Source organism: Zea mays, chromosome 8 (assembly GCF_902167145.1).
Source record: "Zea mays cultivar B73 chromosome 8, Zm-B73-REFERENCE-NAM-5.0, whole genome shotgun sequence".
NCBI classification, from domain to species: Eukaryota; Viridiplantae; Streptophyta; class Magnoliopsida; order Poales; family Poaceae; genus Zea; species Zea mays.
In genome coordinates this window covers 75,617,184-75,689,272 of record NC_050103.1, presented here as the reverse complement: position 1 = coordinate 75,689,272, position 72,089 = coordinate 75,617,184, and the positions used below count along the sequence as shown (strand labels likewise).

The 72,089-nt window shown below is 45.0% G+C and overlaps 1 protein-coding gene and 1 non-coding gene across 4 annotated transcripts; both read right to left on the bottom strand.

Annotated features, from left to right (window-relative positions):
• Positions 1-28,036: 28,036 nt before the first annotated feature.
• On the bottom strand, positions 28,037-28,109 carry TRNAR-CCU (transfer RNA arginine (anticodon CCU)). Its single transcript has one exon. It is a non-coding gene; the product is annotated as a tRNA-Arg (tRNA).
• A 310-nt stretch (positions 28,110-28,419) lies between these two features.
• Positions 28,420-33,407, bottom strand: LOC103635383 (uncharacterized). 3 transcript variants are annotated; one of them, XM_008657848.4, is made up of 3 exons: positions 29,277-33,407; positions 29,061-29,199; positions 28,420-28,934 (listed from the first exon to the last, which is right to left on the bottom strand). In XM_008657848.4, exon 1 carries the CDS (start codon positions 33,217-33,219, stop codon positions 31,165-31,167), a length of 2,055 nt encoding a protein of 684 aa, XP_008656070.1. In that variant the 5' UTR covers positions 33,220-33,407; the 3' UTR covers positions 28,420-28,934; positions 29,061-29,199; positions 29,277-31,164. The 3 variants fall into 3 exon arrangements, with proteins under 3 accessions (XP_008656070.1, XP_008656068.1, XP_008656067.1); XM_008657846.4 differs by having other exon boundaries at positions 28,420-29,199; positions 29,277-29,613; positions 29,950-33,407; XM_008657845.4 differs by having other exon boundaries at positions 28,420-29,199.
• Between the last annotated feature and the right edge of the window lie 38,682 nt (positions 33,408-72,089).

The following is a 72,089-nucleotide window of genomic DNA, read 5'->3' as shown; positions in this document are numbered from 1 at the left end:
AGGGGCTGCACCTTGGAGAGGGGAAGGTGGGGGGTGGCGGCTAGGGTTGTTGTGGTGGGCTGCAAGAACTTGAGGAAGGTGGAGATGGGGGGGGCAGCCAAAAGAGACAAGAAGGGGGAGGGCGGTGGCCAAAACAAGGGACAACAGGGGGGGCGGTTGCATCAAGGAAAACAAGAGGGAGGGGCGGCTAGGGTTTTGGGGGGGGGGAATGAAGTGGGCTTCCCACCGCCGGATCGAGATTAACGGCCCAAAACCATTCCCACGCCTGCTCCCGACCCCTGCGTACAAGTCAAACAAAAATTCTACTGTTACTGATGTATGCCTCCTAAAACTCCAAACCCCAGTAGCACGGGACCCGAAAGAGAAAAATAAAGAAAGAATAAACTTCAACTTCTCTTTTTTGAAAATTGGGTATCACACTCTACCCCCTTTAAAAAGAATTCGACCTCGAATTCCAACGCTTCTATCGGAACGATAAAAGAAAGATTAATGAATCATCAAAACTCACCCATAACGAAAAGTTTGGGATACTTCTGCCGCATCAGCTCCTCAAGTTCCCAAGTAGCCTCACGCTCAGACTGATTAGTCCACAAGACCTTAACATACTTAATTGATCTCCTTCTCATGACACGCTCTGAGGACTCCAAGATACGCACCGGACGACACTCCAGAGTTAAATCCTGCTGCACAGCAATCGGTTCCATCTCAATTTGATGGTCCGGATCCCGCAAAAACTTCCTCAACATAGAGACATGAAATACCGGGTGTACCTCTACCATGGAATCCGACAATTGCAAGCGATAAGCCAAGCTGCCCACCCGGGCCAAGATAGTGAACGGTCCAATGTATCTCGAGCTAAGCTTTCTGGAGACACCAAACCGAACAACCCCTTTAGTAGGTGATACCCTAAGAAGGACTTGATCACCCACTGCAAATTCCAAGTCCCGCCTCCTCACATCAGCATAACTCTTCTAACGGCTCTGAGCGGCCAAAATATTTTGACGAATTTCCCGAACCTTCTCAGATGTCTGCTGAACCCAATTAGGACCAACCAGAGATCTCTCTCCCATAGTCTCCCAGCACAGAGGGGAGATACACCACCTGCCATATAAGGCCTCATATGGTGCCATCTTGATGCTAGCATGGTAGCTGTTGTTATAAGCAAACTCGGCCAAGGCGAGATGATCCTCCCAGCTACCCTTACAAGACAGAACACAAGCACGCAACATATCTTCCAAGGTTTGGATAGTTCGCTCCAACTGACCATCAATCTGAGGGTGAAAAGCGACACTAAGTGAGAGCTTGGTACCCAATGCATTGTGAAGAATCTCCCAGAATTTGGATGCAAATTTGGAGTCTCGGTCAGAAACAATGGACTTAGGCACCCCGTGAAGCCTGATTACTTCCTTCATATACAAGGGAACCAACTCTGAAGCTAAATTTGTGGTCTTCATGGGAATAAAGTGCGCATACTTAGTAAAGCGATCCACTACCACCCATATAGCATCCCTGCCTCGAGGAGAACGAGGTAAGCAACCACAAAATCCATGGTGATATGCTCCCACTTCCACTCTAGAATTTCCAATGGCTTTAATAAACCTACAGGCCTCTTATGCTCGGCCTTCACACACTGACATACTTCACAGGCGGCCACATACTTAGAAACGTCAACCTTCATCCTCTTCCACCAAAAATTTTGCTTCAAATCTCTGTACATTTTGGTTTCGCCAGGGTGAACGGTGTAAGGCGTTTTATGAGCTTCTCTCAAGATATCCATCTTCACCTCTGATTTCTGAGGCACACAAAGACAGCCCTTGAAACGAACCAAATCATTCTCATCAATGGTGAACTCACGGGGTTTACCATCGCCGACCCTCTTTCGAGCTTCCTGCAACAACCGACCCTGCTGCTGAGCCACGCGCACTCTCTTCAGAAGGGAAGATTGAATGAGCATCTGAGTCTCCTCTCTAGCGGTGCTGACAAAGCACAAAGCGACCCCCATACGATCCAGATCTGCGATCAAAGGCAAGGCCACTTTTGGAACCCCGGACCTGCTAAGGGCATTAGCCACCACATTTGCCTTCCTCGGGTGATAATGAATGGATAGATCATAATCCTTTATCAATTCGAGCCACAGACGGTGCCTCAAATTCAGCTCCTTCTGAGTGAAAATATACTTGAGACTTTTATGATCGGTGTAGATGTCGCAAGACTCGCCATAAAGATAATGCCTCCACGATTTTAGGGCAAAGACCACTGCGGCTAATTCGAGGTCATGAGTTACATAATTCCCCTCGTGCTTCCTCAACTGCCTGGAGCCATAAGCAATCACTCTGCCTTCCTGCATCAACACACAGCCAAGACCAATACGAGAAGCATCCGTATAAACTGTGAAACACTTACCACTCTCAGGCAAAGCTAAGATAGGGGCGTTCACCAACTTGTTCTTCAATGTCTGATAACTGACCTCGCAATCACTGGACCAGATGAAAGGAACACCCTTCTCTAAGAGTCTGGTCAAAGGCTCAGCAATGCTGGAAAAATTTGGTACGAAACGCCGATAATATCCGGCAAGCCCCAAAAACTTCGAATTTCAGAGACACTAGAGGGTCTCTTCCACTCCACCACAACCGTGACATTCTTGGGATCAACCGCAACGCCCTGCTGATTAATCACATGACCCAGGAAAGCCACTTTGGACAGCCAAAAGGCACACTTCTTCAATTTACCATAAAATTGATTCTTCCTAAGAGCACCTAGAACGAGACGGAGATGCCGCTCATGCTCTTCCTCTGTCTTTGAATAAATCAGAATATCATCCAGGAACACGACCACAAAGTCATCCAAGAACTCATGTAACATCCTATGCATTGCTTCCATAAAAGCAGCAGGGGCATTAGTTAAGCCAAAAGAAATTACTATGAACTCGAAATGCCCATACCTGGTGCAAAAGGCTGTCTTCTCAATATCCTCCTCACGAATCCTTAATTGATGATAACCAGAGTTCAAATCAATTTTAGAGAACACCTGGGCACCCCTCAACTGTTCAAAGAGAACCTCAATACGGGGTAGCGGATATTTATTCTTGATTGTCACTTGATTCAAAGCACAAAAATTCACACATAACCTATTGCTTTTATCCTTCTTCTCAACAAACAATACTGGGGAAGCCCACGGTGACCTGCTAGGCCTAATGAAACCCTTAGCTAGCAGATCATCCAATTGCCGCTTCAATTCAACCTGCTCCTTTGGAGCCATCCGATACGGGCCTTATGAATAGGCTGCGCACCCGAAATCATTTTGATTTCAAAAGCTGCATCGCACTCTAGGACCTTCTTCCCAATGGTTGACAGGAGAAACTCATCACTACTTCAAGCACATCCACAAGATCAAATCATTAGGAGTCCTTCACAAGGGGTTATCACTCATTCACATAAACATGCTTCATTTATTGAACATCACTCTTTTGTTTCTTGTGTTGAACCTACATGTATAGATGAGGCGCTACAGGATCCGGACTGGGTGAATGCCATGCATGAGGAACTAAACAACTTCACCCGTAACCAAGTTTGGACCCTAGAGAAGCCTCAACAAGATGCAAGGATCATACGTACAAAATGGGTGTTCAGAAACAAACAAGATGATCAAGGCATGATTGTGCGGAACAAGGAAAGACTTGTTGCAAAGGGCTTCTCTCAAGTTGAAGGCTTAGATTTTGGAGAGACCTTTGCATCAGTTGCTCGACTTAGCCATCCGTATCCTACTCGCATATGCATCATGCTATAATATAAAGCTATATCAAATGGATGTAAAAAGTGCATTTTAAATGGCTTTATAAATGAACTTGTATTGTTGAGCAACCACCCGGGTTTGAAGACCCTAGATATCCTAACCATGCTTACAGGTTGTCCAAGGCGCTATATGGGTTAAAGCAAGCTCCAAGGGCTTGGTATGAGCGTCTTCGCGACTTCCTCATCGAAAAGGGCTTCAAGATCGGGACCGTCGACACAACCTTATTCACAAAAAACATAATGATGATATTTTCATTTGTCAAGTATATGTTGATGACATAATCTTTGGCTCGACAAATGATTATCATTGCAAGGAATTTGGTGAGTTGATGTTGAAGGAGTTCGAGATGTCTATGATTGGTGAGCTGACGTACTTCCTCGGCTTTCAAGTCAAGCAAATGAAAGATGGTAACTTCCTCTCACAAGAGAAGTATACCAAAGACTTGTTGAAAAGATTCAGCATGGAGAAGTGCAAACCAATCAAGTCACCTATGCCAACTAATGGACATCTCGACCTAGATGAGGGAGGTAACCCGGTTGATCAAACTATCTACCGTTCCATGATTGGTAGTTTATTGTATCTTACCGCATCTAGGCCCGATATCATGTTTAGTGTCTGCATGTGTGCTAGATTTCAATCAAATCCTAAGAAAGCTCATCTTCGTGTTGTTAAAAGAATTCTTAGGTATCTCAAGCACACTCCAAGTGTTGGCCTTTGATATCCCAAAGGAGCTACTTTTGATTTAATTGGCTATTCCGATTCAGATTATGCCGGTTGCAAAATTGATACAAAAGTACTTCTGGGGGATGCCATTTGCTTGGGAGATCACTAGTATCATGGACATCCAAAAAGAAAAATAGTGTTGCCTTGTCAACCGACGAAGCGGAATACATTGCCGCGGGTGCTAGTTGCACACATATTTTATATATGAAACAAACTCTTCTAGACTATGGTGTAGTTCTAGAAAAGTTACCTTTGTTGTGTGACAATGAGAGTGCTGTTAAAATTGCTAATAATCATGTACAACACTCTCGCACCAAGCACATTGATATCCGTCATCACTTTTTTAGAGATCATGTTGCTAAAGGATACATTATTTTAGGAGTGAGGTCGAAAGATCAATTAGCAGACATTTTCACTAAGCCACTTGATAAAACCCGCTTTTGCAGGTTGAGGAATGAGTTAAACATCCTAGATCTCAGAAATTTCATTTAAAATCTCAAAATGGTGTTGTCAAGCCTGTAGTGCATATTTAAATTTCTTGTATTGCATCTAGGGCTTGTCTAACCTAGTTAAGATAACCGCCAACAAAGCGAGTGAAAAAGCTTAACTTGGGCTCAAACTTGACAAGTCTTAGTTTTAAGCTTTTAGCACTTAAATTCTTATTTACTATGCAATTGTTGGTTTTTGAGGTATGCATGTGGCAATACACTTAGGGGTAGTATTCAAAACTCAAATCGTTCATGAAAACCCCTAGTGCAAAGCCGCAATGCAAATCTCACCATTTGGCTAATTTCTCTAAATGTTATCTAGCCTATGGCAAAATATTTTGAAAATTATGGGAAAATATATGAGGGTACCAATACATGTCCCAACATGTGTTCTTTTGTGTTCTTATAAGTTGGGATTTGGTTTGGTTCAAAATTAGATAGAAAATTAGAAAAATTTCAAAAATCCCATATGTCTGGGCTCACCAGATAGTCCAGTGTGCACCAGACACTGCACTTTGCACTGTCCGGTGCACCGGCTGGCGCGCGCAGATCTCCTTTTTCTCTGTGTGCTGTCTGGTGGTTCACCGGACAGCTATTGTGCGCTGTTCGGTGTGCACCAGACAGGCACTGTAGACTGTCTGGTGTGCCCATAATCGGTTTTAAAAAATCTTTCCCTCGCCCTCGCCCGAGGCCAGACATACTTTTCTCTTCTCCTCTCTCTGGTTCTCTCTGTTCTCGGCGATTTGTCGACGATCTTCACCCCTCTCCCTCACCGGCGGCGACCATGAGCCCCGGTGATCTCCTCCAAGTCTTCTTCTGCCCTTGATATCCTGGTGAGCAGCCCTAGACCTTCTCTCTTTTGCTTTCTCTGCTCATTTTCCCTATCCAGTGAACTCTCCCTCTCCACCCGTTGTGTCAATTAATCAATTCACTGCAAATCCTGTGATTCTTGTGGCTGTGTGTGTGTCTAGCATCCCTTTGAACTTCTCTGAAGGTCTTGAGCTCCTTAGGGAGGGTTTCACCACCTCAAATGGCCATTTCACCTAAACCCTAATACCCCGCACGCCAAGTGCTCGGTGAAATGCCCAAACCAGCCAAATTTGATCCACTTGATCCCAAATTTTTCAGGCACCTTCATGATACCTCCAGTAACATATTCACCAAATTTCACGCCAATCCGATATCCCAGACTCCAAATTTCCACAAATCCCCATTTCTACCGATCAATTCCGAGCCGAGTGCCACAAATTCACTTCCTTCGCCTAAATTCAAACCAAGTGCACACTTCACTCATATTTACCCATATAAACCTACTCGTGAAGTATCGGCTTAATTCCAAGTCATTTCATGCCTCAATTCCAATTTCAAAACTCCTATGGTACTATTCCTCGTTCAAACGTCGTTTTCGTGTCGTTTGACCTCTATATCGCCAAATCCCTCGTTTTCTGTGTCATAATTCTCTGTGTATGTATTTATTCACATTTCATATACTTATGACTATGTGACTAATACGTGCTCACCTCTTCTGTCATTTCAGTGATCTCGGCTGCCCGTGAGCCCATCTCCTGTCCTGCCTGGATTCTCTCTCTCTCTTGAGGTTTCCAGGTAGTTATCCATTCTTTTGTAACCCTATCAGCTGCTATCTTCTCATGCTTAGTTTTTCTCTCTTCTATGCAGTCTTCAGGTCAGGATGGTGTGCACGAAGAATGTGTCAGCGCTAGGGGGAGGAGACGACGAGGACCCTCCTTACCCCTTCAGGCAGGTCAATGGGAAGACCGTATACCTAGAGCAGTAGGAAGGCCGTAAGAAGCAATGTTTGGATATAGCAGCCCGAGCAGCTCTTGCAGCGGCAGCAGCAGCAGAGCAGGCAGAGAGATGTGGACAGCTACAGATATTATCAGATCAGATTGCCTACCGGGCCCGTCGTCTCACGTCTCGACCTTGCTCCTCCGCTCATTCTACACCCGCCACTGCTACCACTCCACCTCCCACTTCGCCCGCTCCAGTCGCTCGTGAGCCATCCACCACTTCAGCCATACCTACCACCTCCACCACTCCCGCTTCCACTGTTCCTCCTCCCGCTCCCATTTGGCTCCACCCATTCCACCTGCCTGGTTCCGGGAGTGAGACGAGACCGAGGTGCGACCACTGGCTGCCGATCCTCGTCTGATCGATCTACAACGTGCTATGGCAGCCCTGGTACATCGGTTCAGACACGTACCCGTGGAGTCTTGGCTACCAGCTCAGAGGGACCCTGCAGTGACAGATTTATTCAACACCAGAATTTAGGAGTCATTCTTTTGAGCTCAGTTGTCAGCCCAGATGGCTCTGCGAGCGCACCGGCTTTTGGATCTCCCTACTTTTCTGCTAGCAGCCGGTGCGGATTTCGAGGTTCACCTCTCTTATCTGCCTAGACTTCTCACTTTACTGACTTCCAGCGGCAGATATGTTGAGGAGTGGTCCGAGTGTTTTATGCTTCAGTATGGATAGACCGACCACCAGTGGATGAGGTTTTGTTTTGAGCGAGAGGATGTCACTATTGATGCCAGCCAGATTCGCCAGCTGTTTGGATTTCCTGAGTTGTCGACTCGCCTTCACAGCCTGTGTTATGGCACTTCTGATCCTCCTCGATGCCCTCACGGCGGAGTCGCTCCAGCCACAGCTCATGTCGCAGCCCTATTCTGACTGTCTTTCACAGATGGGTCGCGACGCTCTCTAGCAGATTTCACTCCAGCGACCAAGTATCTCTATCAGATCATGAGACGGACGCTACTGCCCCGGATGGGTTATAGAGAGGCCACCACTCACATCCATCTCTGGCTACTTGGTGCCCTGATCTCACATTCAGAGTTTGATGTGGTTGATTTCCTTATCTGAGATCGAGGACATGGTATTGGATGGTCTTCATGCTCGCCGACAGCTTCCATATGCGCATTATATCTGCTTCATCTTCACACAGTTGATCCGGCCACCCCAGTTCCAGGGCACTCTCGAGGCCTCACGCTTCCATTTTGGCTCCTATCGTCCAGCCTCTGAGGACCCCGTGCCTGTACCTGATCCAGTGCCAGACACAAAGGCAGAGGATGCGACATTCCATCAGTTCGAGACTTAGGGCACAACCGTTCCTGATGATGATGATGATGATTTTGGGATACCGCCTCCGCCTCCGCCTCCTGTGCCTCCACGCTCACATGATCATGAGGCTGGGAGTTCCAGTGCTGCCCCTGCTGGTCCTCCTGCTATTGACCCTGCTTTGGCTGCAATACTACAGTCTCTTACTCAGCAGCAGGCTCATCTGGCAGCAGCCCAGCAGCAGATGTCTGAGAAAATGCTCTCCATGTTTCAGACTATTCAGGACAGACAGGACGCTCTGCAGTAGCAGCTTTTGGCAGACAGGGCTGAGCACTGGGCATTTATGACCCACATTCTTCAGCATACTAGTGTTTAGCTTCCTCCTGTTCAGTCTGCACCTCCTCCAGCTCTTCAGGCCACTGTTGTACCAGCGATTCAGGCAGGACCCACACTACCTTCGTTTGGTCCTTCTCCCTTACCGCTTCGGCCGGTCACCCTGGACTTCTCGTCGCCGGTTATCAGCTCCTTCATTGCTTAGTCGTCAGTGCCACCAGCGCCTGCTGTTACCACTGCTGCTGTGGCGGTGTCTATGACCACTTTAGCTCCGACAGCTCATGCAGCGCAGCCTCAGTCCGGTTCAGTACCAGCTCCAGCTTCTACGATAGATCCTGGATCCGAGACTGACTCTGACCCCCAGCTGGCATTTGCTCTTCTACCACGACCACGATCGGATGCGCCCTGCCTCCTTCCTCTTCTGGTCTGTAGGTTCGGGTTTCCCTTTTGGTGTTTAACGCCAAAGGGGGAGAGATATGAGAGTTGTGAGAGCTAGGGGGAGTTAGGGAGTTAGTTGAGAGTGTCTTGTGTATTTTGATGTAATTTATGTGCTTGATACTCTTTGTACTAGCTCCACTTTTGTATGACGATTTTACTCACAAACTCTATTATATGCTCTCGATGCTTATGTTGACTGTGTGTGTATTGTGTTTTCACCTAATATGTTATCACCAGTCTTCTAGTTCTTGTTCATTGATCATTTCATTCTTATATTAACAAGAAACTTACGTTGTGTATGCGCTCATTCTTATTATTATTTTACACGCTCTTTCTGTCAAAATTATTGAGTATAACTAACCATCTTCTCTATTGACATAAATTTCAAACAAACTACTCTCACACTCTTGTAGGGTTGTCATCAATCACCAAAAAGGGGGAGATTGAAAGCATCTAGGCCCCTGGTTGGTTTTAGTGATTAATGACAACGTAATATTATATGTGAGTAACATGTGTTTTGCAGAAACAAATGGTAAGTTAGGTCGCATTACAGGAAGATGTACTACAACGGTGAAAACAATCCCTGAGATAAGAACTTAAAGCGACGACTACAAACGACGAAACAAAAGATGAAGGTCTTCGTATTCCGAGTGTCAAGGAGTTGCGGACACTCAATATAGAGTTAGGTCTTTTATTTTGTTTTAGCCATACTATAAAGAGGGCTTATCAATTAGTAGTTTGACCAAGAGAGTTCTAGTGTAGTGTTGGTGCATATTCACACTCACATATGGTGCTAGGTGTCACTCTAGGACATACTCACGAGTTAGAACAAAAACCGATTAGAAAAACAAAAGAAAACAGAAACTAGGGTTTCTAGCCTAGGGGCACCGGACTGCCCGGTGCACCCTCTGCCAGTGGGGTCAGGTTGGCCCGGGGAAGACCCTTCCCCTGCGCAGAAACCCGAGAGCACACACTTTGGAAATGGAATTATAGCCGGCACACCAGATTGTCCGGTGTGCCATCTGCCCAACGGCTAGCTATCAGAACTAGCCGTTGGAGATGACCATTGGCGCACCTGTCCGGTGCGCCCATGCGTAGCAGAGTTTTGGTAACAGCTAGTTGGTGGGTGAGGGCTATTTATACCCCCTCCACCCACCATATTGATTGTCTTGCTGCCCACATTTACTCCTACATATTGGTAGAGCATTGCAATCACCACAAAGCTTAGTGAGGTGATTAGAAGATCTTAATCCCGCATTTGGACCTCATTAGTGCTAGCGAGAGCCACCTAGAGCACACACCGCATGCATTAGGCTTCTCTTGGTCAAGTGAAAGTCTATGACTTGTTACTCTTGGTGATCGACATCACCTAGACGGCTTGGTGGCGTTGGGAGCTCGGTGATCACCTTGGAGATCTTGTTGGTGACCCGGCTCAAGATTGTAAGCGATCGTGAGGGATCCACCACGTCGGAGTGGCAAAGGATCATCTCATAGTGAGCACTTGGTTCTTGCGAGGACCAAGGGGGAGCGATACCCTTGCGCGGGTGCTCCAACGAGGACTAGGGGAGAGTGCCGACTCTTCGATACCTCGGAAAAAATTGGAGGAGTCTTCTAAACCTCGCTTTACATTCCGCACTTAATTTAAGCATTTTACATTCTGTATTTGTTTAGCAAGTATTTGAAGTATTGTCTTAGCATTGTTGTATTTCTAGTAGTATTCCCTTATTACTAGTTGTTGGGGTGAAGTTGGGCTCTTGCTTAGGGTTTAATTATTGTTGAATTTTAGAAAAGCCCAATTCACCCCCCTCTTAGGCATCGTGACCCTTTCTCTTCTTACGCTCTTGGCGCTTCAAAGTGGTAGACTCGGTGCCGGATGTGGAATGTGATGAAGAGTCGGTCTCGTAGTAGACCACCTTCTTCATTTTCTTTTTCTTCTTGTCACCCTTCCTATGTGACTTGATGGAGATAGTGGATTCCTCCTTATATTTGTCGTCAGACTTCCTTGATGGAGTCCTTTCATTGTTCTTCCTTCCCGAGCCTTTGGCCTTGTCGCTGGTGACTATCTCCCTCTTGGCGTGATCTCCAGACATCACTTCGAGTTGTTAGACTCTTAATGAAGCACTGGCTTTGATACCAATTGAAAGTCGCCTAGAGGGGGGTGAATCGGTGAAACCTGAAATTTACAATCTTTAAACATGCACTAGGGTCGGGGTTAGTGTTAGAGTTAAATCAGAGTACGAAAGATAGTTCTCCTTGCTTAGAGTTGCTCAATCAATCCAGATAACTTTTGGGAGCAAACTCAAAACAATGTGAGCAAGGGAACTCTTAGAGAGAGGAAAGAGGGGAAACAAATCAAGTGAAGATCAACAAGTGAACACAGTGATTTGTTTACCGAGGTTTGGTTCCAAAGAACCTAGTCCCCGTTGAGGAGGCCACAAAGGCCGGGTCTATTCCAACCCTTTCCCTCTCTCAATCGATCACACAGATCAGTCGAGGCTTCTCCTTAATCACTTGGGTCACTAAGACCCCGCAAGGATCACCACACACTTAAGTGTCTCTTGCTAGCTTTACAAAGTACTTAGAGAATAATAATGAGAAGTTGAAAGCAATCCAAGCATCAAGAGCAACAAAAGAACACAAAACACCCTCTCTCAAGTCACTAAGCAATTGAGTTGATTTGGAGGCTTGGAGAGGATTTGATCTATTGATTGTGTCTTGGAGTGTAGCCTTTTGCTCTTGTATTGAATGTGAAGTTCAAAAAACTTGGATGGATTGAATTGAGGTGGTTGGGGGTATTTATAGCCCCAACCACTATTCTAGTCGTTGCTGTCGATGGCACACCGGACAGTCCGGTGGTGCACCGGACATGGCACTGTTCAGTGTCCGGTGTGTGTGTCATGTTAGCTGCCCGTTAGGGTTTAGTGCGGTTGACCGTTGAAGTCCTTTGTCTTCTAGCTGCACTGGACAGTCCGGTGGCACACCAGACATGTCTGGTGCGTTCTGACTTTGCTGCTCTGACTTCTGACTGCGCACTGTTCACTTTTGCAGTCGACCGTTGCGCTCATTTGACCGTTGCTCTGCTGGCTCACTGGACACTGTCTGGTGCACACCATACAGTCCGGTGAATTATAGCGAAGAGGTTCCCTGAGAAACCCGAGAGTGGCCAGTTGGAGACTTGCTCGACCTGGGCACTAGACAGTGTCCGGTGCGCCACTGGCAGCACCATTTCTAGTCTTTGCTCCAAAATTGATTGGGTCCCCAACTTAATTTCTTTCTTAGTTTATTGTGAATCTTATGTACCTGAGATAAATGACATCTAGGCAAACTAGTTAGTCCACATGGTTTGTGATGGACGTCAAACACCAAAATCGATTATAGGAAATGTTTTAAGCCCATTTCCCTTTTAGGTATTCCGCAACAAACAAGATGAGCATGGAGTGGTGGCTAGGAACAAAGCTCGATTTATTGCAAAAGGATATTCACAAGTCGAAGGTTTGGATTTTGATGAAACCTATGCACCTGTAGCTAGGCTTGAGTCAATTCGAATATTACTTGCCTATGCTACTTACCATGGCTTTAAGTTATATCAAATGGACTTGAAAAGTGCCTTCCTCAATTGTCCTATCAAGGAAGAGGTGTATGTTGAGCAACCTCCTAGCTTTGAAAATAGTGAGTATCCTTCACATGTTTATAAGCTCTCAAAGGCGCTTTATGGGCTCAAACAAGCCCCAAGAGCATGATATGAATGCCTAAGAGACTTTCTTATCACTAATGGTTTTAGTGTCGGAAAAGCTGACCCTACTGTCTTCACTAAAACAATTTACAAAGACTTATTTATATGCCAAATTTGTGTTGATGATATTATCTTTGGGTCGACTAACAAGTCATCTTGTGAAGAGTTTAGTAGAGTTATGATACAGAAAATTGAGATGTCCATGATGGAGGAGTTGAAGTATTTCCTTGGATTCCAAATCAAGCAACTCCAAGAGGGCACCTTCATTTGTCAAACAAAGTACATTCAATATATTCTCAAGAAGTTTGGAATGAAGAATGCCAAACCCATCAAGACTCCCATGGGAACAAATGGGCATCTCGACTTCGACACAGGAGGTAAATCTGTAGATCAAAAGGTATATCGATCGATGATAGGATCTCTACTCTATTTATGTGCTTCACGACCGGATATTACGCTTTTAGTATGCATTTGTGCAAGGTTCTAGGCCAAACCTAAGGAATCCACCTAAGGGCTGTGAAAAGAATCATGAGATATTTAGTTTACACTCCTAAGTTTGGGCTATGGTACCCCAAGGGATCTACCTTTGATTTAGTGGGGTATTCTGATGCTGATTATGCCATATGTAAGATTAATAGAAAGAGTACATCAGGGACTTGTCAGTTTCTAGGGAGATTCCTGGTGTCTTGGGCTTCAAAGAAACAAAATTCAGTAGCTCTATCCACTGCCGAAGCCGAGTATGTTGTTGTAGGACACTGTTGTGCACAATTACTCTGGATGAGGCAAACCCTTAGCGACTATGGCTACAAGTTAAGCAAAGTCCCTATCCTATGTGATAATGAGAGTGCAATCCGCATGGCGGATAATCCTGTTGAACACAGCCACACATTGACATCCGGTATCACTTTCTAAGAGATCACCAACAAAGGGGGATATCAAAATTGCTTATGTTAGCACCCACAACCAGTTAGCCGATATCTTCACCAAGCCACTAGATGAAAAGACCTTTAGCAAGCTTAGGAATGAACTAAATGTCTTAGATTCTTGGAATTTTGATTGAAATCTTGCACACATTGCTCATTTTTATACCTTTGATCATGTCATATCTATTTCATTTGGTACAAATGCATATTTCTTATTCTTCTTGTGCCAAAGCTAAGACTAATGTACTTCTAAGAATATTTCTATACTTAGTCTTGAATTGAAAGGGAGATGAAGTTGTAGGCAGAGGCAAGGCTTTCGCTCCATGTTTGTCAGTATCCTTTGCCCTACTCATGTATTTAATTTCATATCTTTATTATTAAATACCTCTCGATTTCTCTATTTTTGGCGCTTAATGCCAAAGGGGAGAAATTAATAGGCCAAAGCAAAAGGACCACACCACCACCCTGCTTTCTATTTTTTTTCAAATTTGAATCATTTGCAAAAACCCTTTTGACAGCTAAGAGGAGAACTTTTTCAGGGGGAAGCTTTTATTAAGCCAAAGGAAAAACATTTGAAAAGGGGGAGAATCTTTGAAAACTTGAAAATGCTTTAGAAATCATACTCTTATACCATTGGCTAATTGCAAAAGAATTTGAAAAGACTTTTCCAAAAAGATTTGCAAAAACAAGCTAAGTGGTGCAAATGTGGTCCAAAATGTTAACTATATCAAAACATTCATATATACTTAGAACTGTTTCCATTTCAAAGTAACTTATGCACATCTGACAAAATGCAAACTAGCTATATTTCTTTACTTTGTATTTGCTTTGATTTGTGTTGGCATCAATCACCAAAAAGGGGGAGGTTGAAAGGGAGCTTCGAGTTAGCGAAGCGTTGTAGTAGCGTCAGAGACTATGTGCTATAATGTTGAACTAAGGACGTTCCTCCTTATCTATAGAAGTAGTCAACTGAGTTCTGAACGAATGGGATCCTTAGTGGGTAATGGCTCAATCAATCTATAGATGGAAAGCCTTATGATGGGAAACTACCACGTTAGGTTTGGAGAGAGATGGGACCTGTTATAGTTTAGGGGGAGCAGATGTAAGCTTTTTCTTTCCATAGCCGGCCAAATGACTACCGGATCATCGGTCTACTCTACCTCAATTCACCATTTCAAACTTTATACAGAAGGTTTTTCCCGTACCAGCTCCTTCTACCTATACCGCAGTTGAAGCACCTAAAGGTGAATTTGGTGTCTTTCTTGTCAGTAATGAGAGTAATTGTCCTACCGTTGTAAAATAAGAGCACCTTGAAAGTCGCCTAGAGCGGGGGGTGAATAGGGCGAATCTGAAATTTACAAACTTTAAGCACAACTACAAGCCGGGGTTAGCGTTAGAAATATAAACGAGTCCGAAAGAGAGGGCGAAAACAAATCACGAGCAAATGAAGAGTGAGACACGGTGATTTGTTTTACCGAGGTTCGGTTCTTGCAATCCTTGCACCTTGTTATACTCCTCTCGACTTAGAGAGGCGAGGAGTATAGTGGTGGCTTGGGAGTTGAAGTGCCGGATTTGGGCAACTTCGTCTGAGTCATAGTCCTCATCCCCCGGCGATGGTACCTGTACTCCAATCTCAACAACATCCCAAATACTAGTGTGGAGTGAGGTTAGATGGTGCCTCATTTTGTCACTCCACATATTATAATCTTCACCATCAAACATGGGTGGTTTGCCTAATGGGACGGAAAGTAAAGGAGTACGTTTGGAAATGCGAGGATAGCGTAAGGGAATCTTACTAAACTTCTTGCGCTCATGGCGCTTAGAAGTGACGGACGACGTGTCGGAACCGAAGGTGGATGGCGATGAAGAGTCGGTCTCGTAGTAGACTACTTTCTTCATCTTCTTTTTCTTCTCGCCGCTTCGACGAGACTTGTCGTGTGAAGGGGATCCCTTCACCTTGTTGCCGGACTCCCCGGATGGAGCTTTCCCATGGCGTGTGGCGGGCTTCTCGCTGGTCACCATCTCCTTCTTGGCGTGATCTCCCGACATCACTTCGAGCGGTTAGGCTCTAATGAAGTACCGGGCTCTGATACCAATTGAAAGTCGCCTAGAGCGGGGGGGTGAATAGGGCGAATCTGAAATTTACAACTTTAGGCACAACTACAAGCCGGAGTTAGCGTTAGAAATATAAACGAGTCCGAAAGAGAGGGCGAAAACAAATCACGAGCAAATGAAGAGTGAGACACGGTGATTTGTTTTACCGAGGTTCGGTTCTTGCAAACCTACTCCCCGTTGAGGTGGTCACAAAGACCGGGTCTCTTTCAACCCTTTCCCTCTCTCAAACGGTCACTTAGACCGAGTGACCTTCTCTTCTCAATCAAACGGGACACTAAGTCCCCACAAGGACCACCACACAATTGGTGTCTCTTGCCTTGGTTACAATTGAGTTGGAATCAAGAAAGAATGAAGAAGAAAAGCAATCCAAGCGCAAGAGCTCAAATGAACACAAGTCTCTCTCTCACTAGTCACTATTTGATTGGAATAACCTTTGGACTTGGTAGAGGATTTGATCTCTTTGATTGTGTCTTGTATTGAATGTTATAGCTCTTGTAAGATGTTTGAAGGATGAAAACTTGAATGCAATGAAGTGTGGTGGTTGGGGGGTATTTATAGCCTCAACCACCAAAAGAACCATTGGTGAGGGCTTCTGTCGCATGGCGCACCAGACAGTCTGGTGCGCCACCGGACACTGTCCGGTGCGCCAGCCACGTCACCCGGCCGTTGGATTCTGACCGTTGGAGCTTCTGACATCTGGCCCACCGGACAGTCCGGTGGTGCACCGGACAGGTCCTGTAGAGTGTCCGGTGCGCCTTCTGGCTCTGCTCTGACTTCTGCGCGCACTGTAACGCATTAACTACTCTCTGCAGACGACCGTTGGCACGAAGTAGCCGTTGCTCCGCTGGCGTACCGGACAGTCCAGTGCTACACCGAACAGTCCGGTGAATTATAGCGAAGCGGCTCCCAGAATTCCCGAAGGTGGCAAGTTTGGAGTTGGGTTCCCTGGTGCACCGGACACTGTCCGGTGGCACACCGGACAGTCCGGTGCGCCAGACCAGGGCACACTTCGGTAGTCTTTTGCTCTCTTTATTTGAACCCTTTCTTGGTCTTTCTATTGGTTTGTTGTGAACCTTTGGCACCTGTAGAACTTATAATCTAGAGCAAACTAGTTAGTCCAATTATTTGTGTTGGTCAATTCAACCACCAAAATCAATTAGGAAAAGGTGTAAGACTATTTCCCTTTCAATCTCTTCCTTTTTGGTGATGGATGCCAACACAAACCAAAGCAAATATAAAAGTGCAGAATTGAACTAGTTTGCCTAAGTAAGTGCAAAGATTGCTTGGAATGAAACCAATAATCATTTCTATTAGATATGCATGGATGGCTTTCTTCTAATTAAAATTTTGGACCACGCTTGCACCACTTGTTTTGTTTTGCAAAGTTTTGGAAATTCTTTTCAAAGTCTTTTTTGCAAATAGTCAAAGGTATATGAATAAGATTTTGAGAAGCATTTTCAAGATTTGAAATTTTCTTTCCCTGTTCCAAATGCTTTTCCTTTGACTAAACAAAACTCCCCCTTAATGAAATCCTCCTCTTAGTGTTCAAGAGGGTTTTAAATATTAATTTTGAAAGGGGTATACCAATTTGAAATTGTATTACAAATGAGATACCGATTGAAAAATCATTTCTTAACCCAAATTTGAAAGACTACATTTTTTGAATTGGTGGTGGTGCGGTCCTTTTGCTTTGGGCTAATACTTTCTCCCCCTTTGGCATGAATCGCCAAAAATGGATACTTGTGAGTGAAATATAAGCCCTTTTAACTACTTTCTCCCCCTATGGTAAATAACATATGAGTGAAGATTATACCAAATTGGAGAGCGGTGTGGAGCGATGGCGAAGGATGAATAATTCGATGGAGTGGAGTGGAAGCCTTGTCTTCGCCGAAGACTCCGATTCCCTTTCAATCTATGACTTAGCATGAAATGCACTTGAAGAACACATTAGTCATAGCAAATGAAAGAGAGATGATCAAAGGTATAGATGAGCTATGTGTGCAAAATATCAATCAAAATTCCTAGAATCAAGAATGTTTAGCTCATGCCTAAGTTTGGTAAAAGTTTGCTCATCTAATGGCTTGGTAAAGATATCAGCTAATTGTTCTTTGGTGTTAACATAAGAAATCTCGATATCCCCCTTTTGTTGGTGATCCCTTAGAAAATAATACCGAATGGCTATGTGTTTAGTGCGGCTATGCTCAACGGGATTATCCGCCATGCGGATTGCACTCTCATTATCACATAGAAGAGGAACTTTGGTTAATTTGTAACCATAGTCCCTGAGGGTTTGCCTCATCCAAAGTAATTGCGCGCAACAATGACCTGCGGCAATATACTCGGCTTCGGCGGTAGAAAGAGCGACAGAATTTTGCTTCTTTGAAGCCCAAGACACCAGAGATCTTCCCAAGAACTGGCAAGTCCCTGATGTGCTCTTTCTATTAATTTTACACCCTACCCAATCAGCATCGGAATAACCAATTAAATCAAATGTGGATCTCCTGGGGTACCAAAGGCCAAACTTAGGATTATAATCTAAATATCTCAAGATTCGTTTTATGGCCCTAAGGCGAACTTCCTTAGGATCGGCTTGGAATCTTGCACACATGCATATGGAAAGCATTATATTCGGTCGTGAAGCACATAAATAGAGTAAAGATCCTATCATCGACCGATATACCTTTTGATCTATGGATTTACCTCCAGTGTCGAGGTTGATGCCCATTTGTTCCCATGGGTGTCTTGATGGGCTTGGCATCCTTCATCCCAAACTTGGTGAGTATGTCTTGAATGTACTTCGTTTGGCTAATGAAGGTGCCCTCTTGGAGTTGCTTCACTTGAAATCCTAAGAAATACTTCAACTCCCCCATCATAGACATCTCGAATTTTTGAGTCATGATCCTATTAAACTCTTCACATGTAGATTTGTTAGTAGACCCAAATATGATATCATCAACATAAATTTGGCATACAAACAAATCATTTGCAAGTGTTTTAGTAAAGAGAGTAGAATCGGCTTTTTCGACTTTGAAGCCATTAGCGATAAGAAAATCTCTTAGGCATTCATACCATGCTCTTGGGGCTTGCTTGAGCCCATAAAGTGCCTTAGAGAGTTTATAGACATGGTTAGGGTACTCACTATCTTCAAAGCCGGGAGGTTGCTCAACATAGACCTCCTCCTTGATTGGTCCATTGAGGAAGGCACTTTTCACGTTTATTTTATAAAGCTTAAAGCCATGGTAAGTAGCATAGGCAAGTAAAATGCAAATTGACTCAAGCCTAGCTACGGGTGCATAGGTTTCGCCGAAATCCAAACCTTCGACTTGTGAGTATCCTTTGGCCACAAGTCGGGCTTTGTTCCTTGTCACCACACCATGCTCATCTTGTTTGTTACGGAAGACCCACTTGGTTCCTACAACATTTTGGTTAGGACGTGGAACTAAATGCCATACCTCATTCTTCATGAAGTTGTTGAGCTCCTCTTGCATCGCGAGCACCCAATCCAAATCTTGATGTGCCTCCTCTACCTTGTGTGGCTCAATATAGGAAACAAAAGAGTAATGTTCACAAAAATGAGCAACACGAGATCGAGTAGTTACCCCCTTATGAATATCGCCGAGGATGGAGTTCACGGGGTGATCTCGTTGTATTGCTTGGTGGACTCTTGGGTGTGGCGGTCTTGGATCCTCATCATCTTCCTTGTCTTGATCATTAGCATCTCCCCTTTGATCATTGTCCTCCTCTTGAGGTGGCTCCTCTTGATCTTCATCATCATTATCTTGAGCTTGATCCTCATCTTGAGTTGGTGGAGATGCTTGCATTGAGGAAGATGGTTGATCTTGTGCATGTGGAGGCTCTTTGACTTCCTTAGGACACACTTCCCCAATGGACATGTTCCTTAGTGCGACGCATGGAGCCTCTTCATCATCTAGCTCATCAAGATCAACTTGCTCTATTTGAGAGCAGTTAGTTTCATCAAACACAATGTCACAAGAGACTTCAACTAGTCTAGAGGACTTGTTAAAGACTCTATATGCCCTTGTGTTTGAATCATAACCTAGTAAAAATCCTTCTACAGCCTTAGTAGCAAATTTAGATTTTCTACCTCTTTTAACAAGAATAAAGCATTAGCTACCAAAGACTCTAAAATATGAAACATTGGGCTTTTTACCGGTTAGGAGTTCATACAATGTCTTCTTGAGGATTCAGTGTAGATATAACCGGTTGATGGCGTAGCAAGCAGTGTTGACCACCTCGGCCCAAAACCGATCCGAAGTTTTGTACTCATCAAGCATGGTCCTTGCCATGTCCAATAGAGTTCTATTCTTCCTATCCACTACACCATTTTGTTGAGGTGTGTAGGGAGAAGAGAACTCATGCTTGATGCCCTCCTCAAGAAAGCCTTCAATTTGAGAGTTCTTGAACTCCGTCCCATTGTCGCTTCTAATCTTTTTGATCCTTAAGCCGAACTCATTTTGAGCCCGTCTCAAGAATCCCTTCAATGTCTCTTAGGTTTGTGATTTTTCCTGCAAAAATAACACCCAAGTGAAGCGAGAAAAATCATCCACAATAACTAGACAATACTTACTCCTGCCGATGCTTATGTAAGCTATCGGGCCAAATAAATCCATGTGGAGTAACTCAAGCGGCCTGTCGGTCGTCATGATGTTCTTGTGTGGATGATGAACACTAACTTACTTCCCTGCTTGACATGCACTACAAACCCTGTCTTTCTCAAAATGAACATTGGTTAGTCCCAAAATGTGCTCTCCCTTTAGAAGTTTATGAAGATTCTTCATCCCAACGTGGGCTAGTCGGCGATGCTAGAGCCAACCCATGTTAGTCTTAGCAATTAAGCAAGTGTCGAGTTCAGCTCTATTGAAATCAACTAAGTATAGCTGACCCTCTAACACTCCATTAAATGCTACTGAATCATCACTTCTTCTAAAGACAGTAACACCTATATCCGTAAAAAGACAGTTGTAACCCATTTTGCATAATTGAGAAACAGAAAGCAAATTGTAATCTAAAGAATCTACAAGAAAAACATTGGAAATAAAGTGGCCAGGAGATATAGCAATTTTACCAAGTCCTTTGACCAAACCTTGATTTCCATCCCCGAATGTGATAGCTCGTTGGGGATCTTGGTTTTTCTCGTAGGAGGAGAACATCTTCTTCTCCCCTGTCATGTGGTTTGTGCACCCGCTATCGATGATCCAACTTGAGCCCCCGGATGCATAAACCTACGAAACAAGTTTAGGCCTTGTTCTTAGGTACCCAAACGGTCTTGGGTCCTTTCACATTAGAAACAAGCACCTTGGGTACCCAAACACAAGTCTTTGACCCCTTGTGTTTGCCCCCAACATATTTGGCAACTACTTTGCCTGCTTTGTTAGTTAGCACATATGATGCATCAAAAGTCTTAGATGAAATGTTAGGTTCATTTGATGCAATAGGAGTTCTCTTCTTAGGCAATTTAGCACGGGTTGATTGCCTAGAACTAGATGCATCACTCTTATAAATAAAAGCATGATGAGAGCCAGAGTGAGACTTCCTAGAATGAATTCTCCTAATTTTGTGCTCGGGATAACCGGCAGGGTACAAAATGTAACCCTCGTTATCCTGAGGCATGGGAGCCTTGCCCTTAACAAAGTTAGATAATCTTTTAGAAGGGGCATTGAGTTTGACATTGCCTCCCTGTTGGAAGCCAATGCCATCCTTAATGCCAGGGCGTCTCCCACTATAGATCATACTACGAGCAAATTTAAATTTTTCATTTTCTAACTCATGCTTGGCAATTTTAGCATCTAATTTTGCTATATGATCATTTTGTTGTTTAATCATAGCAATGTGATCATGAATAGCATCAATGTTAACATCTCTACATCTAGTGCAATTAGTAACATGCTCAATGGTAGATGTAGAGGGTTTGCAAGAATTTAGTTTAACAATCTTAGCATGTAATCTAGCATTTTCATTTCTAAAATTAGAAATGGAAATATTGCAAACATTTAATTCCTTAGCCTTAGCAATTAATTTTTCATTCTCATTTCTAAGGCTAGCAAGAGAGGCATTCAATTTTTCAATCTTAGCAATTGAACAAGCATTATCATTTCTAAGATTGTTAATTGAATCATTACAAACATTTGAATTCTCAACCTTAGCAATTAATTTGGCATTTTCATTTCTAAGGTTGGAAATAACATCATGGCAAGTGCTTAGCTCACTAGATATTTTTTCACATTTTTCTACTTCTAGAGCATAAGCATTTTTAACCTTAACATGCTTTTTGTTTTTTTTTAATTAGAAAGTCCTCTTGGGAGTCCAAGAGTTCATCCTTCTCATGAATAGCACTTATTAACTCATTTAATTTCTCCTTTTGTTGCATGTTTAGGTTGGCAAAAAGCGTTAATAAATCATCCTCATCATCACTAGAGCTAGCCTCATCACTAGATGTTGCATACTTAGTGGATGATTTGGATTTTACCTTCTTCTTCTTGCCGTCCTTTGTCATGAGGCACTTGTGGCCGACGTTGGGGAAGAGGAGGCCTTTGGTTACGGCGATGTTGGCGGCGTCCTCGTCGGAGGAGTCGGTGTAGCTCTTGTCGGAGTCCCACTCCCGACAAACGTGGGCATCGCCGCCCTTCTTCTTGTAGTACCTCTTCTTTTCTCTTCTCTTTCCCTTCTTGTCGTCGCCCCTGTCACTATCACTTGATAATGGACATTTTGCAATAAATTGACCGGGCTTACCACACTTGTAGCAAACTTTCTTGGAGCAGGGCTTGTAGTCCTTCCCCCTCCTTTGCTTGAGGATTTGGCGGAAGCTCTTGATGATGAGCGCCATCTCCTCATTGTCGAGCTTGGAGGCATCGATGGGGACCCTACTAGGTGTAGAGTCTTCTTTCTTCTCCTCCATGGCTTTGAAGGCGACGGGTTGCACCTCGGATGTAGAGGTGGCGCCGTGCTCGATGATTTTCTTCGAGCCTTTGATCATCAATTCATAGCTCACAAATTTCCCTATCACTTCCTCAGGAGACATTAGTTTATATCTTGGATCACCACGAATTAATTGAACTTGAGTAGGGTTAAGAAATACGAGTGATCTAAGAATAACCTTGACCATCTCATGGTCATCCCATTTGGTGCTCCTGAGGTTGCGCACTTGGTTCACCAATGTCTTGAGCCGGTTGTACATTGCTTGTGGCTCGTCCCCGTGGTGAAGTATGAAGCGACCGAGCTCCCCCTCGATCGTTTCCCTCTTGGTAATCTTGGTCACCTCATCTCCTTCGTGCGCGGTTTTGAGCACATCCCAAATCTCCTTGGCGCTCTTCAACCCTTGCACCTTGTTATACTCCTCTCGACTTAGAGAGGCGAGGAGTATAGTGGTGGCTTGGGAGTTGAAGTGCCGGATTTGGGCAACTTCGTCTGGGTCATAGTCCTCATCCCCCGGCGATGGTACCTGTACTCCAATCTCAACAACATCCCAAATACTAGTGTGGAGTGAGGTTAGATGGTGCCTCATTTTGTCACTCCACATATTATAATCTTCACCATCAAACATGGGTGGTTTACCTAATGGGACGGAAAGTAAAGGAGTACGTTTGGAAATGCAAGGATAGCGTAAGGGAATCTTACTAAACTTCTTGCGCTCATGGCGCTTAGAAGTGACGGACGGCGTGTCGGAACCGAAGGTGGATGGCGATGAAGAGTCGGTCTCGTAGTAGACTACTTTCTTCATCTTCTTTTTCTTCTCGCCGCTTCGACGAGACTTGTCGTGTGAAGGGGATCCCTTCACCTTGTTGCCGGACTCCCCGGATGGAGCTTTCCCATGGCTTGTGGCGGGCTTCTCGCCGGTCACCATCTCCTTCTTGGCGTGATCTCCCGACATCACTTCGAGTGGTTAGGCTCTAATGAAGTATCGGGCTCTGATACCAATTGAAAGTCGCCTAGAGCGGGGGGTGAATAGGGCGAATCTGAAATTTACAACTTTAGGCACAACTACAAGCCGGGGTTAGCGTTAGAAATATAAACGAGTCCGAAAGAGAGGGCGAAAACAAATCACGAGCAAATGAAGAGTGAGACACGGTGATTTGTTTTACCGAGGTTCGGTTCTTGCAAACCTACTCCCCGTTGAGGTGGTCACAAAGACCGGGTCTCTTTCAACCCTTTCCCTCTCTCAAACAGTCACTTAGACCGAGTGACCTTCTCTTCTCAATCAAACGGGACACTAAGTCCCCACAAGGACCACCACACAATTGGTGTCTCTTGCCTTGGTTACAATTGAGTTGGAATCAAGAAAGAATGAAGAAGAAAAGCAATCCAAGCGCAAGAGCTCAAATGAACACAAGTCTCTCTCTCACTAGTCACTATTTGATTGGAATAACCTTTGGACTTGGGAGAGGATTTGATCTCTTTGATTGTGTCTTGTATTGAATGCTATAGCTCTTGTAAGGTGTTTGAAGGCTGAAAACTTGGATGCAATGAAGTGTGGTGGTTGGGGGTATTTATAGCCTCAACCACCAAAAGAACCGTTGGTGAGGGCTTCTGTCACATGGCGCACCGGACAGTCCGGTGCGCCAGCCACGTCACTCGGCCGTTGGATTCTGACAGTTGGAGCTTCTGACATCTGGCCCACCGGACAGTCCGGTGGTGCATCGGACAGGTCCTGTAGAGTGTCCGGTGTGCCTTCTGGCTCTGCTCTGACTTCTGCGCGCACTGTAGCGCATTAACTGCTCTCTGCAGACGACCGTTGGCGCGAAGTAGCCGTTGCTCCGCTGGCGCACCGGACAGTCCGGTGCTACACCGGACAGTCCGGTTAATTATAGCGGAGCGGCTCCTAGAATTCCCGAAGGTGGCAAGTTTGGAGTCGGGTTCCCTGGTGCACCGGACACTGTCCGGTGGCACACCGAACAGTCCGGTGCGCCAGACCAGGGCACACTTCGGTAGTATTTTGCTCTCTTTATTTGAACCCTTTCTTGGTCTTCCTATTGGTTTGTTGTGAACCTTGGGCACCTGTAGAACTTATAATCTAGAGCAAACTAGTTAGTCCAATTATTTGTGTTGGTCAATTCAACCACCAAAATCAATTAGGAAAAGGTGTAAGCCTATTTCCCTTTCACACCTGGTTTGCCCATTCACAAGGACTCGATTCTATGTCCAAACATCACATGCCAGTAGATGTAGTCACCATCATAGGTACTCAAGATATTGTGTTTGGAGAGGTAGATAGATAGGACGTATTCTTGCTCGATCAGGACCCTTGCTTTATTGCGAGCCAAAACAGCTGCGCTATTCAATTCTACATCTTTTTTACATTTAAAGAAATGTGAAAATGCAGCCCTTTAGTTTTTGTTATAGATGTGAAAAAGTAAATATCTCTCTGTCTGTGTAGGTTCAGTTTGTTCTTATCGATCCATTTCTTCGAGTGTGGGTGTCCTATGCTACTTCCGTTCATATTTACGTTCTCAAAAGACCTTGGAAAAACCAACGCCAACCAAAATCCAAGTCTCCCTTTCTCTTTTGGGAGCAGAGCTGAAAATGATGGAAATATGTGCTATGTGGAATCACCGTATCTTTAACTTTGGGCTTGACCAAGCAAGCCAGGCGTCTTCAAGAACTTTTAGTTCAACAACGCGAAAAGGAAATCCAAATCATTTCCTATAATAAATTTTGGTGTTTGACGACCATCACAAACCTTATGGACTAACTAGTTTGCCTAGTTGATCTTTTCTCAGGTGCATAAAGCTCATATACATCTATAAGGAAAAAAGGACCATTGGCCAATTCTATAAATACAAGGCGAGTGAGACTTGCACCAGTCTGTGGTGCACCAGACTGTCTGGTGTGCCCAACGAACTGGCCGCTCTCGGGAAAACTCAAAGCTCCGCGGCTCAAATTCACCGGACTGTCTGGTGTGCACCGGACTGTCCGGTGAGCCTAGGGCCAACGGTCATCTGCGCCAACGGTCGACTGCCACGCGACTGCACCGTGTTAGAACTAGCCAGAAGTTCAGAAGCAGTCAGCAACGTCAGGCCCCACTGGAATGTCTAGTGTGCCACCGGACTGTCCGGTGCGCCACAAGGGTAGGCGAATCCAACGGTCGACTCTAACGGGCGACTAACATGGCAGGCACCGGACACTGAACAGTGTTGTGTTCGGTACGCACTAGACTGTCCGGTGCGCACCGGACTGTCCGATGCACGTGTCGACAGAAAGTCCAACCAACGGCTAGAATAGTGGTTGGGGTTATAAATACCCCAACCACTACCATTAAATGCATCCAAGCTTTCCACTCTACACACTCAATACAATAGCAAAGAATACATTTGAAAGACACATTCCAAGCTTCCAATCCTCTACAAGTCCCACAATTAAGACAAGTGATCAATAGTGATTAGTGACTTGAGAGAGTTAGATTTGTGTTTCATTTGTTGCTCTTGTTGTGTAATACCCAATTTGTAAAAGTATAAGAAAGGAGATGTTTATCCTTTAGATGTTTTGCCTCTATCTATTAGCACATGTGAACCACTACATTTCAAGTGATTAAATAGCTAGTAACATCCAAGATAATTTATGCATCTTGTTGGAGTTTATTTGTGTGTGCATTTGATAACAATAAGAATAAAAATTAATAGAAATGTATTAGTAGCCCAGTTTTGATTTAAAGACCTAATTGGAATTCTAGAATTTGGAGAAAAGGAAGGAAATTACTATACAAAATAGAGAAATAAATGTATAAATACATAAAACCCTCCCATACTGGTGTACTCAATTTGTACATCTAAAATGAGTATAAGTTTACAATTAAACTTGAATTCAAATTTGAAATCTAAAAAAATAAAAAGTAAAATAAAACAAAAAAGAGAAAAACAGAAAAAAGGGAAAACTGTGCTTGGGCCGGCTTCATCCCAAGCAGCCCACCAACGGTCACCCACTCGGTCGTCTCTCCTCGCGTCTGCGCGCCAACACGTGGGGACGCGTTGTCCGCGGCCACACCTTCCCCGCAATCATGCTTGCTGACATTGCGGGTCCCACCTATGAGTCGCTCCCTCTCCACTCATTGTGTGCCACTGGTTGGTCGGGCCCGGTTGTTACTTCCCCGCGTTAACACTTTATCACCCGCTGCCCTGCGGGACCGGGCGGTCAGCCACTCCTCTACAACAGACTTGTCGCGCATGGCGGAGGCGTGCCGAAATCTGTGGGCTCCAACGTGGTTAACTTGGCCGCCATCTTCACCATGATATAAAGCCGTACTTGCGCTTGGGTGCATCCTCTTTACCACCAGCGCCTTCATCGCGTGAACTTGCGTCGCACGAGGGACTGAGTGAAACCATGCGCAGGGCGCCGCCGCGGGTAATCTTTGACTCGCCGACGACCCAGTCCTCGGTGTGGTGCCTTTGGGATTCCTCTGGCTTGGAGTAAAGTGGTTGAGGCCAGGCCACTCAGAATCCGTCGCCAGCACCGCCGAAACTGCTCACCGTACTTCGGGTTCTGCCGCACACTACGTGCAGGGGTCTTCAACCTGTTAATCAAGGTATGAATGCCGCTCACGTGTGTGCACTTCCATTCAATAAGTAGGGTTGTAGCGAATTAGGATTTGTGTCACCATGGTGTGCAGAATTGCTCGCCAGCGATGGCTACGCCTCATGGAGCTGTGACACCGTGAGTCTGTACCGGGGTTGGGGAAGGGCTGCGATAGCCGTTGATCGGGATAGGGGCGGTTTTGATTGGGTCTCGCGTACCATTTCACGTGATCAAATCTGGACCGATGGAGTGAGATCGAACGGATGGGAGAACACCATAATTGTTTTAGATCTGAGCTGTTAGTTTAAATCGTGCGGCCTCGGTTGAATACTGATTCAGACCGGGCCGACCTAATCCTCCCATCATAAATTGATAGGACGACCGAAAATCAATGATACCCTTTTGCTGTGTATGTTTTGCATAAGAGACCCTACGTTTATCGGTTATCAACTCGCAGTTCTTCACAGGTAGGGGTGGAAACGAGCCGAACCGAGCTCGGCTCGCCCATCTGGCGAGCTCGAGAAAACGGCTCGGCTCGGCTCGCTCCGGGTTCGCGAGCCGGCTCGCCGAGCCAACGAGCCTATCAATAAACGTAAATCTGTTCTCTAAATTATAATATATATATATATATATATATTATATGGCATGAGTTAGGTAATTGATGTAAAATTGTGAGTTAGATAAAGCAAAATTGAATTTTAAAATATAAAGTGAAATGAACACCTGGCATGAGTTAGGTAATCGAAGTAAAATCGTGAGTTAGCTAAAAAACTAAATTAAAAAAATATAAACTGGAATGAAATGCGTAAAATGAAATAAAATTTAAAACAAACAGTTAGGTAAAACAAAATCAAATTTTAAAATATAAACACCTAATGCAAAAACCAAAATTTATACGCGCCAGGTAGGGGTCGAACCTACGACCTTCTGCTTAGGAAACAGACGCTCTATCCACTGAGCTACAGGCGCTTGTTGTAGGAGTTTAATACATTACATTATAAGTGTTACTCCCAGCAGTGACAGACCTGTTATCATCTTTCATGATTTCCAGGTAAAGAATAATGTAGTGTTCATATCCGAAAAGAGGATTAACGGTGCTGACAAAAATTACGCATACGCTTTGCATACCCAGATCCCATTTCAGCTACTACTCATGATGAAATCAATGTGCTTGGTTCTTCAACGGGTAATGCACAAAGTAGATGGAAGCTTATGGTAGCTGCGTGTAGCTCATGAAACTAGGCACAAAAAAAGTTATAGCACACACACAAAAATGGAATGCACTTTGAATATCCACATCCCATTCATTCACTAATGAAACTAATGTACTTATTTTTTGTCCACAACCAACACTTCACACAAAATGATAAAAAAACAGACTTCTGGTGGCAGTCTAGCTCATGAAAACCAGGCATTAAAAATTTACACCAAAACTTGGCATCTCAACAGAGACAAAAAAAAGTAAAAAAAAGGCTGTACAAAGAATCGACACCATTAACCTTTACATCACTCTATCGTCAATGCTGTAAAGTAACATGTGATCAGTTGGCATAAGGGATGAAAATTAACTCTATTACTGTAACATTAGAAAACATCACCAGGCTGCACAAGAATATCCAGCAAGTCAGTCAAGAAATATTTTACTAGCAGTGTACAGATTTAAAGAGCAGTACGTGCAACACGGAATACACTGATGCTGTTGTGACTATGAAGAGTGAATTTCCTTCCATATGGTGGCCGGGCTCCCTTCTGGAAAACGAATGAATACGACACACACACTCTGGCATGCTTTTGCTGTAAAAGGGATCATCAGGCAGATATTCACATTCTGCTCTGCTCCAAGTCACTTGAGCAATGTACCAACTACCAAGGTTATATCAGTTTGGTAGACTAAAATACAAATCTGATGCAGATACTAACTTGAGCACGATTTAGCCTGTACTGGCCACAGGTATTGTAGTTTGTTTGGGACATAATTCTTTTTTAGAATACTTGATTGGACTGGAAGTCATCAGCGCACCCTAGATTTCTGAATGATTTGCAGATATCTTATGAAGACCTGTAGGCAGATCAGTACAGCATCAGTATACAGATTTCCCACAAAGAAGTAGCACAAAAGAAATGAGATGAACAGACCTTATATTGTCCTCCGATGGCAAGGCCTCATGTAAATTTCTCCCTTGCAGTAAGTGCTCCTTCCGAGATTACTCAGTTAGCTGTTTAGCTCCACTTCAGATTCTAAATCCAACTGATCATGGATATGGCGGACCATTTCAGCTCAGCAAATACCAGTTGCAAGAAGGAAGGTCTGCTTAGATTCTATTGGTTTAGTGACTGATGGGCCTAGAAGCACCGGAAAACTTAACATTTCTGCCCAACAAATCAACAACACAACTGTAGTACTCATTTTTAGGCTCCAACCTGCAGCTTTTGTTCGTTGCATTGAGGTATCTTAGTTTGATCTCAACTTCCCCTGCGTGTGTGAGTACGCGGTGAGTACACTAATGAATGTAACATGGTCTGGCTTTAGCCAATAGCCAGACACTGCCCGTATCCTCAAACTGAACAAACACTTACATAAGTTGAACAAATAAGCACTTCCGACTTATTTACTCAGTGTTAGGGTCTTAAGAACCATATAAGTTGAACAACCACATGCAGAAATACATGTAAGAAAAATTATGCCCATTTTGATTTATGTTGGCTATGCTCAGAATAAGGCCTTATGATGAAAGTCATCTGTTTTTTTCTAACGAGGCATCATCCTAATGAGCGACAACTTCAGTATATTCAGATTGCATATCATTACCAGAATCAGAAAAATGTTCAAAAATTGCCAAACTTTCTGCATTGCCCTCTTCCAAATTTGCGTCTTTTTCAACACCATCTTCATTGACATTCCACAATCCACATCAATGAACCTTGTGCATTATCACTCAAGGAAGGAGCTTCAACATCTATTCCTTTTGCTGGAGAGGCCATATCAAGTGAGGAAGGACCTTTATGTACAGAGTATGCCTCAAGCACCATTTAGTCATTTATCTGCTGTGGCTGCGCCATGACTTACTTCTGATATGAAAACAGTTTTGTTGCATTCCTTGACTATAAGATTTGGTGTACTGGAAATGACTGAATCGCCCATGGCTGGCAAGAATGGCACAATACAGCTATATGACATAATACATATCAACCAGTCCATACCATGGGAGAAATCCAAGTCTCCCATCCAGTGCAAGATTGCACAATCAATGGCCTTAAACTTACATTGCAGTGGAAAGGCAAATCTCACAGAAAATTCAAAGGATGGAAAAGCAGACAGTGAACCACCATTCAGTGCAAGCTTGCATAATTAATGACCCAAACTCACATCGCAGCGAAAAGGGGCAGACCCAGGGCCGGAGTCTCCCACATGAGTGGGGTCTGGGGAAGGGGGTAAACCGAGGCAAGCCTTCCCCCCACAAATGCGAAGAGACTGCTTCGAACATGCGACCTGGTGACCCAGTGAGACAACTCGCACCAAGCACGAAGCCTGCCCTTCACAGCGAAAAGGAAACTCTCGAGAAAATGTACCTATAGAAAAGCTGGGGCTATAAGGATTTCATGCATCTACTAACCTCCCTTTTGCTATCCCGCTTTATTCTCACTTCATGAAGTATCTGAACAGCCATGAATAAAAAAAGAGTTAGATTAATCATAAACAAGCATTTAAGGTTTTCCATGTTCTAGAGCTGCTACACTATGTTCCATTTAGTAGAAATACATCAGCCATAAATGTAGTGATTTATGTCCAGCAGGGAAAATATCAAATAGCTAAATAAAAAACAGTTGGTGCATTTAGAATAGGGCAAAGCCACCCACAAAAAACAATAGATACAATAAATGGACAGGTATTATAGCTTGAAGTTGAAGCAACTGAAGAGCAGGATACAATGTGTATCCTTATGTTGTCCTCCGATGGATGTTCCATCATTGACAAGGTACCATGTAAATTTCTCTATTTAGTCAGTGCTTCTTTCAGGATGACTTAGTAAACTGTTAGCTCCCCTTCAGATCCTAAATCCAACTGATCAGGGATTTGTCGAACCATTCCGGCTCCATAGTACATCAGCTCAAGCATCATGTAGATGGCACTGTCTTGGGGATTTGTCCGATCTCCTGAAACAAACACTCCAACCCCCCTGTCGTCCCCTCCAACTTCGACTGATGACCACCCTGCACCTTTTAGAACACCTTTCTGCTTCATCAAATGGCGTTCCTGTGCTGCCTCACACCACAGCCCCTTGCTTGCATAGAGGTTGGCCATCACCACATGTGCTCCTGAACCCCATGGCTCTGCCTCCATCATCCTCTCTGCAGCTATCTTTCCAGTTTCCTCTGCCCCTCGAGCAGCACATGCCCTAAGCAAGGATGTCCAAACCACACCATCTCTTTCCTCAGCAGCAATTCTTCCAATCAACTCCTCAGCCTCATGTATTCTACCAGCTCTGGCTAACAAATCAACAACACAACCGTAGTGCTCCTTTTCAGGCTCCAGCCCATAGCTTTTGTTCATTGCATTGAGGTATCTCAATCCGAGCTCAAGTTCCCCCGCGTGAGAGCAAGCAGTGAGTACACCAATGAACGTAACATGGTCTGGCTTTAGCCCGATACGGCACATTTCCTCAAACAGTTCAAAAGCCTCTTTGCTGTGACCATGCTCAGCATGCCCAACGATCATCGCAGTCCATGAAATCACATCATCTTTAGTGCGATTGGAAAATACGACATTAGCATCTGACATGCTACCACCCTTTCCATACATGTTAACAAGCGCACTCCTGACCATTGCATGGTGTTCAAGCCCAGCAGCAACAGCGAGTGCATGCAGCTGGCGTCCAGTATCCAGCGACGCAGCACTTGCACACACACTGAAGAGACTGGCAAGAGTAAACTCATTCGGCCGAGGGCAGCTACTGTGATGCCGCATTTCTGAGAACAAGGCAAAAGACTCCTCGGCGAGGCCTTCTTGTGTGTATCCTGATATAATTGTGCTCCAGGAGACAACATCCTTGACGACACTCTCCCGGAAGATAGCATCAGCAGCTGAAAGATGGCCACGGCGGGAATAGAGTTTGACAAGGGAATTGGCCACAGAGCGGGCATGAGATAGCCCTCTCCGTGCAGCTTGTGCATGTAACTGCTCTCCAAGATATGCACGATCCATATTTGGACACGCGGCAATTACGGCAGAGAACGTATACTCATTTGGTGAAGCAGAATTTGACGACTCATCGCGAAGCATTCTCACAAACGCCTCGATGGCTTCCTCCGTGCGGCCGGTCTGGACGTAGGATGCGATCAGCGTTGTGCACACGGCAACGTCGTGCGAGCCCATGCGGCCGACCGCGGCCAGCGCGCGGTCGACATCGCCGCACCGCGCGTACAGCGCCGCGAGCGCGTTGGCGACGAAGGGCACGGCGTCGAGGCCGAGCTTGGCGCAGAGCGCGTGCACCTCGCGGCCGCGTGGCAGCAGCCCCGCGTCGGCGCACGCCGTGAGAGCCGCCGAGCAGGCGTGGGAGTCGCAGGCCACGCCGGAGGCCCGCATCTCGGCGAAGCGGCGGAGCGCGTCGTGCCGCCGGCCAGCACGCGCCAGCGAGGCGACGAGCGTGGTCCACGAGACCACGTTCCTGCTGGGCATTTCGTCGAGCACCTGCAGCGCCAGGTCGAGGCGGCCGGCCTTGGCGTAGGCGTCCGCGAGCGCCGTGGAGACGAACACGGACGGCAGGGAGGAGGAGCGGACGGCGAACGCGTGCAGAGCGGCCGCCGCGGCGGCGTGAGGGAGGGGGAGGAGCCCTGCGCTGGCGGCAGCGGAAGCGCACGCCTTGAGGACGGGGCTGAGGATGAACGGATCCGCGGCGTCGTGTGGCTGGGAGGAGGAGGCGCGGAAGCGGGAGAAGAGCGCCATAGCGCCCGGGAAGTCAGCTGCCGCGGCATAGCCCGAGAGAAGAGTCGCGTAGGCGACCTCGTCGCGGCGCGGCATCGCGTCGAATAGGCTCCTCGCGTCGGCGAGCTGGCCCGTCCGGACCAAGTGCCTCAGCATGGATCCTGGACTCGCGGTGACTTTTTCTCCTCTCGACGCTGACGCTGTTTCGCACACCGGCGGCCTTCCGCCGGACTCCTTGGCTCGAGCTAGGGATGAAAACGGTACCGAAAAATCCCATCCTGTACCGTCCCGTTCTGACTACCGGTTTTTTCGGATCGTTTTCGTATATTTCGGGTTTCGGTTTCCGGACGAAAACGGTTAGATTGTCTTCGATAACGGTATCGAAAACGAGCAGACTGTTTTTTTTTTCGTTTTTGCGGTTACCGTTTTGATTCGAAAAAATCCCGTTTTTTTCATACCGTTTAGGCTATTCGGTTCTGGACCTTTTAGTTCTTGTCTTCCACTCTTCTAGGCTTCCAGCGATCAGATTCCGGCCCAAGGCCCAAGTTGAACGCACAAAACCTGCGTGCTGCCTGCTAAGCCGCAAGGCCCAAGTTGCCCCTGCCCAGCTGCTGCGTGCTGCCTGCTAAGCCACAGCCGCCTCGCCCTCTCGGACCTCGGTTGACGACGAGACGACAGTCCCTCTCGCGGTTGTCTCCTAGCTCTAGCTGGCTGGCTTGCAATTGTCTCCGGTTCCACTTCCACCACACGGCTAGCACCTCTGCTCCTGCGTCCTGGCTTGCAAGTACTAGCAGACTAGCTGGCAGACTAGCAGTATAGATATAATTTCTCACTCAAATAATGTCCCTGTGTGTTTATGTTTGTTGGTCACTTGTTCTTAAATGCTATGAATTAACAATAAGACAACACAAAATGTTAAACGTTATTGTCCTTCGTCATTCGAAGCATTATTTCCCTTAGAATATAATGATCTTTAGACGAAGGTTTTGAAAGACATGTCTTCATAGATTGTGATATATGTTAATGAAAAGAGAAACATATGAAATATAAGAGACAACATAAACAATCATATAATATTATTAATTCATCATCATCATATTACCATAAAAAGGTAAAAACAATATTGAATTATAAATGTACCTTCGGCTTGAAAGAAGGTAAAAGTACAAGAGTAACACACAAGTGAATACAAATCAGCGTGAACAGTACATGAGTATTGTTCGTCTATTTATAGGCACAGGACGCAGCCTGTGAGAATGTAATTTATGTCCTTTATATTTACTATTGACTTATAGACAAATCTATGAGGACTAGATAGTCTTTTCCCCTTTAAGTCGGTTCCTTTTTCCGCTATTTAGCCGAAGCTCCCTTGCGCGTAGCTTTGAAGCAACTCCAACCTTCGTCACGATCATGCTTTTTACATTGTATATGCTTTTAACCCGAGTCCGAAGGTACCTGTTCATATGTCACACTTGGAAGATATTGTTAAATTACGTTTTTGAGGACCTTCAGAGGACGAATGCCGCCAATAGTAGCCCCTCGCAGTATTAATTTGTTTAAGATAACGAATTGACTGCGACATGGACGAAGGCCTTAAGCCGAAAGGCCGAAAAAACACCTTCCCTTTGCTAGAATAGCAACAGTCAATGACAGACGGGGCCCCCCAATTTGGAGCGTGCTGAGCATATAAATAAGAACTCACACCAGCTATCTTTGATATATTGCTTGTGCCATTTGCTTTACTTCCTCAATTTCATAGCTCTTGCTCACTAACGCTTGCTAGTTTTTCAAGGTTTCTGAGCTTGGATTAAAAAGATGCATTTTCGTCATTTCTGAAGGAGAAATGTCTCAAGACAAGAAGGTTGTTGCTGAGACGAAGCTGACTGAAGAGGAGAAGCTTTTTGAGGAGAAGAAGGCTGTGAATCCTTACATTGCTGGATTTATCGAGTCAATGGCAAAAACAAATACAGAGAAGATTACTAAGAAGATACTGGAGGGTCTGTCTGAAGATACCGGTGACAGTGATAGTTATGATACTGAAAGTGGGGGCGAAGATTCTAAGGATCGGCCCTAGAGACCAAGTCATTCGATTTTCGGTAAATCGACCATCAAACAAAGTCATCTTGAGAACATGAGAAGAAGATACTTTTGGGATATGTCTATTGTAAGGGCTGGCGGAGACAACAACGTCCCTGCCCCTGAAGAAAATGAAGTTGTGATCTATCGGAGCTTCTTCAAGGCTGGACTTCGGTTTCCTTTGAGTAAGTTTATAGTTGAAGTGTTGAAAACCTACCAAATCTTCCTTCATCAGATCACCCCCGAAGCCATAATAAGGATGGGGGTTTTCGTGTGGGCAGTAAGGAGCCAAGGGTTAGAGCCAAGCGCGAAATGCTTCCACAGCATGCACGAACTTCTGTATGAGACGAAGGCCATGAGTAAAGAATAGTACCACAACAACTTCGGTTGTTATGGGTTTATCGCCCGTCCCAAGGCAAGCCACCCAGTGCCAACATTTCGGAAGAGATGGCCCGGAGCTTGTATGGAAGAATGGTTTTATGTGAAGAACGACTTGACAGCGAGGGAGGACATCAAGGAGGTTATCATGTGCCCCATATGGTCCCGCTTCGGTCTCCGAAAGCCGAAGGTCGAAAATGATGACGCCGCCGAAGCGTGTCAGAAAGCATTCGGTACTGTCTTCTCCTTCATTGGTACAAGAGATTTAATTCAAAAGCATATAGCATTCAGAGTATGGTCACTTGTAGAGAGCTGGGAAATGCCAAAGGAGACCATCACCAAGTCTAGCGAAGGTGATCTGGTCCGGCTGAAGTATACGTTCAGGTATGGGGATAAGTTCGATGAACCAAACGATGACTGGCTGAAATGCATCAAAGCTACAAGTGATGAGCTGCTTGGAGCTTATTCCAAGGCAGAAGATAATGCGCTATCTGCAGCCTTCGGGGGTCGGGGAAAAAAGAGAATGAACAGAGTTTTTGATGCCATCGGCTTCGTCTACCCTGACTACCGCTACCCGCTGCGGGGACAGGGGAAAAAGATAAAAGTTGCTGCTTTGGCCGCCCCAGCTGAGCCTGTGCCGAAGGCTGCGGGCAAAAAGATGAAGGTACTTACCCACCGGTCGTGTTACATTGAACCGGCTGTGGTGCCTGAGTTTGGCGGGGAGGCCTCTTCAGCTGCTGAATCAAGAGAAACTGTTCCTCCCGTGCAGAGGACTGAAGAGACGACTATAATGCCGAAGGCACCTTCGGTTGAGCTAGTTGAAACGAAGGTTGACAAAGATAAGGCTGAAAGGTCAAAAACTGAAGAAGTAACAAAGATGCTAGGGATTTTAAGCCCTTCAACAGAAGTGAAAGGGAATTAGGCTTACACCTTTTTCCTAATTGATTTTGGTGGTTAAATTGCCCAACACAAATAATTGGACTAACTAGTTTGCTCTAGTCTATAAGTTCTACAGGTGCCAAAGGTTCACAATAAGCCAATAAAAAGACCAAGAAAGGGTTCAAACAAAGAGAGCAAAAGACATCCCAAAAGGCACCCTGGTCTAGCGCACCGGACTATCCGGTGTGCCACCGGACAGTGTCCGGTGCACCAGGGCACTCAACGCTCAACTCCTCACCTTCGGGAAAATCAGAGGGCGCTCCGCTATAATTCACCGGACTGTCCGGTGTCACACCGGACTGTCCGGTGTGCCAGCGGAGCAACGGCTACTTTGCGCGCAACGGTCGACTGCAACCGCATTCAATGCGCTACAGTGCGCGCTAGAGTCAGAGCACGCGCAGTTGGTGCACCGGACAGTCTACAGGACCTGTCCGGTGCACCACCGGACAGTCTAGAGGCCCCACAAGTCAGAGCTCCAACAGTTGAACCACAACGGTCTGCTGACATGGCTGGCGCACCGGATAGTGTCCAGTGGCGCACCGGACTGTCCGGTGCGCCATGTGACAGCAGTCTTCCAACGGCCACATTTTTGGTGGTTGGGGCTATAAATACCCCAACCACCCCACATTCAATGGCATCCAAGTTTTCCACCTTCAACACATTACAAGAGCTATAGCATTCAATTCTAGACACTCCAAAGAGATCAAATCCTCTCCCAAGTCCGGAATCACTCCAAATCAAATAGTGACTAGAGAGAGTAACATTTGTGTTCATTTGAGCTCTTGCGCTTGGATCACTTCTTTTCTTTCTCATTCTTCTTGTGATCAAACTCAATTGTAACCAAGGCAAGAGAAACCAATTGTGTGGTGGTCCTTGTGGGAACTTTGTGTTCCGTTTGATTGAGAAGAGAAGCTCACTCGGTCTAGGTGACCGTTTGAGAGAGGGAAAGGGTTGAAAGAGACTCGGTCTTTGTGACCACCTCAACGGGGAGTAGGTTTGCAAGAACCGAACCTCGGTAAAACAAATCATCGTGTCTCACTCTTTATTTGCTCACGATTTGTTTTGCCCCCTCTCTCTCGGACTCGTTTATATTTCTAACGCTAACCCGGCTTGTAGTTGTGCTTAAGTTTATAAATTTCAGATTCGCCCTATTCACCCCCCTCTAGGTGACTTTCAATTGGTATCGGAGCCCGGTGCTTCATTAGAGCCTAACCGCTCGAAGTGATGTCGGGAGCATCCGCCATGAGGGATCTCGGGACCGGCGACAAGACCACAAGCTCGGGAAGAACACACTCAAGGGAGTCCGCCCACAAGCACAAGGAGGAATCCTCTTCCTCCATCAAGTCCCATCGGATGGGTGACAAGAAGAAGAAGATGAGGAAGGTGGTCTACTACGAGACCGACTCTTCGTCACCCTCCACCTCCGGCTCGGAATCGACCTCCACCACTTCAAAGCGCCATGAGCGCAAGAAGTATACTAAGATGCCCCTTCGCTATCCTCGCATTTCTAGACGCACTCCATTACTCTCTGTTCCATTAGGCAAACCACCTATGTTTGAAGGTGAAGATTATTCTATGTGGAGTGATAAAATGAGGCATCACCTAACCTCACTCCACAAAAGCATATGGGATATTGTTGAGTATGGAGTGCAGGTACTAAAGAAGGGAGACAAGGATTATGACTCGGAGGAGGTCGAACAAATCCAACACTTCAACTCCCAAGCCACAACTATACTCCTCGCCTCTCTAAGTCGAGAGGAGTATAATAAGGTGCAAGGGTTGAAGAGCGCAAAGGAGATTTGGGACGTGCTAAAGACCGCGCACGAGGGAGACGAGGTGACCAAGATCACCAAGCGGGAGACGATCGAGGGGGAGCTCGGTCGCTTCCGGCTTCGCCCAGGGGAGGAGCCACAAGATATGTACAACCGGCTCAAGACCTTGGTAAACCAAGTGCGCAACCTCGGGAGCAAAAAATGGGATGACCATGAAATGGTTAAGGTTATTCTTAGATCACTCGTGTTCCTTAACCCTACGCAAGTTCAATTAATTCGTGGTAATCCTAGATATACACTAATGACTCCCGAGGAAGTATTAGGAAACTTTGTGAGCTTTGAGTTGATGATCAAAGGCTCAAAGAAAATTATCGAGCACGACGGCCCCTCCACGCCCGAAGCACAACCGGTCGCATTCAAGGCGACAGAGGAAAAGAAAGAGGAATCTACATCAAGTATACCACCCATCGATGCCTCCAAGCTCGACAACGAGGAAATGTCGCTCATCATCAAGAGCTTCCGCCAAATCCTCAAGCAAAGGAGGGGGAAGGATTACAAGCCCCGCTCTAAGAAAATTTGCTACAAGTGTGGTAAGCCCGGTCATTTTATTGCAAAATGTCCACTATCTAGTGACAGTGACAGGGGCGACGACAAGAAGGGAAAGAGGAGAGAAAAGAAGAGATACCACAAGAAGAGGGGCGGCGATGCCCATGTGTGTCGCGAGTGGGACTCCGACGAGAGCTCCTCTGACTCCTCATCCGACGAGGACGCCGCCAACATCGCTGTCACCAAGGGACTCCTCTTCCCCAACGTCGGCCACAAGTGCCTCATGGCAAAGGACGGCAAAAGAAAGAAGGTAAAAGCTAAATCCTCCACTAAATATGCATCCTCTAGTGATGAAGATAATGCTAGTGATGAGGAGGATAATTTGCGCATCCTTTTTGCCAATCTAAACATGCAACAAAAGGAAAAATTAAATGAACTAATTAGTGCTATTCACGAGAAGGATGAACTCTTGGACTCCCAAGAGGACTTCCTAATTAAGGAAAATAAGAAGCATGTTAAAGTTAAAAATGCTTACGCTCTAGAAGTAGAAAAATGTGAGAAATTATCTAGTGAGCTAAGCACTTGCCATGATACTATTGTCAACCTTAGAAATGAGAATGCTAGTCTAATAGCTAAGGTTGATTCAAATGAATGTGATATTTCAATTTCCAATCTTAAAGATGATAATGCTAATTTGCTTGCTAAGATTGAAAAGTTGAATGATTCACTTGCTAGCCTTAGGATTGAAAATGAAAGATTAATTGCTAAGGCTAAAGAATTAGATGTTTGCAATGCTTCCATTTCTAACCTTAGAAGTGAAAATGAAATATTACATGCTAATGTTGTTGAATTAAAATCTTGCAAACCCTCTACATCTACCGCTGAGCATGTTTCCATTTGCACTAGATGTAGAGACATTAATGTCGATGCTATCCATGATCACCTAGTTTTAATTAAACAACAAAATGATCATATAGCAAAATTAGATGCTAAAATTGCCGAGCATGACTTAGAAAATGAAAAATTTAAATTTGCTAGAAGCATGCTCTATAGTGGGAGACGCCCTGGCATAAGGATGGCATTGGCTTCCAAAGGGGGGACAATGTCAAACTTAATGCCCCTCCTAAAAGATTGTCTAACTTTGTTAAGGGCAAGGCTCCCATGCCTCAGGATAACGAGGGTTACATTTTGTACCCTGCCGGTTATCCCGAGACCAAAATTAGGAGAATTCATTCTAGGAAGTCTCACTCTGGCCCTAATCATGCTTTTATGTATAAGGGTGAGACATCTAGTTCTAGGCAATCAACCCATGCTAGATTGCCTAAGAAGAAAACTCCTGTTGTATCAAATGATCATAACATTTCATTTAAAACTCTTGATGCATCTTATGTTTTAACTAACAAATCCGGCAAGATAGTTGCCAAGTACGTTGGGGGCAAACACAAAGGATCAAAGACCTGTGTTTGGGTACCCAAAGTTCTTGTGTCTAATGTCAAAGGACCCAAAGCCATTTGGGTACCTAAAATCAAGAACTAAACTTGTTTTGTAGGATTATGCATCCGGGGGCTCAAGTTGGATCATCGATAGCGGGTGCACAAACCACATGACAGGGGAGAAGAAGATGTTCTCCTCCTATGAGAAAAACCATGATCCCCAAAGAGCTATCACATTCGGGGATGGAAATCAAGGTTTGGTCAAAGGATTGGGTAAAATTGCTATATCACCTGACCATTCCATTTCCAATGTTTTTCTTGTAGACTCTTTAGATTACAATTTGCTTTCCGTTTCTCAATTATGCAAAATGGGCTATAACTGTCTTTTTACGGATATAGGTGTTACTGTCTTTAGAAGAAGTGATGATTCAGTAGCATTTAAGGGAGTGTTAGAGGGTCAGCTATACTTGGTAGACTTTGATAGAGCTGAACTCGACACTTGCTTAATTGCTAAGACTAACATGGGTTGGCTCTGGCATCGCCGACTAGCACATGTTGGAATGAAGAATCTTCACAAGCTTCTAAAGGGAGAACACATTTTGGGACTAACAAATGTTCATTTTGAGAAAGACAGGGTGTGTAGCGCATGTCAGGCAGAGAAGCAAGTTGGTGTTCATCATCCACACAAGAACATCATGACGACTGACAGGCCAATCGAGCTCCTACACATGGACCTATTCGGCCTGATAGCTTACATAAGCATCAGCGGGAGTAAGTATTGTCTAGTTATTGTGGATGATTATTCTCGCTTCACTTGGGTGTTCTTTTTGCAGGAAAAATCTCATACCCAAGAGACCTTAAAGGGATTCTTGAGACGGGCTCAAAACGAGTTCGGCTTAAGGATCCAGAAAATTAGAAGCGACAACGGGACGGAGTTCAAGAACTCTCAAATAGAAGGCTTCCTTGAGGAGGAGGGCATCAAGCATGAGTTCTCTTCTCCCTACACGCCACAACAAAATGGTATAGTGGAGAGGAAGAATAGAACTCTATTGGACATGGCAAGGACCATGCTTGATGAGTACAAGACTTCCGATCGGTTTTGGGCGGAGGCGGTTAACACCGCTTGCTACGCCATCAACCGGTTGTATCTACACCGAATCCTCAAGAAGACATCATATGAACTCCTAACCGGTAAAAAGCCCAATGTTTCATATTTTAGAGTCTTTGGTAGAAAATGTTTTATTCTTTTTAAAAGAGGTAGAAAATCTAAATTTGCTCCTAAGACTGTAGAAGGCTTTTTACTAGGATATGATTCAAACACAAGGGCATATAGAGTCTTTAACAAGTCCTCCAGACTAGTTGAAGTTTCTTGTGACATTGTGTTTGATGAGACTAATGGCTCTCAAGTAGAGCAAGTTGATCTTGATGAGATAGGTGATGAAGAGGCTTCGTGCGTCGCACTAAGGAACATGTCCATTGGGGATGTGTGTCCTAAGGAATTCGAAGAGCCAACAAATGCAAAAGATCAACCATCTTCCTCAATGCAAACATCTCCACCAACTCAAGATGAGGATGAGGCTCAAAATGATGAAGGAGTAGATCAAGAAGTTGAGCCACCTCAAGAGGAGAGCAATGATCAAGGGGGAGATGCCCATGATCAAGATGAGGAAGATGAACAAGCTCCAAGGCTGCCACACCCAAGAGTCCACCAAGCAATCCAACGAGATCACCCCGTGAACACCATGCTCGGCGATATTCAAAAGGGGGTAACTACTCGATCTCGCGTTGCTCATTTTTGTGAATATTACTCTTTTGTTTCCTCTATTGAGCCACACAGGGTAGAGGAAGCACTACAAGATTCGGATTGGGTGGTGGCGATGCAAGAGGAGCTCAACAATTTCACTAGGAACGAGGTATGGCATTTAGTTCCACGTCCTAACCAAAATGTTGTAGGAACCAAGTGGGTCTTCTGTAACAAGCAAGATGAGCATGGTGTGGTGACAAGGAACAAAGCCCGACTTATGGCCAAAGGATATTCACAAGTCGAAGGTTTGGATTTCGGTGAAACCTATGCACCCATAGCTAGGCTAGAATCAATTCGCATATTACTTGCCTATGCTACTTACCATGGCTTTAAGCTTTATCAAATGGACGTGAAAAGTGCCTTCCTCAATGGACCAATCAAGGAGGAGGTCTATGTTGAGCAACCTCCCGGCTTTGAAGATAGTGAGTACCCTAATCACGTGTATAAACTCTCTAAGGCGCTTTATGGGCTCAAGCAAGCCCCAAGAGCATGGTATGAATTCCTAAGAGATTTCCTTATCACTAATGGCTTCAAAGTTGGAAAGGCCGATCCTACTTTATTTACTAAAACTCTTAACAATGATTTATTTGTATGCCAAATTTATGTTGATGATATTATATTTGGGTCTACTAACGAATCTACATGTGAGGAATTTAGTAGGATCATGACACATAAATTCGAGATGTCGATGATGGGGGAGTTGAAGTACTTCTTAGGATTTCAAGTGAAGAAACTCCAAGAAGGCACCTTCATTAGCCAAACAAAGTATATTCAAGACATTCTAAACAAGTTTGGGATGAAGGATGCCAAGCCCATCAAGACACCCATGGGAACCAATAGGCATCTCGACCTCGACACGGAAGGTAAATCCGTCGATCAAAAGGTATACCAATCGATGATAGGTTCTTTACTCTATTTATGTGCATCTCGACCGGATATTATGCTTTCCGTATGCATGTGTGCAAGATTCCAAGCCGACCCTAAGGAAGCTCACCTTACGGCCGTAAAACGAATCTTGAGATATTTAGTTTATACTCCTAAGTTTGGGCTTTGGTACCCTCGGGGATCCACATTTGATTTAATTGGTTATTCGGATGCCGATTGGGCAGGGTGTAAAATTAATAGAAAGAGCACATCGGGGACTTGCCAGTTCTTGGGAAGATCCCTGGTGTCTTGGGCTTCAAAGAAGCAAAATTCCGTAGCTTTTTCTACCGCCGAAGCCGAGTATATTGCCACAGGCCATTGTTGCGCGCAATTGCTTTGGATGAGGCAAACCCTTAGGGACTATGGTTACAAATTAACCAAAGTTCCTCTTCTATGTGATAATGAGAGTGCAATCCGCATGGCGGATAATCCCGTTGAGCATAGCCACACTAAACACATAGCCATTCGGTATCATTTTCTAAGGGATCACTAACAAAAGGGAGATATCGAGATTGCATATATTAACACTAAGGAACAATTAGCCGATATCTTTACCAAGCCACTAGATGAACAAACTTTTAACAAACTTAGGCATGAGCTAAACATTCTTGATTCTAGGAATTTCTTTTGATGTTTTGCACTCATAGCTCATAAATATACCTTTGATCATATCTCTTTCATGTGCTATGACTAATGTGTTTTCAAGTATATTTCAAACCAAGTCATAGGCGTATTGAAAGGGAATTTGAGTCTTCGGCGAAGACAAAGGCTTCCACTCCACTCCATAACTCATCCTTCGCCGTCGCTCCGAGCAACTCTCCACCTTTGGTATAATCTTCACTCATATTGTGTTCGCCAAAGGGAGAGAAAGTAGTTGAGAGGGCTTATATTTCACTCAAGTATCCGTTTTTGGTGATTCATGCCAAAGGGGGCAAAAGTATTAGCCCAAAGCAAAAGGACCGCACCACCACCCATTTTGAAAAGCCTTGAAATGATGAATTTTTTAATTGATATCTTATTGTATTCAAAAGGGGGAGAAAGTAGTATTTTCAAAATTGGTATCTTAAAACCCTCTTGAACACTAAGAGGAGGATTTTATTAAGGGGGAGTTGTGTTTAAAGTCAAAGGAAAAACATTTTAAACAGGGGGAGAAAATTTCAAATCTTGAAAATGCTTCTCAAAATCTTATTCATTTATCTTTGACTATTTGCAAAAGGACTTTGAAAAGAATTTACAAAAGAATTTGCAAAAACAAAACATGTGGTGCAAGCGTGGTCCAAAATCATGAAAATATAAAGAAACAATCCATGCATATCTTATGAGAATTTATATTGGCTCAATTCTAAGTAACCTTTGCACTTACAATTATGCAAACTAGTTCAATTATGAACTTCTATATTTGCTTTGGTTTGTGTTGCATCAATCACCAAAAAGGGGGAGATTGAAAGGGAATTAGGCTTACACCTTTTTCCTAATTGATTTTGGTGGTTGAATTGCCCAACACAAATAACTGGACTAACTAGTTTGCTCTAGTCTATAAGTTCTACAGGTGCCAAAGGTTCACAATAAGCCAATAAAAAGACCAAGAAAGGGTTCAAACAAAGAGAGCAAAAGACATCCCAAAAGGAACCCTGGTCTGGCGCACCGGACTGTCCGGTGTGCCACCGGACAGTGTCCGGTGCACCAGGGCACTCAACGCTCAACTCCTCACCTTCGAGAAAATCAGAGGGCGCTCCGCTATAATTCACCGGACTGTCCGGTGAAGCACCAGACAGTGTCCAGTGTCACACCGGACTGTCCGGTGTGCCAGCGGAGCAACGGCTACTTCGCGCGCAACGGTCGACTGCAACCGCATTCAATGCGCTACAGTGCGCGCTAGAGTCAGAGCACGCGCAGTTGGCGCACCGGACTGTCCGGTGCGCCATGCGACAGCAGTCTTCCAACGGCCACATTTTTGGTGGTTGGGGCTATAAATACCCCCAACCACCCCACATTCAATGGCATCCAAGTTTTCCACCTTCAACACATTACAAGAGCTATAGCATTCAATTCTAGACACTCCAAAGAGATCAAATCCTCTCCCAAGTCCGAAATCACTCCAAATCAAATAGTGACTAGAGAGAGTGACATTTGTGTTCATTTGAGCTCTTGCGCTTGGATCGCTTCTTTTCTTTCTCATTCTTCTTGTGATCAAACTCAATTGTAACCAAGGCAAGAGACACCAATTGTGTGGTGGTCCTTGCGGGAACTTTGTGTTCCGTTTGATTGAGAAGAGAAGCTCACTCGGTCTAGGTGACCGTTTGAGAGAGGGAAAGGGTTGAAAGAGACCCGGTCTTTGTGACCACCTCAACGGGGAGTAGGTTTGCAAGAACCGAACCTCGGTAAAACAAATCATCATGTCTCGCTCTTTATTTGCTCATGATTTGTTTTGCGCCCTCTCTCTCGGACTCATTTATATTTCTAACGCTAACCCAGCTTGTAGTTGTGTTTAAGTTTATAAATTTCAGATTCGCCCTATTCACCCCCCTCTAGGCGACTTTCAAGAAGCAACAACACTGAAGACACAAAAGAGTTCTGCCATAAGTCCTAAGAGAAGGAGGATGGTAAATGTGCTAGATGTTGTATTAGAAACGGCAAAAACCTTGAATCCTGCTACTGCCAGAAAAATTGCCGAAGCTTCTAAGGCGCAACCCGAAGCTGAAACGAAACAGGCAGAAATCAAAGCTACAATAATTCAAACTAAAACCAAAGCTGGGTCTTCAGAGCCCGCTGAGATAAAGCCTGCCGAAATTGAAGAAAAGGCAACAGAAGAAAAGGCTACAGAGCAAATTTCGTCTGAAAAGGTTGCAACTCCTGCTCCCGAAGCTTTAAAAGAGAGCATTGATTACATCATTCGCCATGCTTTTGGAAAAGGACTTTCTTAAGAAGAAAATCGAGAAGCACAACATTATGCCCAAAAATTGAAATACCCGAAGGGGGCATTAGTGTTTAATGGCAGTGGGGAAGAAGATTTTATGTACTGTCTCTCGGATAATAAAGAGATATCCGTTTGCCGGGAGATAGGTAGAAGCATCGGATTCCTGAAGCTAGAAGATGGCCTTTCAATATTATCAAAGGATGAGCTCGCTGACAGTTTGGCGTATAATAGCATAAAGGTATAAAAGCTAATTTTGTATTTTGAAAACAAAATATTTTATTTGTTTATACTTAATTCTGTCCTCCTCTTGCAGGGCTTAATCCTTAGCAATGCCCTTAGAGCACAGAAAATATTGAAGATGAAGGATATACAATGGCTCTGAACAACCTTCGTTCAGAGCTAATCGAATTAAGGAACGAAGGTCTTGAAAAAGACAAAATTTTGATTTCATTGGTAAACAAAGTGAAAGAAGATGAAGCTAGTTTCAAAGCTCAAGCTGAAATTCAAAAGAATGAGATAGAAGACCTTCGGAAACAGCTGGCTGAAGCCAAAGAAAAATGTGGTCTCGCAGAGGCCAATCGAGATATTAGTGAATATTGGAAAAACTGTTTAGAAAAAAACAGTTGAAGAACTTCGCGCATCCAAAGAAAGATGCTTCGAAAAATCCCTAGGCTGCGTGGAGAAGATAAAGGCTAGCTTCGCCAACGTGGGCGCCTATTCCAACGAAGATAACTTTATACGAGGCAACCCTGAAGGTGTTATCGAATGGATAAGTGGAGAGACCGAAGCTTTTGAAGAAATTTTAAGTGATCGCGGGGATGTCTGCGCGTTCTCCGGTGCACGAGGAATTTCAGCCATCTTGGAGAAGGCGGGGTGCAACATGTCAAGACCCTGACCCAGGCCGAAGCTGCCTTCTCCGTGGATGACACAAATGATCCCTCAGCCGAAGCAAGTTTAATGGGCGGAAAATTTTACACTGACATCTGGGCAAATGGTGGCCGAGAAATGGCTCACGAAATTATGAAGAAAAGTGAAAAAGATATTCATGACGCTCGATTGGCAGCGAAACAAGCTGAGAAAGCTGCAGAACGCGAGAGACACATAGGTATTATTTTGTGGCCTTTAGCTTCGGCGTTTGTTTTTATAACTTCGGACTACTTAACCTTTTCCTTCTTCAGCTGAATTATCTCCGCCACCGGAACCGTTCGATCCCCTGGCCGATCCAGAAACGAAGGAAACTCTGGAGATTATTGGCATGGTTGAATCTATTGTTGACGAAGTTGTCAATAAACTGCTGAATGAAATTGTGGAGAAGGTCCTAAAGGAAGAATAGGACTTCTTTGTAAAAACATTTTGAAATGGTCACTGTAACTTTATTGTGACAAGACTGTAATGTTTGATGTGTATATTTTTGAATCTAATATGTAAATTATTTGTAATTCACTTCTTTGCGATGCATGAAACTTTATATACATACCATTTTTAGCCTTCGGCGAAAAAACACCTTCCCTTCTTTTCATGCTTCGTAAAGAAAAAGATCCATGTCTTGTGAAAATATCTAGGCTTCGTAAAAACATCCACGCTTCGTAAAGAATATCCATACTTCGTAAATTCATCCATGCTTCATAAACGAAGGATCCCTTCTTTTGCAACAGAGCTGATGAAGTTGTATGTCTCATCTTACTTTGTGCCTTAGCGCATTTTCATAGCATTCTCTGAAGATCGACTTTGTTATTCAAGTCGTGTCATTGGTGTTGTATGATGTATGATGTGATGCCATGCAGGATGATGTGATGATATGATGCAAAGAATGATGCTAATGCCGAATACACATTCCCACACACCCACGCTGAAACACACAATCTCTGCGTCCCCTTAGGAACGTTCGGAATCTCTTTGTCGTTTATCTTTCGGCTTCACCGCTTATTTTTCGGTGTAAGTTCTACATCCCCTTAGGAACGTCTTTTGAACTTCTTCGCCTTATATTTCGGCGGTATTTGGCTCTGCATTCCATTTGGAACGACTTTTGAGCAGAAAACTTACACTGTGCTCCCTTATGAATGACTTTTTTGCAACTTCGGCAAAACTTACGCTGTGCTCCTTTAGGAACGACTTTTTGTAGTTTCGGCAATTTTTAGCTCTGCATTCCCTTAGGAACGACTTTTGAGCTTCGACGGTTTTTGAGCTTCATAAATCTGTGAAGAAGATATATTTCATTCTGACAGAAGCGAAGCTATCACAAGAAATTAAAACTATATTTACATTGATTGTTCCTTATTCAAAAACAAAATGACATAGAACATAAAAGTATTTCGGGGGTAGGATATTGCTCAATAAATGTGCTTTGATTCTGGCACAGTACTGTTGACTGTGCGAGCTTCAGATTCCTCCCTAAGCTCCCGTTGTTGCTGGGTGTACTGGCGCCCTTCTGGCTGCTGGCTTCGGGAGTATGTCGGTTGTAGTGGTGGTGGGGGTGGGAGTTGTGGCCAGGAAGCCTGTGAATGGCTAGCCGAAGCAATAGAAGCTGCAGGATGATTACCCACATAATCTGGTATGTAGGGAGAGTGGCACGAAGCAGTGTGCAAGACCTGCTTCGGCTGATTTTGCCTAGCTTTGGCTTCAGCGATCTCCTTCTGCTTCTGAATGATGATTTGACACATTCTTGTAGTGTGGCCCTTGTCCTCACCACAGAATAAGCAATAAATCTTTCTGGGCTGATCCCCATATCTTCCTCCAAAGCCCCTAGCGCCTCTGCCCCTTGGAGCTGGTGGCCTGAAAGAGCTTTGTTGTTGCCCCGAAGATTGTGAGGTGTACTGTGACCTCTGAGGCCGGCTTCCCTTGTCATCGCTTTGGCTGGAGCTATGGATCGACCTGACATGCCTCGGGTGAATTTGTCCTCCGAAGCCCCTGGTCATCTCAGAGAATTTGTGAGCTTCCTCCCTTCTTTGGTGGAAGTCATTGTCAGCCCGGATGTACTCATCCATCTTTTGAAGCAACTTCTCTAGAGTCTGTGGCGGCTTTCTAGCGAAATATTGAGCAGTAGGTCCTGGCCGAAGACCCTTGATCATGTCCTCAATGACAATTTCATTAGGCACTGTAGCCGCTTGTGCCCTCAGTCGCAAGAACCTTTGGACATACGCCTGGAGGTATTTCTCATGGTCTTGCGTGCATTGGAACAAGTCCTGAGCTATGACTGGCTTTGTCTGAAAGCCTTGGAAACTGGTCACCAGCATGTCCTTGAGCTTCTGCCACGACGTAATTGTCCCTGGCCGAAGGGAAGAATACCATGTCTGAGCCACGTTCCGTACTGCCATGACGAAGGATTTAGCCATGACAGCTGCATTGCCTCCGTATGAGGATATTGTAGCCTCATAACTCATCAGAAATTGTTTTGGGTCTGAGTGCCCATCATACATTGGTAGTTGAGGTGGCTTGTAAGATTATGGCCATGGGATAGCCTACAGTTCTGCTGCCAAAGGAGAAGCATCATCAAAAGTAAAGGTATCATGATTAAAATCATCATACCATCCATCTTCATTGAATAGGCCTTCCTGATGAAGCTCCCTGTGTTGGGGCCTTCGGTTTTGTTCATCTTGAGCAAGATGACACACTTCTTCAGTAGCTTCGTCGATCTTCCTTTGAAGATCAGCCAGTCGCGCCATCTTCTCCTTCTTTCTTTGTACATGCTGATGGATAATTTCCATGTCCCTGATCTCTTGGTCCAACTCCTCCTCCTGGAGTGTTGGACTGGTAGCTTTCCTCTTCTGGCTTCGAGCTTCTCGAAGAGAAAGGGTTTCCTGGTTTGGGTCCAGTGGCTGCAGTGCAGCAGCCCCTGGCGCTGAAGCTTTCTTCGGCGGCATGACGAAGGTCAGTGCTTGCCGAAGGTGGTCGAAAGAGTTCACCGAAGGTGGGCGCCAATGTTGGTCACTTGTTCTTAAATGCTATGAATTAAGAACAAGGCAACATAAAATGTTAAACGTTAATTCCCTTCGTCCTTCGAAGCATTATTTCCCTTAGGATATAATGATCTTGAGACGAAGGTTTCGAAGGACATGCCTTCGTAGATTGTGATATATGTTAATGAAAGGAGAAGCATATGAAATATAAGAGACAACATAAACAATCATATAACATTATTAATTCATCCTCATCATATTACCATAAAAAGGTAGAAACAATATTGAATTATAAATGTACCTTCAGCTTAAAAGAAGGTAAAAGTACAAGCGTGACGCACAAGTGAATACAAATCAGCGTGAACAGTACAGGGTATTGTTCGTCTATTTATAGGCACAGGACGCAGCCTGTGAGATATTACATTCATGCCCTTTATATTTACTATTGACTTATAGACAAATCTATGAGGACTAAATAGTCTTTTCCCCTTTAAGTCGGTTCCTTTTTCTGCTATTTAGCCGAAGGTCCCTTGCGCGTAGCTTCGGAGCAACTCCAACCTTCGTCACGATCATGCTTTTTACATCGTATATGCTTTTAACCCGAGTCCGAAGGTACCTGTTCATATGTCACACTTGGAAGATATTGTTAAATTATATTTTTGAGGACCTTCGGAGGACGAAGGCCCCCAACAATGTTGATGCTATGAACTTAATATATATTAATGTTTGAATTAAGTCATTCAGTTTATTGTTTGTTTTTGTTAATTACCGACTGAAGTTTCATATGTCGATCGTTTTTGATGTATCTTCGTTTCGAATTTTTCGTTTTCGAATGACCGGTAATTTCGATACCGTATACCGACCCTAAACTTTTCATTTTCGTACCGTTGTTATAAAACAAAACCAAAACCAAAACCAATATCAGTGTTTTTTCGATCGTTTTCGACCGTTTTCATCCCTAGCTCGAGCGGGGAATCAACTACTGTGATCGGCAGGATAGCATCTGATCGATCGATCCGTTTTAACAATTTCGTTAAGATATATAAATATTCGATAAAATACTATATCTTACATAACGTTCTGCCCTTATACAAAATCATTCGTCCGTTCTACCTTCAACTGTCCGATGGAGCCGAGTTTCCGTTGTCCATCCCACGGTATCACTTTTCCTCCTCCCACGCCTAGGGCTCGATAATGAGCCAGCTCAGCTCGTTCTAGCTCGTTAGTGTAACGAGCCAGCTCGGCTTAGCTCATTATAACAATGAGCTAAAAGTCCAGCTCGGCTCGGCTCGTTAGCCAGCTCGAGCTGACTCGATAAGCTCGTGGGCCATACTAACAAAAAACACAATTCCATAAACATACAAGCATAGAAGTGTATAAACATGTATATAACAATAGCAACATTATAAAATAAGAAAATAAATATTTAAACCACATCCATAGTTCATAGTTTAACACTTCCATTCCATATCTCCATGTCTAATCTAGGCAACAGTCCATTAATCCAAAATATTAATATGCAATACAATTATGCAGCCACATGTGGTATGCCCACATATTGACTTAAACATCAAATACAACAATCCATCATAGGATCATAGTCTATGGACTCAAACACATCAATTTCCACTCTCTAGTTAAAAAAGGTCACCAAGAGATAATTTTGAAGCTAGCATGAAAATAGACACAAAGGCAAAATCTATTGTCCTCCACTCTAGGTATCCAATGGTCTCTTAAAGCACCAACATCAAATGTGTACCTCTTTAATTGAAATTCAATAAATAGTTCTATAATAAACAAGTAAAATGTTGAATACCTACTAGCTACTTGCCACCACACATTGTTTCAACGATGATTTGTTAGAGCTCGAGACTCGAGAGCCAGGAGGTCGAAGACTCGCAGCGCAGTTGCTGCCGCCGACCGTAGAGTCACGGTCTACGGACTCATAGTTTTGTCGGGTGAAAATGATTTGTCCATCTAGATGTCTTAGGGTTTCTAAGCTGTATGGCTATTGGGTTGTTGACTTAGCTCGTCTAGCTCACGAGCTGCTCATGAGCTAGCTCGAGCCAGCTCGTTAACAAACCAAACTAAAACGTTGGCTTAGTTCGTTACAAAATACAAACGAGTCGAGTCAAGCCGAGTCGAGCGAGTTATCGAGCTTCAAGTTTTTTTGTCCAGCCCTACCCGCACCTCGATCCCGCCATCGCAAACGCTACGCTCGCTTCCCCTTGTCTTGCCCCAGACGCCATCTCCCCTACTGAAAGGGAATTAGGCTTACACCTAGTTCCTAAATAATTTTGGTGGTTGAATTGCCCAACACAAATATTGGACTGATTAGTTTGCTCTAGTGTATAAGTTATACAGGTGCAAAAGGTTCACATCTAGCCAATAAAAAGATCAAGTGTTGGATTCAATAAAGGAGCAAAGAGGCAACCGAGGGCACCTCTGGTCTGGCGCACCGGACAGTCCGGTGTGCCACCGGACAGTGCACAGTACCTGTCCGGTGCACCAGGGGACTCAGACTCAACTCTTCGCCCTCGGGAATTCTTGGAAGCCGGCGCGCTATAATTCACCGGACTGTCCGGTGTGCACCGGACATGTCCGGTGCTCCAAGGAACCGCGGCCTCCGGAACTCGCCAGCCTCGGGTTCGCGCGGCAGCCGCTCCGCTAAAATTCACCGGACTGTCCGGTGTGCACCGGACTGTCCGGTGTGCCAGCGGAGCAACGGCTCCCTGCGGCGCCAACGGCTCCCTGCGGAGCATTTAATGCGCGCACAGCGCGCGCAGAAGTCAGAATCGCCCATGCCGGTGCACCGGACATCAAACAGTGCATGTCCGGTGTGCACCGGACACCCAGGCGGGCCCACAAGTCAGAAGCTCCAACGGCTAGAATCCAACGGCAATGGTGACGTGGCAGGGGCACCGGACTGTCCGGTGTGCACCGGACTGTCCGGTGCGCCATCGAACAGAAGCCTCCAGCCAACGGTCAAGTTTGGTGGTTGGGGCTATAAATACCCCAACCACCCCACCTTCATAGCTATCCAAGTTTTCCCACTTCTCAACCACTTACAAGAGCTAGGCATTCAATTCTAGACACATACAAAGAGATCAAATCCTCTCCAATTCCACTCAAGCCTTTAGCGACTAGCGAGAGAGATTTGCCGTGTTCTTTTGAGCTCTTGCGCTTGGATCGCATTCTTTCTTTCTCTTGTGCTCTTGTAATCAACACTCAATTGTAACCGAGGCAAGAGGCACCGATTGTGTGGTGGCCCTTGCGGGGAAGTTTTGTTCCCGGTTGATTGAGAAGAAGGAAAGCTCACTCGGTCCGAGGGACCGTTTGAGAGAGGGAAGGGTTGAAAGAGACCCGGCCTTTGTGGCCTCCTCAACGGGGAGTAGGTTTGCAAGAACCGAACCTCGGTAAAACAAATCTCCGTGTCTCATTTGCTTATTCGCTTGGGATTTGTTTTGCGCCCTCTCTTGCGGACTCATTTATTATTACTAACGCTAACCCCGGCTTGTAGTTGTGTTTATATTTGTAATTTTCAGTTTCGCCCTATTCACCCCCCCCTCTAGGCGACTATCAATTGGTATCGGAGCCCGGTGCTTCATTAGAGCCTAACCGCTCGAAGTGATGTCGGGAGATCACGCCAAGAAGGAGATGGAGACCGGCGAAAAGCCCACTACAAGCTACGGGAGCACTTCATCGGAAGAGTCTCGCACCAAAAGGAGGGAGAAGAAGAAGAGCTCCTCCAACAAAGGGAAGGAGAAGAAATCTTCTTCTCACCACAAAGAGAAGAAGGAAAAATCTTCTTCCCACAAGCCGCATCGAAAAGGCGATAAGCACAAGAGGATGAGGAAGGTGGTCTACTACGAGACCGACACTTCATCAACTTCTACCTCCGACTCCGATGCGCCCTCCGTCACTTCTAAGCGCCAAGAGCGCAAGAAGTATAGTAAGATCCCCCTACGCTACCCTCGCATTCCTAAACATACACCCTTACTTTCCGTCCCATTAGGCAAACCACCAACTTTTAATGGTGAAGATTATGCTATGTGGAGTAATTTGATGCGATTTCATCTAACCTCTCTCCACAAAAGAATATGGGATGTTGTTGAGTATGGTGTACAGGTACCATCAATAGGGGATGAGGACTATGACACGGACGAAGTGGCCCAAATCGAGCACTTCAACTCCCAAGCCGCAACCATCCTCCTTGCCTCCCTAAGCAAGGAGGAATACAACAAAGTACAAGGATTGAAGAACGCCAAGGAGATTTGGGACCTACTCAAGACGGCGCACGAGGGTGATGAACTCACCAAGATCACCAAGCGGGAAACGATCGAGGGGGAGCTCGGTCGCTTCCGTCTTCGCCAAGGGGAGGAGCCACAAGACATGTACAACCGGCTCAAGACCTTGGTAAACCAAGTGCGCAACCTCGGGAGCACAAAATGGGATGACCACGAAGTGGTTAAGGTTATTCTAAGAGCTCTTATTTTCCTTAACCCCACTCAAGTACAATTAATTCGTGGGAATCCTAGATATCCACTAATGACCCCCGAGGAAGTTATCGGGAATTTTGTGAGTTTTGAATGCATGATTAAGGGCTCCAAGAAGATCAACGAGCTTGACGAGCCTTCCACATCCGAGGCGCAACCGGTGGCCTTTAAGGCAACGGAGGAGAAGAAGGAGGAGTCTACACCAAGTAGACAACCAATTGACGCCTCCAAGCTCGACAATGAGGAGATGGCCCTAATCATCAAAAGCTTTAGGCAAATCCTCAAGCAACGGAAGGGGAAGGACTACAAACCTCGTTCCAAGAAGGTTTGCTACAAGTGTGGTAAGCCCGGTCACTTTATTGCAAAATGTCCTATGTCTAGTGACAGTGACAGGGGCGACGACAAGAAGGGAAGAAGAAAGGAGAAGAAGAAGTATTACAAGAAGAAGGGCGGCGATGCCCATGTTTGTCGGGAGTGGGACTCCGACGAAAGCTCAAGCGACTCCTCCGACGACGAGGACGCCGCCAACATCGCCGTCACCAAAGGCCTTCTCTTCCCCAACGTCGGCCACAAGTGTCTCATGGCCAAGGACGGCAAAAAGAAGGTAAAATCAAGGTCCTCCACTAAATATGAAACATCTAGTGATGAGGATGATGATAAAAATGAGGAGGATAACTTGCGCATTCTTTTTGCTAACCTTAACATGGAACAAAAGGAAAAATTAAATGAACTAATTAGTGCCATCCATGAAAAGGATGATCTCTTGGACTCCCAAGAGGACTTCCTAATCAAGGAGAATAAGAAACATGTTAAGGTTAAAAATGCTTACGCTCTACAAGTTGAAAAATGTGAAAAACTGTCTAGTGAGCTAAGCACTTGCCGTGAGATGATTGACAACCTTAGAAATGAAAATGCTACTTTAAATGCTAAGGTTGATTCACATGTTTGTAATGTTTCAATTACCAATCTTAGAGATGATAACGTTGACTTGCTTGCTAAGATTGATGAATTGAATGCATCTCTTGCTAGCCTTAGATTAGAGAATGAAAATTTAATTGCTAAGGCTAAAGATTTTAATGTTTGCAATGCTACTATTTCCGACCTTAGAACTAAGAATGAAATGTTGCATGCTAAGGTTGTAGAACTTAAATCTTGCAAACCCTCTACATCTAATGTTGAGCATGTTTCTATTTGCACTAGATGTAGAGATATTAATGTTGATGCTATCCATGATCACCTAGCCTTAATTAAAAAACAAAATGATCATATAGCTAAACTAGATGCTAAAATTGCCGAGCACAACTTAGAAAATGAGAAATTTAAATTTGCTCGTAGCATGCTTTATAATGGGAGACGCCCTGGCATCAAGGATGGCATTGGCTTCCAAAGGGGAGACAATGTCAAACTTAATGCCCCTCCTAAGAACTTGTCTAACTTTGTTAAGGGCAAAGCTCCCATGCCTCAGGATAACGAGGGTTACATTTTATACCCTGCAGGCTATCCTGAGAGCAAAATTAGGAAGATTCATTCTAGGAAGTCTCACTCTGGCCCTAACCATGCTTTCATGTATAAGGGTGAGACATCTAGTTCTAGGCAACCAACCCGTGCCAAGTTGCCTAAGAAGAAAATTCCTAATGCATCAAATGATCATGCCATTTCATTTAAAACTTTTGATGCATCTTATGTGCTTACTAGCAAATCCGGCAAAGTAGTTGCCAAATTTGTTGGGGGCAAACACAAGGGCTCCAAGACTTGTGTTTGGGTACCCAAAGTTCTTGTATCTAATGCCAAAGGACCCAAAACAGTTTGGGTACCTAAAGTCAAGAACTAAATTTGTTTTGTAGGTTTATGCATCCGGGGGCTCAAGTTGGATACTCGACAGCGGGTGCACAAACCACATGACCGGGGAGAAAAGGATGTTCTCCTCATATGAGAAAAACAAAGACCCCCAACGAGCTATCACATTTGGGGATGGAAATCAAGGGTTGGTCAAAGGTTTGGGTAAAATTGCTATTTCACCTGACCATTCCATTTCCAATGTTTTTCTTGTTGATTCATTAGATTACAACTTGCTTTCTGTTTCCCAATTATGTCAAATGGGCTACAACTGTCTTTTTACTGATATAGGTGTCACTGTCTTTAGAAGAAGTGATGATTCAATAGCATTTAAGGGTGTGTTAGAGGGTCAGCTATACTTAGTAGATTTTGATAGAGCTGAGCTCGACACATGTTTAATTGCTAAGACTAACATGGGTTGGCTCTGGCACCGCCGACTAGCCCATGTTGGGATGAAGAATCTTCATAAGCTTCTAAAGGGAGAGCACATTTTAGGACTAACCAATGTTCATTTTGAGAAAGACAGGATTTGTAGCGCATGCCAAGCAGGGAAGCAAGTTGGCACTCATCATCCACACAAGAACATAATAACGACTGACAGGCCACTGGAGCTCCTACACATGGATCTATTCGGCCCGATCGCTTACATAAGCATCGGCGGGAGTAAGTACTGTCTAGTTATTGTGGATGATTATTCTCGCTTCACTTGGGTATTCTTTTTACAGGAAAAATCTCAAACCCAAGAGACTTTAAAAGGATTCTTGAGACGGGCTCAAACTGAGTTCGGCTTAAGGATCAAGAAAATAAGAAGCGACAATGGGACGGAGTTCAAGAACTCTCAAATTGAAGGCTTCCTTGAGGAGGAGGGCATCAAGCATGAGTTCTCTTCTCCCTACACACCTCAACAAAATGGTGTAGTGGAGAGGAAGAATCGAACTCTATTGGACATGGCAAGAACCATGCTTGATGAGTACAAGACACCAGACCGGTTTTGGGCCGAAGCGGTCAACACCGCCTGCTACGCCATCAACCGGTTATATCTTCACCGAATCCTCAAGAAGACATCATATGAACTCCTAACCGGTAAAAAGCCCAACATTTCATATTTTAGAGTTTTTGGTAGCAAATGCTTCATTCTTATTAAAAGAGGTAGAAAATCTAAATTTGCTCCTAAAACTGAAGAAGGTTTTTTACTTGGTTATGACTCAAACACAAGGGCATATAGGGTCTTTAACAAGTCCACTGGACTAGTTGAAGTCTCTTGTGACGTTGTGTTTGATGAAACTAACGGCTCTCAAGTAGAGCAAGTTGATCTTGATGAGATAGGTGAAGAACAGGCTCCATGCATCGCGCTAAGGAACATGTCCATCGGGGATGTGTGTCCTAAGGAATCCGAAGAGCCTCCAAGTACACAAGATCAACCATCCTCCTCCATGCAAGCATCTCCACCAACTCAAAATGAGGATGAGGCTCAAAATGATGAAGAGCAAAATCAAGAAGACGAGCCACCTCAAGATGATAGCAATGATCAAGGGGGAGATACAAATGATCAAGAAAAGGAGGATGAGGAAGAACCAAGACCGCCACACCCAAGAGTCCACCAAGCAATCCAACGAGATCACCCCGTCGACACCATCCTCGGCGACATTCATAAGGGAGTAACTACTCGATCTCGAGTTGCTCATTTTTGTGAACATTACTCTTTTGTTTCCTCCATTGAGCCACACAGGGTAGAGGAAGCTCTCCAAGATTCGGATTGGGTGGTGGCGATGCAAGAGGAGCTCAATAATTTCACGAGGAACGAGGTATGGCATTTAGTTCCACGTCCTAACCAAAATGTTGTAGGAACCAAATGGGTCTTCCGCAACAAGCAGGATGAGCATGGTGTGGTGACAAGGAACAAAGCTCGACTCGTGGCCAAAGGGTATTCACAAGTCGAAGGTTTGGATTTTGGTGAAACCTATGCACCCGTAGCTAGGCTTGAGTCAATTCGCATATTATTAGCCTATGCTACTTACCATGGCTTCAAGCTTTATCAAATGGACGTGAAGAGTGCCTTCCTCAATGGACCAATCAAGGAAGAGGTCTATGTTGAGCAACCTCCCGGCTTTGAAGACAGTGAGTATCCTAATCATGTCTATAGGCTCTCTAAGGCGCTTTATGGGCTCAAGCAAGCCCCAAGAGCATGGTATGAATGCCTTAGAGATTTCCTTATTGCTAATGGCTTCAAAGTCGGCAAGGCCGATCCTACACTCTTTACTAAAACTCTTGAAAATGACTTGTTTGTATGCCAAATTTATGTTGATGATATTATATTTGGGTCTACTAACGAGTCTACATGTGAAGAGTTTAGTAGGATCATGACACAGAAATTCGAGATGTCAATGATGGGGGAGTTGAAGTATTTTCTAGGATTCCAAGTCAAGCAACTCCAAGAGGGCACCTTCATTAGCCAAACGAAGTACACTCAAGACATTCTTGCTAAGTTTGGGATGAAGGATGCCAAAACCATCAAGACACCCATGGGAACTAATGGGCATCTCGACCTCGACACGGGAGGTAAGTCCGTGGATCAAAAGGTATACCGGTCGATGATTGGTTCATTGCTTTATTTATGTGCATCTCAACCGGACATTATGCTTTCCGTTTGCATGTGTGCAAGATTCCAATCCGACCCTAAGGAATCACACCTTACGGCCGTAAAACGAATCTTGAGATATTTGGCTTATACTCCTAAGTTTGGGCTTTGGTACCCTCGGGGATCCACATTTGATTTAATTGGTTATTCGGATGCCGATTGGGCGGGGTGCAAAATTAATAGGAAGAGCACATCAGGGACTTGCCAGTTCTTGGGAAGATCCTTGGTGTCTTGGGCTTCAAAGAAGCAAAATTCGGTCGCTCTTTCCACCGCCGAAGCCGAGTACATTGCCGCAGGACATTGTTGCGCGCAATTGCTTTGGATGAGGCAAACCCTGCGGGACTACGGTTACAAATTAACCAAAGTCCCTTTGCTATGTGATAATGAGAGTGCAATTAAGATGGCCGACAATCCCGTCGAGCATAGCCGCACTAAGCACATAGCCATTCGGTATCATTTTCTTAGGGATCACCAACAAAAGGGGGATATCGAGATTTCTTACATTAATACTAAAGATCAATTAGCCGATATCTTTACCAAGCCACTTGATGAACAATCTTTTACCAGACTTAGGCATGAGCTCAATATTCTTGATTCTAGAAATTTCTTTTGCTAAGCTTACACACATAGCTCTTTTGAATACCTTTGATCATATCTCTTTTATATGCTATGACTAATGTGTTTTCAAGTTTATTTCAAACCAAGTCATAGGTATATTGAAAGGGAATTGGAGTCTTCGGCGAAGACAAAGGCTTCCACTCCGTAACTCATGCTTCGCCATCACTCCGAGCAACTCTCTCGTCTTTGGGGGAGAAATGAGCATCAAGGAAAAGGACTTCATCCTTGGGGGAGAGAGTAAAAGCTCAAACGCAAAAGGACTTCGTCTTTGGTATAATCTTAACTCACTTATTTATGACCAAAGGGGAAGATTGCACTTCGAGGGCTCTAATGATTCCGTTTTTGGCGATTCATGCCAAAAAGGGGGAGAAATGAGCCCAAAGCAAAAGGACCGCACCACCACCACCAAATTCAAAAACTTAGTGCTTTCCAAAAGTCTTTATCATTTGGTATCCTATTGTGTTCAAAAGGGGGAGAAAGTAGTATTTCAAAAATAGTATATCAAAACCCTCTTGAACACTAAGAGGTGGATCTCTTTTAGGGGGAGTTTTGTTTAGTCAAAGGAAAAGCATTTGAAACAGGGGGAGAAAATTTCAAATCTTGAAAATGCTTTTGCAAACTCTTATTTATTTACCTTTGACTATTTGCAAAAGATCTATGAAAAGGATTTACATAAGGTTTTGCAAAAACAAAACAAGTGGTGCAAACGTGGTCCAAAATGTTAAATAAGAAAGAAACATTCCTTGCATATCTTGTAAGTAGTTATATTGGCTCAATTCCAAGTAACCTTTTCACTTACATTATGCAAACTAGTTCAATTATGCACTTCTATATTTGCTTTGGTTTGTGTTGGCATCAATCACCAAAAAGGGGGAGATTGAAAGGGAATTAGGCTTACACCTAGTTCCTAAATAATTTTGGTGGTTGAATTGCCCAACACAAATATTGGACTGATTAGTTTGCTCTAGTGTATAAGTTATACAGGTGCAAAAGGTTCACATCTAGCCAATAAAAAGATCAAGTGTTGGATTCAATAAAGGAGCAAAGAGGCAACCGAGGGCACCTCTGGTCTGGCGCACCGGACAGTCCGGTGTGCCACCGGACAGTGCACAGTACCTGTCCGGTGCACCAGGGGACTCAGACTCAACTCTTCGCCCTCGGGAATTCTTGGAAGCCGGCGCGCTATAATTCACCGGACTGTCCGGTGTGCACCGGACATGTCCGGTGCTCCAAGGAACCGCGGCCTCCGGAACTCGCCAGCCTCGGGTTCGCGCGGCAGCCGCTCCGCTAAAATTCACCGGACTGTCCGGTGTGCACCGGACTGTCCGGTGTGCCAGCGGAGCAACGGCTCCCTGCGGCGCCAACGGCTCCCTGCGGAGCATTTAATGCGCGCACAGCGCGCGCAGAAGTCAGAATCGCCCATGCCGGTGCACCGGACATCAAACAGTGCATGTCCGGTGTGCACCGGACACCCAGGCGGGCCCACAAGTCAGAAGCTCCAACGGCTAGAATCCAACGGCAGTGGTGACGTGGCAGGGGCACCGGACTGTCCGGTGTGCACCGGACTGTCCGGTGCGCCATCGAACAGAAGCCTCCAGCCAACGGTCAAGTTTGGTGGTTGGGGCTATAAATACCCCAACCACCCCACCTTCATAGCTATCCAAGTTTTCCCACTTCTCAACCACTTACAAGAGCTAGGCATTCAATTCTAGACACATACAAAGAGATCAAATCCTCTCCAATTCCACTCAAGCCTTTAGCGACTAGCGAGAGAGATTTGTCGTGTTCTTTTGAGCTCTTGCGCTTGGATCGCATTCTTTCTTTCTCTTGTGCTCTTGTAATCAACACTCAATTGTAACCGAGGCAAGAGGCACCGATTGTGTGGTGGCCCTTGCGGGGAAGTTTTGTTCCCGGTTGATTGAGAAGAAGGAAAGCTCACTCGGTCCGAGGGACCGTTTGAGAGAGGGAAGGGTTGAAAGAGACCCGGCCTTTGTGGCCTCCTCAACGGGGAGTAGGTTTGCAAGAACCGAACCTCGGTAAAACAAATCTCCGTGTCTCATTTGCTTATTCGCTTGGGATTTGTTTTGCGCCCTCTCTTGCGGACTCATTTATTATTACTAACGCTAACCCCGGCTTGTAGTTGTGTTTATATTTGTAATTTTCAGTTTCGCCCTATTCACCCCCCCTCTAGGCGACTATCACCTACCCATATCTCACGCCCCCACACCCCGCCGACAACGAAAGTGCTGCACCCCCGGCGGCCAGATCCACGTCCCATGAGGACGTTATCGGTGGACTATGCCCCCACCCCTTGTCTGGTGTCGTGGCACCGAGATCTTCCGTCGCGCGCAGACCGCGCCACCGCCACTCTCGATGCGCACCCGCAGCTGGCCCAGCACCACCATCCAAGAACCCAAATCACCAATGTTCCAATTGAAAGGGAAATGTGCCTTTGGGCCATTTCAAGTATATTTTGGTGATTAAGTGTCCAACACATATTAAGTGGGTTATTATATGCCAAATGATGAATGAAGTGCAAATCAACAAGAAGGTATGATTCTAGACTTAGTACATTGGTTTTTGTGTACTAATATATTTGTCTAAGTGCTAGAATCAGAGAAAAGAAAAGAAGAGAAGAACATGGCTCGAAGTAGCCAAGACTCTACTCAGTCTGGAACACCGAACTGTCCGGTGGTACACCAGACAGTGTCCGGTGCGCCAGGCTGGCTTCCGGCGAACTGGTTGCTCTCGGGAGTTTTTGGCGGCGTATGACTATAATTCACCGGACTGTCCGGTGGCGCACCAGACTGTCCGGTGAGCCAACGGCCGCCAGCACAACGGTCGGCCGCCAAATCCGCGGGTGACACGTGGCCCGCTCCAACGGTCGGCAGAGGGCACTGGATTGTCCGGTGTGCACCGGACAGTGTCCGGTGCGCTAACCAGCCCGAAGTTCCAACAATTGGTTGTGCCAGGAATGGAAGGAGATCTGCACCGGACATGCTACAGTGGTTGTCCGGTGCGCCACCCGACAGAAGGCAAGAATTGCCTTCCTTGTTGGGTTCCAACGGCTTCTAGCTGCCTTGGGGCTATAAAAGGGACCCCTAGGAGCATGGAGGAGTCACCCAAGCATTCCTTGATCATTCCTAAGCACCAAGACTCCATTCTCGCGCATTCGATTCTTTGAGATAGTGACTTGAGCCCCATTTGAGTAGAGAACTCCTCGAGTTGTGTTGTGAGCTCAAGTTGTGGCTTGTGTGCGTGATTGTGCTCTTGTTTTGAGTCTTATGTGTGTTGCTCTCCCTCCCTTACTTCTGTGCTTCTTTGTGATCATTAATTGTAAGGGCGAGAGGCTCCAAGTTATGGAGATTCCTCGCAAACGGGAGAAAGTATAAGGAAGGAAAACACCGGGGTATTCAAGTTGATCATTGGATCACTTGAAATGGGTTGAATGCAACCCTCATCCATTGGGACGCCACAACGTGGAGTAGGCAAGTGTTATACTTGGCCGAACCACGGGATAAATCACCGTGTCTTTTGTGTTGTCTCTCTTTGTGACCATTGTGTTTCACAAAAGCTCGGTTCTTAGCCACTTGGTCCTATTGCACTAACTCTTAACCAAGTTTTCGTGGCTACAAGTATTTGATTTCTACAGGATCACTTATTCACCCCCTCCTCTAGGTGCTCTCAATTGATATCGGAGCCGTTCTCTTCACGAAATGGACTAATCGCCCAAAGAGATGGATCCTAAGGGAAAGGGGATGGTGGTCAACGATAAGGAGAAGGAGTCCATCTTCAACGAGCCAAGAGACGATAAGCCCACTGACTCTGGCTCGAGTCACAAGAAGAAGGACGAGAAGAAGAAGAGGCGCATCAAGAAGATTGTCTACTACAACAGCGACGAGTCTTCTTCTTCCCCAATAGATGATGACTACGACGAGAAAAAGAAACCGGTTAACTCAAACTTTTCATTTGATTATTCTCGTATTCTGTATAATTCCAATGCCCATTTGCTTTCTATTCCTCTTGGTAAACCTCCACACTTTGATGGAGAGGACTACACTTTTTGGAGTCACAAAATGCGTAGTCACCTTTTCTCTCTTCATCCTAGTATTTGGGAGGTAGTTGAGAACGAAATACATTTTGATAGTACTGACAACCCCATTTTCATTAATGAGCAAATCCATAAAAATGCACAAGCTACCACTGTTTTGCTAGCATCCTTGTGCAGGGACGAGTACAATAAGGTGAGGGGCTTGGACAACGCCAAGCAAATCTGGGACACCCTTAAGATTTCTCATGAGGGGAACGACGCCACCATGATCACCAAAATGGAGTTGGTGGAAGGCGAGCTGGGAAGGTTCGCAATGATCAGGGGAGAAGAGCCAACACAAACGTACAACAGGCTCAAGACCCTGGTCAACAAGATCAGGAGCTATGGAAGCACGAGATGGACGGACCACGACGTTGTCCGACTTATGCTCAGGTTCTTCACTGTTATTGATCCTCATCTTGTGAACCTCATCCGTGAAAATCCCAAGTACACAAAGATGACTCTCGAGGAGATTCTTGGGAAATTTGTGAGCGGGCGAATGATGGTGAAGGAAGCGTGATACATTGATGATGCTCTCAATGGCCCTCTACCCGTCTACGAGCCTCAACCGGTTGCTCTCAAAGCAACAAGAAGCAGGGAAGCGCTACCTAGCAAGGTGGCACAAGTTGAGGCGACTGGGCTAAACGAGGATGAGATGGCCCTAATCATAAAACGCTTCAAGACCACATTGAAAGGACGCAAGGAGTACCCTAACAAGAACAAGGCAAAGGGAAAGCGCTCCTGCTTCAAGTGCGGTAAGACTGGTCATTTTATAGCAAATTGTCCCGATAACTCTAGTGACCAGGAACAAGAAAAGGGTGGGAAGAAAAAGAAGAAAAAGAGCTATAGGAAGGCAAAGGGCGAGGCACACATCGGAAAGGAATGGGACTCGGACTGCTCATCTTCCGATTCCGAAGACGAAGGACTCGCTGCCTCAGCCTTCAACAAGTCCTCTCTCTTCCCCAACAAACGCCATGCCTGCCTAATGGCAAAGGAGAAAAAGGTAAGCGTTCGAGAAACTCCTAAGTATACTACTTCAAGTGATGATGACTCTAGCGATGATGAAGTAGATTATACCGATTTATTTAAAGGTTTAGATAGAGCAAAGGTAGATAAAATTAATGAATTAATTGATGCCTTAAATGAAAAGGATAGACTTTTAGAGAAGCAAGAAGACATTTTGTATGAAGAGCATGACAAATTTGTTAGTGTACAAAAATCTCTTGCTTTAGAAACTAAAAGAAATGAAATTCTATCTTCTGAAATATCTGCCTGCCATGAGTCTATTTCTAGCTTAAAGAGTGTTAATGATGAATTAAATGCTAAGCTAGAAGTAACTAATAAATCTAGTTCATGTATAGAACATGTTGTAATTTGCAATAGATGCAAGGATTTTAATGTTGATGCTTGTGATGAACATTTAGTTTCCATTTCTAAATTAAATGATGAAGTAGCAAGTCTTAATGCCCAACTTAAGACTTGCAATAGTGACTTTGATAAATTAAAATTTGCTAGGGATGCCTACACTGCTGGTAGACACCCCTCAATTAAGGATGGGCTTGGCTTTCGCAAGGAAGCCAAGAACTTAACAAGCCAAAGGGCTCCCATTCCCAACAAGGAGAAAGGGAAGGCCCCTATTGCTAGTAGCACTCAAAGGAATCATGCGTTCATTTATGATAGAAAATTTTCTAGGAATGCTCATTATAATAGGAGTTATGATGCTTATGATTCACATGCTATGATTGCTTCAAGTTCTACTTTTGTGCATGGTAGAAGTAGGCCTAGGAAGGGAAATGTTATTCATCATGTGCCTAGGAAAATGCATAATGAATCTGCTACTGTTTTCCATGCTTGCAATACTGCTTTTGTACTTTCATGTAAAAATAAGAAAGTGGTTGCTAGGAAATTGGGGGCCAAATGCAAGGGAGACAAGACTTGCATTTGGGTCCCAAAGGATATTGTGACTAACCTTGTAGGACCCAACAAGAGTTGGGTACCTAAACCCCAAGCGTAAATTGTCTTGCAAGTTTATGCATCCGGGGGCTCAAGCTGGATTATCGACAGCGGATGCACAAACCACATGACGGGGGAGAAGAAAATGTTCACCTCCTACGTCAAGAACAAGGATTCCCAGGATACGATTATCTTTGGAGATGGGAACCAAGGCAAGATCAAAGGCTTGGGCAAGATAGCCATCACAAATGAGCACTCTATCTCTAATGTATTTTTAGTAGAGTCGCTAGGCTATAATCTCCTGTCTGTTAGTCAATTGTGCCACATGGGCTACAATTGTTTGTTTACAAATGTAGATGTGTCTGTCTTTAGAAGGAGTGATGGTTCATTAGCTTTTAAGGGTGTACTAGACGACAAACTCTATTTAGTTGATTTTTCGAAGGAGGAGGCCGATCTAGATGCATGCTTAATTGCTAAGACTAGCATGGGCTGGCTGTGGCATCGCCGTCTAGCACATGTTGGGATGAAGAACCTTCATAAACTTCTAAAGGGAGAACTTGTGTTAGGTCTAACCAATGTATCTTTCGAAAAAGATAGACCTTGTGCAGCTTGTCAAGCAGGTAAACAGGTGGGAAGTACTCATCACAGCAAGAACGTGATGACCACATCAAGACCTCTGGAGCTACTTCATATGGACCTCTTCGGACCCGTCGCCTATCTCAGCATCAGGGGAAGTAAGTATGGTCTTGTTATTGTTGATGATTTTTCCCGCTTCACTTGGGTATTCTTTTTGCAGGATAAATCAGAAACCCAAGGGACCCTAAAGCGCTTTCTAAGGAGAGCTCAAAATGAATTTGAGCTCAAGGTGAAAAAGATAAGAACCAGCAACGGGTCTGAGTTCAAGAACTTACAAGTGGAGGAGTACCTTGAGGAGGAAGGAATCAAGCACGAGTCTCCACTCCCTACACACCACAGCAAAACGGTGTGGTAGAGAGAAAGAACAGGACACTTATAGACATGGCGAGGACGATGCTTGGAGAATTCAAGACGCCCGAGCGGTTTTGGTCGGAAGCTGTGAAAACAGCTTGCCACGCCATAAACCGGGTCTACCTTCATCGCCTCCTCAAGAAGACCTCGTATGAACTTCTAACCGGTAACATACCAAAGTTTCGTACTTTCGTGTATTTGGGAGTAAATGTTATATTCTAGTGAAGAAAGGTAGAAATTCTAAATTTGCTCCCAAAGCTGTAGAAGGGTTTTTGCTAGGTTATGACTCAAATACAAAGGCGTATAGAGTCTTCAACAAATCATCGGGTTTGGTTGAAGTCTCTAGCGATGTTGTATTTGATGAAACTAATGGCTCTCCAAGAGAGCAAGTTGATCTTGATGATGTAGATGAAGATGATGTTCCAACGGACGCAATTCGCACCATGGCGATTGGAGATGTGCGACCACAGGAACAACAAGAGCGAGATCAACCTTCTTCCTCAATGATAGTGCACCCCCAACTCAAGAAGATGAACAGGTTCATCAAGAAGAGACGTGTGATCAAGGGGGAGCACAAGATGATCAAGTTATGGAGGAAGAGGCATCACGGGCCCCTCCAACTCAAATCCGAGCGACAATTCAAAGGAATCATCCTGTCGACCAGATTCTGGGTGATATAAGCAAGGGAGTAACTACTCGCTCAAGACTAGCTAACTTTTGTGAGCATTACACGTTTGGCTCTTCTATTGAGCCTTTCAGGGTAGAAGAGGCCTTGCAAGATCCGGATTGGGTGTTGGCCATGCAGGAAGAGCTCAACAACTTCAAGAGGAATGAAGTTTGGAGCCTGGTGCCATGTCCCAAGCAAAACGTTGCGGGAACCAAGTGGGTGTTCCGCAACAAGCAAGATGAGCACGGAGTGGTAACAAGGAACAAGGCTCGACTTGTGGCAAAGGGTTATGCCCAAGTCGCAGGTTTGGATTTCGAGGAGACTTTTGCTCCTGTGGCTAGGCTAGAGTCTATTCGCATTCTATTAGCCTATGCTGCTCACCACTCTTTTAGGTTGTTCCAAATGGATGTAAAGAGCGCTTTCCTCAACGGGCCAATCAAGGAGGAGGTGTACGTGGAGCAATCCCTGGCTTTGAGGATGAACGGTACCCCGACCATGTGTGTAAGCTCTCTAAGGCGCTCTATGGACTTAAGCAAGCCCCAAGAGCATGATATGAATGCCTTAGAGATTTCCTAATTGCCAATGCTTTCAAGGTTGGGAAAGCCGATCCAACTCTTTTCACTAAGACTTGTGATGGTGACCTATTCGTGTGCCAAATTTATGTCGATGACATAATATTTGGTTCTACTAACCAAAAGTCTTGTGAGGAGTTTAGCAGGGTGATGACACAGAAATTTGAGATGTCAATGATGGGCGAGTTGAACTACTTCCTTGGGTTCCTAAAAGCTCTCTTGTGGGTTTTGGTGTTTAGATGACAACCCAATTAAAAGACTAACAAGTGTGCTAAGTGTTGAACAGGTGCTTAATGCAAAGCTAACAGTGTTCAACAGAAGTGAACAAGTGTGATGGTCCAAAGACTAGATCATCTATAGATAATGGACATCACAAGTAAGATGGACATTGCTTAAGTGAGACTCGATGTGCGTAACTCAGAGACAACCGATCAAGCCAAGGATGGAGGCAAGAACAGCTTTGAGGTACCGAGTGCACTGGAGAAGGTCAAGGAGACCAGGAACCCAAAGCCAGGGGTGAAGAAGACTTGCAAAGTCAAGGATGATCGAGTTAAGAAGAGTTATGGTGCATCAAGGATCACTACATAAGGACATGACTTACAACCAATGAGGTAACATCTACAATTATGTGGTGTAAGTCATAAAGCTCAAGATCAAGCTCTAGAAGTGAACAAGGTATGTTTCTGGACTTAGTGACTTGTTTTGTTCACTAACATGGTTATCTGAGTGCTAGAAACAGTGCCAAGAAAAGAGTTGGAGAAGGTATGGCTTTGTATAGCCAAAACCAGCACCAGCGTGGCACACCGGACTGTCCGGTGGTGCACCGGACAGTGTCCGGTGCCCCAGGCTGGCTCGGCGTCAACTAGGCGCTCTCGGGAACAGAGAAAGGCGATGTGGCTAAAATTTACCGGACTGTCCGGTGGTGCACCGGACTGTCTTGTGAGCCAACAGCGCCCACGCCAACGGTCGGCAGCGCAATCAGCGGGCGACGCGTGGCCTGAGCCAACGGTTAGTTGGCGCACCGGACTGTCCGGTGTGCACCGGACAGTGTCCGGTGAGCCAAGAGGACCGTTGCTCGAACGGTCAGCTGAGCCCGATATGGAAGGAGATCGCGCACCGGACAAGCTACAGGACCTGTCCGGTGGTGCATCAGACTGTCCGGCGCGCCACCCGACAGAAGGCAAGAATTGCCTTCCAAAAGGAATTCCAACGGCTCCTAGGCCCCTTGGGTCTATAAAAGGGACCCCTAGGCGCCTCCAAAAAAACACAAGTGCAGCCAATAATTGTATACATCATTTGGATGAATTCTCTCTCGTGTATATCTCTCTAGTTTGTGTAGAGGCGAAGCTATAAGCTTTTAGAGAGTGGAGAAGTGTTGCTGAGAGCTACAACAAAGTCTTGAGCGCATTGTTACTCTGCCGGAGTGCTGTCAAGAAGACTGTAAGCAGCCACGGCGTTGTTGTAACTAACATCCACATAGTGGAAGGCTCTATCTGTCATACTGACAGATCTGAGCAAACGGAGGAAGGAGTTGAAATAGACTCCAAGCCCAGGTGTGGCTAACTCCAACGAGGACTAGGCAAGCATTTCAGGCTTGGCCGAACCTCGGGATAAATCCATGCGTCTGTGTGCTCTGCTCTGTGCTGTGTGCTGATTCTCTGTCTTTCTTACTCTTTATATCTGCACTTCAATACTTATTTGTGGTACAAGTTATATTTGAAGTGCAGGGCATTTTAAGACAGGATCTTCTATTCTGCTGCAACCTACTCGAAGGGTTTTTCATTCCACTGCAATCCAGCCTTCGAGTAGAGTAAGAATTGAAGTTTTAAAGTGATAATTATTATTCGCCTATTCACCCCCCCTCTAGGCGACATCCAGGTCATGTTCCCGGGCATAGGGAACTTTCAATTGGTATCAGAGCTAGGCCTCTCCAGTGTGGGCTTAGCCGTCCGGAGATGACGATGTCGTCACAAGAGGTAACTCTAGAACTTATTCTAGGTGATGGTTCTAATTATAAATCTTGGTCTGTCTCTATTTATAATGCTTTCATGCATATTGATCCTGATTTGAGACAGATCTTCAGTAGAAGTATTTTCCCTCTGATATTAGTAAAAATCCTTCTAATGCTGAACTAAGATGTCTATCTCTCAATCACCATGCTTGCAACATCTTAGTTGATTCTCTCTCTAGAGGTGCTTATTTTGCCATCATGAGTAGTGATAGTGATCTATTTGTTGATGCTCATGATCTATGGTCTAGAATTAAAATAAAATATTTTGAGTCCAATTTTACTACTTCTACTCCCTATGTTGCTTGTGGTACTAACCTTTCAAAGGGAGAAGAAAATCGATGGCAACCAAACGATGAATCCACCTCACTGTCATGTGTCTCTCCCACTAGTTTTAAATGTCTTATTGCTAACAATGATAGTGGAGACAGAAGCGATAATGAGGAGGAATATGAGGAGGATAGCGAGGATGAGTCTTCATCACCACAAGGTACATTTTTCTGTATTGCTTCCACTGATAATAATGACAGGGAAAATGGGATCGACGATGTGGGAGAAGAGAAGATACACCAGTTCTACACCCATCTCAATAAAGAAGACAAAGTGCTCTTGGTTAAGCTATTGAGGAGGAACAAGGAACAAGGTGAGACGCTTCTCAGGCTAGAGGAAACTCTCATCAGAACCAACGACAGCCTAGAAAAGATGACCAAAGAACATGAGAAGCTAAAGTGCTCTCATGATAACTTGGTCCAACAGTATGAATCTGTTTTATTTGAGCAAAGAAATAATCATGATGTATTATCTGATGTTGCTCAACTTAAAACTGAGAATTCTATGCTTAGGAGTCAAGTAGAAATGATGAACTTAGAAAAGCTTGCTCTAGGTGAAAAGTGAAAGGGAAATGTGCCCTTGGGCCATTTCTAAGTATTTTGGTGATTTAGTGTCCAACACAAGTGCCTAAGTGTAAAATGGTGGACAAAGTACAAATCAAGGATAAAGGTATGTTTCTCAGACTTAGTACATTGTTTTAGAGACTAATGTATTGTGTCTAAGTGCTGGAAACAGGAAAAGACCAACTGGAAATGTCTTGGCTCGAGCAGCCAAGACTCTGCTCAGTCTGAGTGCACCGGACTGTCCGGTGGTGCACCGGACAGTGTCCGGTGGTGCAGGCTGGCTCGAGCGAACTGGCCGCTCTCGAGAATTCATCGGCGGCGTACGGCTATAATTCACCGGACTGTCCGGTGTGCACCGGACTGTCCGGTGAGCCAACGGTCGGCCGGGCCAACGGTCGGCCGCGCGATCCGCGCGGGACACGTGGCCGAGCCAACGGCTAGAAGGGGGCACCGGACTGTCCGGTGTGCACCGGACATGTCCGGTGCGCCAACGGCTCCCAAATCTGCAACGGTCGGCTTCGCTATTTAAGGAAGGAAATCAGGCACCGGACAGTGTCCGGTGTGCACCGGACTGTCCGGTGCGCCAGTCGACAGAAGGCAAGATCAGCCTTCCTAGATTGCTCTCAACGGCTCCTAGCTGCCTTGGGGCTATAAAAGGGACCCCTAGGCGCATGGAGGAGAATACCAAGCATTCCTACAACATTCCTAAGCACCAAGACATCGATTCCGCGCCTTTGATTCTTTGCGATAGCAATTAGAGCTCTTGTTGAGTTGAGAACTCATTGAGTTGTGTTGTGAGCTCTTGTTGCGACTTGTGTGCGTGGTGTTGCTGAGATTTCTTGTCTTGAGTGTGTTGCTTATTCCCCCTTACTCCGTGCTTCTTTGTGATCATCTAAGTGTAAGGGCGAGAGGCTCCAAAGTGTGGAGATTCCTCGCAAACGGGATATAGTAAAGCAAGCAAAACATCGTGGTATTCAAGTGGGTCTTTGGACCACTTGAGAGGGGTTGATTGCAACCCTCGTCCGTTGGGACGCCACAACGTGGAGTAGGCAAGCGTTGGTCTTGGCCGAACTACGGGATAAACCACTGTGTCATCTCTGTGATTGTTCTCTTGTGGTTATTGTGTTCTGCTAAGACTTCTCTCTAGCCATTTGGTGATTATTGTGCTAACACTTAACCAAGTTTTGTGGCTTAAGTTTTTAAGTTTTACAGGATCACCTATTCACCCCCCCTCTAGGTGCTCTCAATTGGTATCGGAGCCGTTCTCTTCACAAAAGGACTAACCGCCCGAAGAGATGGATCCTAAAGGGAAGGGTATCGTGATCAACGATAAAGAGAAGGAGTCTTTCGTCAACGAGCCAAAGGATGACAAGCCTACCGACTCGGGCTCGGGTCATAGACGAAAAGATGGGAAGAAGAAGAAGACAAGGCGCATTAAGGAGATCGTCTACTACGACGACAGTGATGAGTCCACTTCTTCTCACAAGGACAACGACGACAACGACTACGACAAACGAAAGACGGTTAACTCGAACTTTTCTTTCGATTATTCGTGTATTCCTCAAAGTGCAAATGCTCATTTA

Excerpts from the sequence above, each read along its gene's own strand:
- LOC103635383 (XM_008657845.4), bottom strand. The coding sequence starts at position 33,219 with ATGCTGAGGCACTTGGTCCGGACGGGCCAGCTCGCCGACGCGAGGAGC.